The sequence below is a fragment of the Schistocerca piceifrons genome, chromosome 5, assembly GCF_021461385.2.
Source record: "Schistocerca piceifrons isolate TAMUIC-IGC-003096 chromosome 5, iqSchPice1.1, whole genome shotgun sequence".
NCBI lineage: Eukaryota > Metazoa > Arthropoda > Insecta > Orthoptera > Acrididae > Schistocerca > Schistocerca piceifrons.
In genome coordinates, this window is record NC_060142.1 from 131,376,777 (window position 1) to 131,448,865 (window position 72,089).

The 72,089-nt window shown below is 42.5% G+C and overlaps 1 protein-coding gene across 1 annotated transcript; it reads left to right on the forward strand.

Annotated features, from left to right (window-relative positions):
- The first annotated feature begins 2,701 nt into the window (after positions 1 to 2,701).
- Positions 2,702 to 37,927, forward strand: LOC124798796 (probable cytochrome P450 6a14). The gene is made up of 7 exons (XM_047262325.1): positions 2,702 to 2,921; positions 8,696 to 8,934; positions 15,456 to 15,718; positions 26,528 to 26,708; positions 30,843 to 31,098; positions 35,404 to 35,655; positions 37,755 to 37,927. Exons 1-7 carry the CDS (start codon positions 2,702 to 2,704, stop codon positions 37,925 to 37,927), a joined length of 1,584 nt encoding a protein of 527 aa, XP_047118281.1.
- The last annotated feature ends 34,162 nt before the right edge of the window (positions 37,928 to 72,089 follow it).

The following is a 72,089-nucleotide window of genomic DNA, read 5'->3' on the forward strand; positions in this document are numbered from 1 at the left end:
ATTTTTCTACATAGTCTCCATAGCGATTGAGGCACTTATCGTATCTCTTCACAAGCTTTGAAATTCCTTCTGCATAAAAATCACCCGCTTGTGCCTGGAGCCAGCCTGTGACCGCATCTTTGAGCTCTTCATCGTCATCAAACCGCTGTGACCCGAGCCATTTCTTCAAATGCATGAAGAGGTGATAATCACTTGGCGCCAGGTCTGGGCTGTAAGGTGGATGGTTGATAACGTCCCACTTGAAGGACTCAAGAAGGGCCGTTGTTCTGCGAGCAGAGTGAGGACGGGCATTATCGTGCAAAAAAACGATACCGGAAGTCAGCATACCACGGCGTTTGTTCTGTATAGCCCGTCGTAACTTTTTTATTGTTTCACAGTACACGTCTTGATTAATGGTCGTACCACGTTCCATGAATTCAACCAACAACACCCCTTTGGCATCCCAAAACACCGTTGCCATCAGTTTACTGGCAGAAAAATCTTGCGAGGCTTTTCTTGGTTTGGTAGGCGAATTTGAATGTGCCCACATCTTTGATTGTTCTTTTGTCTCAGGGTTCACGTACTTAATCCAGGTTTCGTCACCGGTCACGATTCTGTTTAACAATGGTTCTCCTTCGTCCTCATAACGTGACAGAAAGTCTAATGCAGAGGCCATTCTTTGAGTTTTGTGGTGGTCGGTAAGAAGTTTGGGCACCCATCATGCACAGAACTTACGGTAACCCAATCTTGCTGTCACTATCTCGTACAAGAGAGTCTTAGAAATTTGTGGAAAACCAGTAGACAACTCCGACATTGAGAAACGTCGATTTTCACGAACTTTTGCATCAACTGTCTGAACGAGTTCGTCAGTCACCAATGATGGTCTACCACTCCTCTCTTCATCATGAACGTTTTCTCGTCCACTTTTAAATAAACGTACCCATTCACGGACAACTCCTTCACTCATAACTCTTGGTCCGTACACGGCACAAAGCTCATGATGAATAGCTGCTGCAGAATATCCTTTGGCTGTAAAAAACCTTATGACAGCACGCACTTCACATTTGGCAGGGTTTTCTAATGCAGCACACATTTCAAACTGCCACAAAAACTAAACTAGCGCAGGTACGACGTTCACTCGACCACGGCTTGATGCCGACTGACCTGTTGAGTGCGTGAACGCACAGATGGCGTCGCTACTCCCCCCACAACCCGCACTGTGACCAATCGGAGGTTACTTTCTGAACCGCCCTTGTATATGCAAGGGACTTCCTACGACGCCATGTCGAGTTGCTGCACTGCGCCGGGCAAAAGGAGGTCCGACATGATATTAGGAGGTATTACATGACTTTTGTCTCCTCAGTGTAGAAGATAGGGTAACATTTGGTCCATGAGGACGTTGAAGTAAACATCCCATTTCGTGTTCATCGTAACTTGAATGAGTTTTGCCAAGCCACTGTAAGGAACACAAGCCCAAAAGATGACAGAACAAACTCTGGCCTGAAATAAACTCTCCACATACTTGGTGTTATAAGCCTCGTTGGGCCATTGAGGCACTCGTAGCTTTGCATCACTTGATAATGGGTAAAAGCCCGACTCATCAGACCAAACTACACGTCTCCTGCTAGCTACCGTCCAATTTCTGTGCTGATCGACTCGTTGACTTCAAGTGGCTTTATCTCCCGCCATGAACAATGGCCTTTTGCGAGGTACCTGACTCCAACTGTTCAAGACTCCAGTTTCTTCGCAATCTTCGCATGGAAGCTGATTGTGATGCACCTACCTTCAATGACAGGAGCAATCCCAGTTGTGTTAGAAACGATTGTCACTCACCAAGTGTAGCACTTATCTCTGGTCCGTGTCAGGAAGGCTCCAAACACTATATCACGTTTCTGCCATTCTGCCATGTGTCCACTTGGCCTGTCTTACTGCGCTGATTCCATACACTGACAGACATGTACGCCACTTCACTGCCATGATTTCTGTCACTGATGACGGGTCGTATGATCATCTGGTGCCAGTTGTAGACCGCCTACAGCGATCCGAAGAGACCAGTGTGTTCATTTAAGGGGGTGACACGTAGTTCGTCCAGTGAGCTTATTTTTCTACCAAGTTAGCAGGGGCAGGGGGACATGAAAAGATAACGTGCTATTTGGTAGAAAGATTCCAGAATGTGATTTTCACTCTGCAGCGGAGTGTGCGCTGATATGAAACTTCCTGGCAGATTAAAACTGTGTGCCAGACCGAGACTCGAACTCGGGACCTTTGGAAGGTAAGAGACGAGGTACTGGCGGAATTAAAGCTGTGAGGACGAGTCGTGAGTCGTGCTTGTGTAGCTCAGGTGGTAGAGCACTTGCCCGCGAAAGGCAAAGGTCCCGAGTTCGAGTCTCGGTCGGCAACCAGTTTTAATCTGCCAGGAAGTTTCATATCAGCGAACACTTCGCTGCAGAGTGAAAATCTCATTCTGGTAGAAAGATGTTGATGATGACGATTATTTCCTTTACAACTGCGGTAAAAGCTTCTTTCACACATGGGAGCAGTGGCCTTAATGGCTACGAACACCAATCCCATTTCTTTACTACACACGCTCATGAGGCATACGTCTGTTGTTCGACAGCGACTAATTGTTTTGCTTCATAGAAAAAGAAAGAGCGGTGCGATTAGACAGACAAGTAAGAAAACTCAAGTCAGCTACTTCTGGTTCTGTTTCAGAGTTTTCAGCATGGCCTTCTACGCCGAGTCGTGGCTCACCGAGCTGTTGGTAGGCGTGTCGCTGGTGGTGGTGGCAGTGTATGTGTGGTTCTCCCACTCGTACAAGTACTGGAAGAAGAAGGGCGCACCTTACCAGGAACCGCAGTTCCCTTTTGGCACTGCCAAAGATATTATTTTGGGCAAGCTGTCGTTCGCAATGGGCTCGTCTGACATATACCGGCAATTCAAAGGTAAGATGAAATGAAAACATTTCTTAAATCCATTGTGATCTCCATGATAAGTCATTGAGGTAATGTATTTCCTTTCAGTTAAACCCCACCACGGAATAGGTATTCGTCATTCGTCTTTACTGGAAATGCTCTGCAACATAGTATCAACTGAGATGTATGCATTTTATCCAACAAGAGTGCGACTCTTCTTATTTCAGAAACCTCTCTATAACAGTCATTTATATCACATCCAGTCCACTTGACGGACGAAAATTTCTTAACCCCAAGCAGTATTTTAGGTTAGGAGAGGTGGAGGAGGGGTAAATGGTAACACTTCTTCCAGGTGTTGCAACTACGACGGATGTTTGAGAAGCTATTTCTGCTTCACTTCACTATGATAACGGTTGTACTCGTATAAAGTTGATAGTGCTTCAGCATTTCATGGAATGAGGCCACTGGAGAGACGAAGCATGTGACCTTTGTAATGGATTGCATTTTAGAAATCGATATCTAGGTCATGTGTTAGTTGAAAAAACCTTACGGCTGATTTTGGCTTTTCAGCCTTCATTAGATTCAATGACACAATGGCATATAGCCACCACACGTTTTATGTTAATAAAGTGTTCTGTATTGACTATACTCAAATACATCACTGCTATACTCATTGGATGCGTTGATGGTTGCAAAGTTGAAACAAGTCTTGAATTTTAATACATTAATATGTGGCTAAGTCCTTGAGTGCTACAGGTTAGTGCTATGACATTTTATAAACAACTGCTTGTGACCATTGTTTCGAGTGCAGCTTTGTATTCACGGTATTCATTGGCTTGCAGATCCGCCTAGTATCCTATAAAGATGCCAGTAGTCCTTCATATTATACTACAATATTTCTGAAAAGTTTTGAAAAGTTTTCCGTATAGTGTTTGATTATGGTCTGCAGCTACAGAGGTATGGAGGCTACGTGGGCCGAGATCAGAGCGGTCCCCACTCCAGTGTTGAGTTGTTATCTGTAGACGGTGGCACCTTTGGGTCTCAGTGACTGGCAGACACTGTGAGTACTAGAAACACCACGTCCACAGAAGAGAGGGCAGCTAAGCCTATGCTCTGGCACATGGTCGGAAGAACCCAGGCGCTCCTGCCATTGGCGGAGAACGTGGAGATGGCAACCGCCATGGCTGACCTCAGTGACCAGCATAAATATTAATAAAACAAATTTCAATGAAAACTGAACTAGCAAGTTATAGAAACTTAATAACATAGTTATAAAGAGGAAAACGAGTATGTAGGTGAAAACGCGTTTTCGACCTGAAAAGAGTTCTTAAGTTATTGAATTTCAGAGCGTTTGTAACTGTACTGAACTCTGAAAATTAGTATCTCGTCAACGCCTTGTGCGATTTTCACAAACTAAATGTGTACAGATAGGTCTTATTGAATACTATTGGAATGTAATTGTAGATTTTTAGTAAGCATTATATACTTAAAAATATTATAAATAATAATAATAATAATAAATAATAATAAAAAATATTAAAAAATATTAAAAATAATATGCATTCTCCAGATAAAAATGTGGATCTATAGGTAAATAATTAATAAAATGCGAGGCATATCCGGAAAGCAAGTACTATTTTGGGAAAAAAACTCATAAAACCATTTTATCTAAATCAAAATTTATACATTATTTTACATGGCATTGTTTGGATCAGCTAGATATCAGTAAAGTAAATTTAGTAAAAAAAATACTCTGGATTGCGCATTCGTGTGTTAAAACAGGGCTTCCCAACTAGTGGTCCGCCGGCTCTTTCTAGGCGGTCCGCGGCCACCTTCCGCCAAATCGTGTAAAATAATGAGTAAATTTATTGAAAAAAGATGTGAAAATCAAATTCATAACTTTTTTTTCGTGTGAAAAACGTGTACTTTTACTTCAGGTCGTATTCCCAAGCAGCCTTTGTGGTTCCTAAGTGAGAACGCATACACAATTTAGTGCCAGAGAATGCGGCTTCTCTGATAGACTGTTTCGCAACAATACGGGGGTCGTTTGTGCCCTGGCTCACGACGCTAGATGCGCTGAAACCTTTTACGCATGCGCGGAGCGAGCTTTGTCGACCAATCACAGCGCTCGCTGGCACGTATGCGGCCCCAGGCATCATTAAATGTTAAACTTGCTTTGTCAGTGCACTACCTATTTCATAAGTCGATTTTTGACCAGTTAATTACTTCTAACACGGATCCGTAGCTGAAGTCGGGATCATTGAAGAAGGGTGCGGTTTCTCCATCGCCTTCACAACAAGGGACGTTTCCAGTTGAAATGAATGAGGAGGGAGGACGACCAAAGGAAGAACAAGACTATTGATACTTAGGGGGGGGGGGGGGGTGCATTGGAAACATGGCACTTGCATTAAGAAGCTTTCAATTCAGTTCCCATGGGTTTCGCTCTGAAATTTAAAGTTACTATGCTCTTGACTGACTAGGGGTCCGCCATGTATTTTCGACTGTAGAAGGGGTCCGCCAGCTGAAAAGGTTGGGAAGCGCTGTATTAAAATGTCACCGGTTTTGGCCTCTAGTAGTAGGCCATCTTCAGATAATGCACTATGCAGCTGATGATGCTTGGAACAGCTCTGCTGACTTCAGTCACAAAACTGCGTTGTGTGGAACATTAATTTAAAACTTACGCTGAATGAACTTTGATTTATTTTCATTTTTACTAGAGGTTTACGCATTACTTAGCATGATATACTGCTATTCTTTGCTTTGAGCTGTCACACCGTGGCACTTTGATTCCATAATAAACGATTACTAAGCTGACACAATGTTAAAGAAACAATGAACGAACTCAGTTTTGTTGACTCAGACAATACTGTGAGTTGTGAACACTATTTTTCACCGTGTATTCCTCACCAAGATCATCCATACAACAGTTTGTGGAGGGTGGGACAGGTAACCTGTGAGCGTGGGGCGTTTTTAATATTTCTGGAGGTGAATGGTGACATGGAAGTATCCATAAGAAAGTTTCAGTTACGACCCAGTTAAAAAACTACATAATACCAGCTTTTTAATCATAGCTACACTATAATTTTTCCTTACCCTGAAGGGTAAGGGGTTCATGGCTTCCCTTGTTCCCAGATTTGGACTCCCTTATACCTCAGCTAATGCAGTTTCACCCATACTATGAAGTGAAGCTTGGGATGACATCTTATGGCACTAACGCCAGAAATGCCACAGTAGCCCCGACCAAAGACTGCCACAGCGGGTTTGATCATGCTGGTAACCCTGAGCAGAAGTGTCAGCTCCCGACAGCAGAGGTAGGCAGCGGGGAATTTGCCTGCACAGGTGATGGTGGATGAGCGACTGCACGCCTTGCAAAAGAAAAAAAAACCACCAGAGTGGAAGGCGGCAGAAGCTGGAGTATGACGCCCATGATGACTAAAGTGGCTGCATATGTGAGCCCTTAAGGTACCACACCAGATTCCCTACTTTTAGAAGGCGTCTAATTCCTCCACACCAGACTGAGCACGGGTGGTGGTGCTGCGTCCAAGGCCCCAGGGTGGGACTACCTGTTCCATAGAAGTGCGTAGACAGCAAGAGAGGCAGGTCCCCCCTCCAGGCTGCTCGGCTGCACACTAAAATACCTCCACTGAAAAACGAGCAATATTTGTACGAGAGTGGCTTGTGCTTGTTGTGCCGCCATACTAGTTTCTGCGCCCCAAGTCATAACACTGCTGCGGCCTGGATGTGGTGAAATTGGACCATTTTAGTCGTAGCTGTTCAATCTCTATGCTGCATTCGTGATTTCGCAGTTCAGGTTGCCCAGCTTGGCTATGGTGTGAGATAACTGGCTAGTGAACCGACTGCAATACTTGCATTTTCTTTGCTTCATTCGTCGCAAAGGAAAGTGTCTGAATTTTTACATGGCTGCACCCAATATGTTAATTGGTGATCCAAGAGCTAAGAACAATGATGAAAATGAGATGAGTGGATCATATAATAAATGATTATGAATCAAATTAGGGAGAAAACAGGTTTGCGACACTGAAACGCGTACGTAATTATTTTAAAAGATGTACGGAGTTGTTTGTACGACGTTCCGTCTTTGTCAACGATACCATTCTGATAGAGAACAGATAAAACAGAAAATTGATCAGAATAATAGCTACTCATCTCACGAATTATAAACAAATCAATTCTTAACCATATGACTGCGAGTTTTTAAAATATCCTGCAATGTCTCCTAACAACAGTTCTGCAGAGCTCTTACATGCAACAGACAACTTAGCTCGCCCTGCCGCGGCAACTGTGTCATCAGAAACCTGAAAAAGTATTTCAAATAGCAATACTGCGAGCCATGCATGACTAATTTCAATAAATACTACCATACTTTTATACATGGAAACTGAATGATCAGGAGGGGTTTGGTCAACTATCGTTAAGCGATGTGAAGAAAAATGAAAGAAACCAATAAAAACTTTTAATTTTCCTATAGTCAGATAATTCATGATTTAAATCCTGACAATCATTTCAAAGTCTTTTAATTACTGCACAATACTAAATACATTTCTGCCCACAACAAATATACGAATATTAATTTCAGTGTATGCATGCATAAATCTGACAAAATCCCTCCAGTGTGCAAGCAAACAACAACTGCGAGCAGCGGAAAGGCAGATTACCAAAAATAAAAAAAAAACCTTCGATTAATACCAAACTCTCCTCCGGAGCTACTAGAACGATCACGGCAGGCTGCGACCTCGCAGCTTCACTCCACTGCACCCTGCGTCCGAACACTTCCGACTCCCCTCGACAACTGCTTGCTCGCTAATACTTGCTATAATAATTATCTCAGACTCATTAGAGTTTGTGTATGCACACACCAGAGTCATAGACATCCAACATTCAACACAGCTTGTGTAAAGGAAGAGAATGGTTGATAGACTTTATCCTGAGGCATCAAATTATCGTCACTTTTGTAATAGAAGCCAGGATATTTGTGTGTGTGTGGCGGGGGGTGCGACAAGGGAGTGTTACAAAGGACGATTCAATAAATGTTTACAAGCTGACGTGGCACATTGGGTTTACAACAAGGATCAGTAACACATAGGAACCGGGGTCACAAAGGCCAACTGCGGGCACTACATGGTGTTGAAGTTAAACTTCGGTTACACGATAAATCGGTCTAATCTAAAAAACGTAAATTCAACTAAATACCTAGGTATTACAATTACGAACAACTTAAATTGGAAGGAACACATAGAAAATGTTGTGAGGAAGGCTAATCAGAGACTGCGTTTTATTGGCAGGACACTTAGAAAATGTAAGAGACCTACTAAGGAGACTGCCTACACTACGCTTGTCCGTCCTCTTTTAGAATACTGCTGCTCTGTGTGGGACCCTTACCAGATAGGACTGACGGAGTACATCGAAAAAGTTCAAAAAAAGGCAGCACGTTTTGTATTATCGCGAAATATGGGAGAGAGTGTCACAGAAATGATGCAGGATTTGGGCTGGACATCATTAAAAGAAATGCGTTTTTCGTTACGACGGAATCTTCTCACGAAATTCCAATCACCAACTTTCTCCTCCGAATGTGAAAATATTTTGTTGACACCGACCTATATACGGAGGAACGATCACCACGATAAAATAAGAGAAAACAGAGCTCGTACGGAAAGATATAGGTGTTCATTCTTTCCCCGCGCTATACGAGATTGGAAGAATAGAGAATTGTGAAGGTGGTTCGATGAACCCTCTGCCAGGCACTTAAATGTGATTTGCACAGTATCCATGTGTTTTTTTTTCAGGCAATCGTTTCGTCGGAACGTACTTCTTCCACCGACCAGGCCTGGTGGTAATGGACCCAGATTTGATCCGCAGCATCCTCGTCAAAGATTTCTGGACCTTCCAAGACAGAGCAGTGCCAATAAATGAAAATGAGCCCCTGAACCACCATCTTTTCGTGTTACGAGGGGACAGATGGCGGAGGCTACGAGTGAAGCTGACGCCCACATTTACATCTGGGAAAATGAAGATGATGTTCCAGGTGAGTCAGCTGGCAGTTTTCATATTCTGTGTTCAACAGTACAGAAGCGTTGACGCGAGGTGGCTTCCATGCTATTTGACTGCAAGTCCTAATCTTCCTCAGGAGGCATGTTAAGCAGCTGGCGTTGCACTCCTGTGTCTGTGCTACCAGAAGCTATTGTCCACAGTAACTGTTAGTAGGGCTATGAGAACTATAGTGTATTTCGTTTACATTTGTGAAGTCACGTGACATAGGTCTTTGATCTTGAGATGAGGTCATTGACTTTTGATGGCGTCACAAGCCACATCCCTTTTTCGATGAAGTCATACTGATGACATCACGAGCCACACGCCATTGATTAAGACATCATGAAGAGATCAATGTGTGGTATTTGTTAAATGGGTAGGAAAATGAAGAGATGAATGTGTGGTATTTGTTAAATGGGTAGGAAAATAAAAGAATGAAAGATGGTGGTGGGTGGTAAATTGAAAAACATGCACACACACACACAGGAATTTTATGTTCAAAAGTGTGGAACAAGTATATTTCACAGCTCTCTGTTTATGTAGAATACTGTACTGCGTAACGATCAGAAAATCTTATTTCTGGCTTTGTAGTATGCTACAGAAGAATGAAATGGTAAGTATAAAAATGACTAAACTCCTAATAATTAACGGTGCTCTTTTATTTTCACCAGAATATCTGTATTACAGGCTGTACAATTCAGTTTGATAGGAGGTAGACCATCAATCGGAAATCTCACATTCATGTTGTAAAGCTCATAACAGCATTGATATTAAGAGACAGAATCACTGGTCTGAGAGACTAAAGGTACCTGTGAAAGCTGTGTGTAATATATTGCATAAATATGGCGATAATTATTCGGGAAACAGTTAGCACTCAATTGCATTCAAATTATGACAGCCTTCTCTAAATTTCTTATAATCTACAAGAAGTAATTTACGTATATTTTTAATTTGACCCACTCGAAAAAGAAATATACAGCATTAGAATCTACAGCAGCTTCGGCCTTTCCATTAGCAATTTTGATTCCATAGTCCTTCAGCTGAGCTATTTTGTTAGAGAATTAGTTTCTGAATGTTGAAAACATTTTGGCAAAGCAACTTTAGTGAAAATACCAGCGTTTTACAGCCCACATTAGCTTTTAACAATAAGTGAATGGAAGAATTTAATGCTTTCAAAGACGCATCTGACTTCAGAGCTTGCAATATCACATAATATTTGTCAGAAGTAGCTGAAATTATTATAATTTTATTCGTTTTTCTCAGACAAGATAGAACCATCAATAACGTGCTCGTGGGTTAATATACATCCTCCTGCAGGTTATGTTTTTACCTGCAAAATCAAGAACAAAATTTCCAAGATACTCTGGTATTAGAAGATACATATAAAATTGGAACTATTGTTAGAAATATCTTTAATACTTACATGTTTAATGTGAAAATGCTCGTCTATGTCTGTAGCCAAAATCTCTCGATGACACACACACACACACACACACACACACACACACACACACAGAACAGCAGCAACACCATGACCTACTTTCTGCTGGTAGTTGTCTCGTATTTATACATTGTTTTTCTGCTGAGGCATCAATTGCCAACATGCTCCGACAGGAAAGAGTATGCTGTCAGCAAGTCAGTACTTTCGTAATCTCTCTTGTATCACTGGCTCTGTAAAAAATGCATATGTTCTTTTCTCAGACAAGTTTGCGAGTCACTGCATAAATTTCGTATTTCACTGACCTCAGAAATTTTAGACAAGTTGAAGGCTGCACATGATTTGTGAGTGAGTTTAGGCTTACTGCTGCCTCGTCAATACGCGTGTTTCCTATTACACAAAACCGAGAATCAAATGCAGTCTTACTAGAACATCCAATAAATAGTTCCCTAATACATGCAAATTTTTTTGGGACGTAGACTTTGAAGAGATTAATGCAAGGATAAGAAAAGAAAGGCTTCGGAGTGTTTTACTGTACTTTATTGTATTTCCAAGTATCCATGCGTGTAGATATTGCAGTTGTGACATTTCGCAATGGTTTTGTAGTACGCGAAACTGGAAATGATGCAATTTACTTCAGTGATGAAGTCTAGGGAGCTGCCAATTACTCATGAGGGATAAATAATCGATCACTTACTTAGTGAGGTAGTATGAGTTTGCATGAGATGCACGAAGCGCAGTCTGCAATTGTTATAACTCACCAGACACCATGTGAGGTGCCAGCCTTTCAAAGGAAAGTAATCAGCAGACGTATCAGGTAACACTCAGTGCAACAACACACATTGCACAGACAACCTGCTCTTGCAATAGTTAAGCCTCTTAACCCTTAGTGTCCTGAACTATCAAAAACACATATATTTTCTGTTTTTTATTGAACACAGCAGCAAGTAGTAATAAAATAACAGAGATTGATTTTCAAAAATTTTATCTATTATTTTACTAAGTACCAACTGGCTGTCCAGTGACTCACTGATCTACAATTCCCAGTACAGCACGTATTGTAACTAACAAAACAGTATGTGATAGTATACACAAAGGCTACAAATTTATGAATATTAGGAAGGTAGTAACACTGTTCCTAAATGGAATTCAGCAAAACATTTTTTTCGGAATGGTCCAAAGCTCCTGTGTAACAATTATTGTAGTACCTAAGTACAATTAGGCACTGAATGTTGGTTTTGGTGCCATACTTTTGATTTCTGGGCACGAATATTACTTCAGTGCCATGGTAATTGCAAGCCAAACACACAGCTTTGTTGTCTTTACAGAAAAATACCCCAATTCCAGAGGTTGACACCTCGTAATCAAAGTCACCTCTTTTCATTTCCTTAGAAATCGAAAGGCCTGATGGGAAACCTTTTCTATTGATCCTCATCGTCCTATAAGCCGAAGTTTTCTCTAGATTTAGCCTTTCAAGCAGCGCAATGGAAGTAAAATGTTATCAAAGTACTGTCTCCTGTTTTTTCTCCAAAACTTTTTTGATAATCCTGAAGCTACCTTTTCTCCTAATTCATAATTTTCAAATTCTCTCTCTAGAGCTGCATTTCTCCCTTGATAAATATCAAAGGCAAGAATTTAGTCTTTCTGGTCTGGAACACACCACAGTTTTAACTGCGTTCCACTGGCGTCAGTGGGTTGGAGTGTTTCGCCAAATTCTCCCTATGAAGAAAGTAATTGACTCATCTACACTCAATGCTTCTGTTCCGTCATACAATATTGCGGAACGATTATCTGTAAAACAAATCATAGGACTCACTTTACTAGCTTTGTCAGTGTTATTTGGTGGAATGCAAGGGAGATATCATTCCAAAGTAAATTCGAGAGCACTGTATCGAGCTCGTCACAAGTCATTGTGTTTATTTACCAATTGAACAGCAAGGTCATCACTAGACGACCAACAGTGTTTCCATTCGGGAAATTTATGGTAGCCATGAAAAATTTACTTCTACTGAAAGATATCAGCTCTTTCTTCTTGAGGCTCAGAATTTTGTTCTTCTGAGTTGCATAGAGGTTACTCTGGTACACTAGATCCCCTAAGACTAAAGCAGCACCAGCATCACATCTGTAGCTGTTTCACACACTCCCAGGTTTCCTCCATTGGGTCCAGAAAGAAAAATACATGAGCATTATTTCCAGAATTAACATCTACACAAACATCAACTGCCATAAAACTACTTACCATCAGGGCTACTGTAGACTTGGGTGTTAGTATCAACTGATCGTTGTCTCTACCTCCTGTCAATTTCGCGCTCAGATATCTTTTCACTTTTTCAGGAGTTTTCATGCAAGCAACCCTTGTGTTTCAGAATCCACTACAATTTCAGGTAAACTGATTTCGAACACCACTGCTGCACAGTCTACCAAATCTTTCAAAAATCGCTCTAAAACCTAAAACATTTTCAGAAATCGCACCAGAACCTAAAACAGCCGAATTATTAAAGCCACTTGCATCAGTATAATAGTCTTCATCATCCTCTCTATCTGTAACATAATTATCTCCTGGCAAATCTTCGAGAAGAATTTAGTCATCTCTTATTATTTTCGGTTTTCGAAAAATGGTACGTCTCTGAAAAACATTACAAAAATTATAATCATGCGACCACTAAAAGTAGTCTGACCTTTACGCAAATACATCTACAAAACTAGTAAAATACAACGAAAAACGTAAAAGAAAGCAATAAGCTACGCTTGTGCACCAGTATGCGAAATATGGCCAGACGGTACTTCAAAGGACCACGTGATTTTTTGCTTACATCGTAGATAAAAAACTACAGATTTAACAAAAGAGGTGCACCAGAAGAATACAGAAGCCAATCTTCATCATACCTATACTGATAAACATAAAAAGTTCATAGAACTGAACGACAGCATAAATAAGAAATACTCTCTCTCCAATGGCAGTCTGCTGTCTCCAAGGTCTACACAACTACACTTTTTGGACAGCAAATGAGATCTAGAAGGCAGTGAAGTTTTGCTGACTCAAGAAAAACATGAACTTAAACCTTACGTCACCAAAGGGTATGGGAAATACGTGTGCATTCGGGGAAAATAAGGACTGAAAGAGGTGGTATTTAGGACTACCAACAGGCAACAAAGAGTTAAGATGTGCTACCTATCGTATCTATTTTATAATGTAGTCCAGAACTATGTCAATCAAATAAGCAATAGTCTGAGTATTAAAGACATAGCACTTCTCCTGTGAGATTTTAGATCGAATAAACAAATTAGACTCTCTGGAGACGGGAGAGAATCGCTGGCACTGGATTGTTGAACTGATAATTTTGAAGTGAGACGTTACTAACCATATGTCGTATTGTTTGAAGCGTAAGTGGATAAATATCAGCGTAGAACTACTGCTGCATCAGATTTTTAAAATGTTCGCAGCTATACTAACTTCAGTTAGCAGAATTTCCTCAATGATGACGGAAATCTACCGATGCCGCCGATGCGAGCTTAGCTTTAACATGGCGGAGCAGATACAGATTATCAGCAACAAAGAACCTACTAGATTAGAGAATAATCAGAATATGCTAGATTGTCAAACACAAAGTATGAATTTCGTGACTGTGCTATACAAGTAGGTAATTATTCGATAATTCTTAAGATATTTCAAGATCTATTTCCTTCATATTTATCGTTTGCAGTGGATTAACCAAGTTGTCGGTCTTTCCGATTTCAAAATAACAAGGATCTGCTGTAGTACTGAATGGAGACATCAGGGCAATGACTTAAAGAGATCAGTGTTGTTGTCAACAGTAGGTACTGTCAGCGAACAAGACACACAGTGTGTGGTGTGCGTACTGTAAGATGTTCGGTACACAGACCATCAGATTATTTGACTTGACGCTCTAACGATGTAGGTGAGTGTCAGCTATAAGTCTCGTGGTCTTATCGTGGCGTGTTTCTCTTCTACCGTTAGGTCAGACGATAGAGATGCCACTTGCACGCTCAGAGTAGCAGATCGACAGTGACCAACTTTAAACAGAACTTGATTAATTTTACACACATTTATTAAAATAATAAAAAGTATAGACATTACGTAACTTGATTCTGGATGCTGTTTACAATTGACAATCTGAAGTTCCTTTGGTCTTGGTATGTTAATCTTATTCTCACATATCTCTGATACTTGACAAAGTGTCTATACATTTATCTTCATGACTCTGTACAGGAATGTGGTAATCTTATTAGGCGCAGACTGAAACTTCACTATAGACTGGTACAGATAAATGCAGACTGGTGCAGATAAATGCAGACTGGTGCAGATAAATGCAGACTGGTGCAGATAAATGCAGACTGACTGATCGGAGGTCTGTACACTCGTTATAATACCTCGTGCGTTCAGGTATCACTGCGCGAGTGTGATCCGTGATGAGAAAAGGTTCTACGTTACATATTAATACGCGGATCGGCGGAAGCAGAATTCGGTCCATCTCTAAGGCAGCACCATCTCGTACCTCGTACTGCGAAGATGGACAAGCGCTGCGCCTGCGCTGTTGTGCTTAGCGGGGCGCGCTCTAGTGGGAAAGTTGTGTACGCGCTGACTATGCAGAACTATGTACACAACACAGTGCATACCCTCGACATTTGCACTGTTGTGCGTTATTTTCCATGCAACATGTCTTCAAAGTAATCCGGACAAGAAACCAAGCGAAATGCAGTAACCCTGTAACAACCCACTGGAGACGATGGTTCCTTACACCAAAATACTCAGAAGGTATCCCTGAATAAGGGTTGGTGGAGTTCTTGTTGACCCTGTGTAGGCCTCCTGGTGAAACAGGCTTTGCGGAAAAAAGTAACCTACCTTCAAAAATGAATTGAACTGATGACCTACAACAGTTTAGTATACAGTACGTTTTGTGTACATTTCGTCAAATTTAGTAACTGGAGCACAGTTCATCTTCAAATGCAGCGATTCAGTGGTAGGAAAAATGGCAACTTTTCTTGGAGAAATTTCTGCCGACGGCCAGAGGCACATAAGTCGATGTCAGCTAACATGTCCACCTATGTCTTCGCAGACGATGGCGGACTGCGGCCGCGAGATGGCGGAGGTGCTGGAGGGTGCGGCGACGCGCGGGGAGGCGCTGGAGATGCGGGAGCTGAGCGCCCGCTACACCACCGACGTCATCGCCTCCGTCGCCTTCGGCGTACAAGTCAACTGCCAGCGGGACCCGGAGAACGAGTTCCGCCAGTGGGGGCGGCGCATCTTCTCGCAGGGTGTGCTGGACATCCTCACCATAATCATCTCCTCCATACATCCTAAACTGCCGACTTTACTAAGGTAATCACCAGAACGGCTGCGACCCGTACCGGTTCCATTCATTATGCACTGACTGAACAGGTAAGTGCTCTCTGTTCGATATTTGTCAAACTCATCGCATGAAGAGTATTAAATGATTAAACGTCCATTTCATTCAGAACTGCTGCCCATCGTCAGAATCAGTGTGAGGCGTTACCTTCATGGGGATGAATGCACTCAAGTATCAAGCTGCTTCATCTCCCAGCACGTTCAAATGGTTCAAATGGCTCTGAGCACTATGGGACTTAACATCTTAGGTCATCAGTCCCCTAGAACTTAGAACTACTTAAACCTAACTAACCTAAGGACATCACACACACCCATGCCCGAGGCAGGATTCGAACCTGCGACCGTAGCAGTCCCGCGGTTCCTCCCAGCACGTACTGCAGCCTACATCCTTCTGAATCTGCTTAGTGTATTCATCTCTTGGTATCCCTCTACGATTTTTACCCTCCACACTGCCCTCCAATACTAAACTGCTGATCCCTTGATGCGTCAGAATGTGTCCTACCAACCGATCCCTTCTTCTAGTCAAGTTGTGCCACAAACTCCTCTTCTCCCCAATTATATTCAATACCTCCTCATTAGTTACATGATATACCCATCTAATCATCAGCATTTTTCTGTAGCACCACATTTCGAAAGGTTCTATTCTCTTCTTGTCGAAACTACTTATCGTCCATGTTTCACTTCCATACATGGCTACACTCCATACAAATACTTTCAGAAACGACTTCCTGACACTTAAATCTATACTCGATGTTAACAAATTTCTCTTCTTCAGAAACGCTTTCCTTGCCATTGCCAGTCTACATTTGATACCCTCTCTTCTTCGACCACCATCAGTTATTTTGCTCCCCAAATAGCAAAACTCCTTTACTACTTGAAGTGTCTCATTTCCTAATCTAATTCCCTCAGCATCACCCGACTTAACTCGACTACATTCCATTATCTTCGTTTTGCTTTTGTTGATGTTGGAACATGTGAGGCAATACTGACCATACGGCTTATCTTAGAAGCTAGATTAAGAAAAGCTTAACCTCCGTTTATAGCATTTGTAGACTTAGAGAAAGCTTTTGACAATGTTGACTGGAATACCCTATTTCAAATTGTGAAGGTGGCAGGGGTAAAATACAGGGAGCAAAAGGCTATTTACAATTTGTACAGAAACCAGATGGCAGTTATAAGAGTCGAGGGACATGGAAGAGAAGCAGTGGTTGGGAAGGGAGTGAGACAGGGTTGTAGCCTCTCCCCGATGTTATTCAATCTGTATATTGAGCAAGCAGTAAAGGAAACAAAAGAAAAATTCGGAGTAGGTGTTAAAATCCGTGGAGAAGAAATTAAAAATTTAAGGTTCGCCAATGACATTGTCATTCTGTCAGAGAAAGCAAAGGACTTGGAAGAGCAGTTGAATGGAAGACCAGACATGCAGTATGAGTGACGAATTAGGGGACCAAGTAGGTCAGTCAAGGATCCATGGCCAGTTCTAGACCATTTTTCCACACAAGCGACTTATCATTTGGCAACCCCCTTCCTCCCTTTTCCCTCGTACGCTTTCTCCCATATCAATCTTCGCTTCTAATTGTGATATGCACTCTATGCAAATCTTGCACTTGTGCGCCCATCTCAGCTTGGCGCCTCAAGTGGGCACTATTAAATTGTGATACATTCTGCGTACCAATCTTATAATTGTGATACCTCTGCCTTTCCTACCAGCGTAGCGCCCCGACCGGCGGCTTGGTTTGCTTGGCCCTTAAACCAGATTTTGGGTTTTGAACTGCAGAGTGGTATCTGGCCTTAACTACCGCAGTATGTCGTTTGGTACTGTGGGGGTCATCCACTCCCAGACTCGAAACCGCTACTGTTTTGTCAGGATGAAGTCTGAGGAACCTGCGTGGTCTCAATAGACGCAAAAAAAAAAATATTATTAGAAACTTGCTAGTAGATTAAAACTGTGTGCCAGAACGAGACTCGAATTCAGGATCTTTGCCTTTCGAGGGCAAGTGCTCTACCATCTGAGCTATCCAAGCACCTTACGACCTGCCCTCACAGCTTCGATTCCGCCAGTACCTCGTCCCCCACCTTCCAAAATTCATAGAAGCTCTTCTGCAGACGTTGCAGAACTAGGAGTACTGGAAGAAAGGATATTGCCGACAATGTACTAATCATTACGAAGTTATACAATCTGTACTAGATATTTCTGTTATGCGTCAAACACATCAGTCTGTGTTAGAATGCAATCCTAATCTGATCTCTGTCAACACCACGCTCTAAATTTTCAATGACTTCTTGAGATAAACCATATCAAAGTGTTTAACTGCGAAATGGATTCTGCGTTCGTCAATAAATGCACTGCAAGGGCATTCTGGAATAGATTAGCCACACACGTGGAGTATGTGCATCTCTAAACGAATTCAATATGCTATGAGAACTGCCTCAAGACAATTCATGGAGAGAACAACACAAAACATATAGGGGAAAGTCCTGCGGCAATTCACTAATTGGACCAAGAAAGAATTAAACATACTTTTGCAGTCTTGAGTGGTACTGTACGTCGCCTATACTGCTTTCTACAGACTCGTAGCTGGACATTTACGGATGTTTAGTACCATGGGAAGATCCAGCAACATCCACCATGTATGGAAGAAGAGTAGGCACACGTCTGTCCAGGAGAAGCAAACGAAGAGTAGAACTTTTAAACTGATTCTGACGAATAGCCGAATGACAACAGCTGAAAATCGGACAGAAATTGCTGAGAGAGCGCCACACCATTAACTGTCAGGTTGCGTTCGATGCGACCTCACAACAGAGTCCTTCTGATCGGACATCAAGGGGAAGACGTGAAAGGGACAGAATACTTCCAGAACGGTGTGTGAGATGCAACACACACGCGTCGTGGCCACTGGCATCTCTACACAGAGTGTGTGGTGGCGCGCGTCTTCCACACCTGCTTTCTAGAAGTCACCAGCTTGAGCACGTGACTGATGCAGCGTACTACTGCAGCCTGAGCCAGCCCTTGGGTTCAGAAGATACTTCAGGAGCTTACTAAGCCACCTGCTGACACCAAAGATATAGCAACAAGTTTATACAGAGAAATAAATGAAGTCATATTTACAGAATGAAATTTTCACTCTTCAGTGAAGTGTGTGCTGATATGAAACTTCATCATAGTTATGGTGATATTTCAAAATTACTTAAGCTACTGCAAGAAAGTGGAATAGTTCACAATGAAAACTAGAAGTCGCTATGAATTTGTGTTTGGTGTTTATTAGGTCATCTGCTGCTGCATACGAAATGTAGTTAACATATTAAACTATTATTTAAACTTGGGATGTGATATATAATTCACTCCGTTCTCGAGAAAATGGATTGTATATAGAACAGTCCATTCTGCTCGCGTTCCCAGATGACAAAGCGAGAATGAAATATTCAGAACGCCTTTGTATCTCATAAATAGTTTGAAATATCTAAATAAAAATTTGGCAAATGATGGAAATGATGGCACACAAATAGGAGAGTCATAGTTACTGTGTGTAATTTTCTTATCTAGTGCGATAAAATAAAGCAACTACAGATTTTGTCAATGGAATAATATATTTTTAAGGGTCTTCAATAGCTGGTGAAACGAAAATTTTTCGTTCACAATAGGATTCACAATCATTGTAATAATTGTGTAGTTCACTACCAGAGTGTTGTGGACTTGCCACGTGGCGGTGCTTCCTTTAAATAATTTTCTAAATACTGTAGATAATTTATATGATATACAGAACTTTTCAAATGCAGTCAGTGATGTTGACAGCAAACACATTTGTCTAAAATGCTCAGAAAAATTTGGTACAATATTCTATAGTTATAAACATATTCATACAAAACTTCCTGGCAGATTAAAACTGTGTGCCCGACCGAGACTCGAACTCGGACCTTTGCCTTTCGCGGGCAAGTGCTCTACCATCTGATCTACCGAAGCACGACTCACGCCCGGTACTCACAGCTTTAATTCTGCCAGTACCTCGTCTCCTACCTTCCAAACTTTACAGAAGCTCTCCTGCGAACCTTGCAGAACTAGCACTCCTGAAAGAAAGGATATGCGGAGACATGGCTTAGCCACAACCTGAGGGATGTTTTCAGAATGAGATTTTCACTCTGCAGCGGAGTGTGCGCTGATATGAAACTTCCTGGCAGATTAAAAATGTGAGTACCGTGCGTGAGTCGTGCTTCGGTAGCTCAGTTGGTAGAGCACTTGCCCGCGAAAGGCAAAGGTCTCGAGTTCGAGTCTCGGTCGGGCACACAGTTTTAATCTGCCAGGAAGTTTCATATCAGCGCACACTCCGCTGCAGAGTGAAAATCTCATTCTGGTATATTAATACAATCTTACCACAAGCAGGTGCAGATCATCACGGGAAATTCATTGGAATCAGTGTTTGGGCATACCGGAAGGAAAGCAAATGTGGTAGATTTCATTCTTCTAGTATACTCGTAAATCGCTTGATGCAAGAAGTGAGCTTAATATACTGCCAGACTCACCACTACGAGAAACATCAGTTGTTGGCCTTTTGTTTTCATCGGAGATTAGGCAGTTTCTGTCAAGGCATTTTATCAAATATTATCCACGGAAAGAATATTTCAACAACCACTTTTCCATACCATGGCGATTAACTGAATTTGCTTTTCAAATATCGAGTTCTAAGTGAGGTATATTTTGGAAGCCAACAGAAACTTCACCAGAATTTGCTGATGGTACTGTGAAATGTATTAGTTCTCCACAACACTATCATCGACCTAGAAAGATCCCTGAGTGTCGATAAGTACAATACAGTAGAAATTAAGCGTTCTATGCATGGCAATTATCACACAGGATGAAACTTAAATAGAGCTTCAGATGAAGCTGTCAAAATAAGACTGTTTTGAAGACTTTTTCTCACACAATCAAAAATGATTTCGAGTGTTTATCAGCTGTGCTACTGCAAATTTATCATCGCATGTCGTTTTAAGACAACGAAAGAAATAAGAAATTACGGAAATGTGTGTGCTTGTAATTTGTAATTCTGCTGGCACTTCATCAGGAAACTTGTTCAAAATGAATCAGTTGTGATGATAGCTGTTTCACTGGTCCCATAAAGAATAAGGAATGAAAACAGCTGCTAATAAGGCTTCTGGTGATACCACTTTCTCAACAATACAACGAAAGAAACGCAAGTGCAGGCAACAGCACTGACTGCTACTTGCAACAACAGCTTACTGCTGCCCAGCGAGGGCTATTCCGATAAAAGTATTGCTGGCTGCGCTCGCATTTCGTCACCCGGCAAAAAGCCGAACCTGCGTCAGACAGCGCGCGTTACAAAAGCAGTGTTGTCGTTTTGTAAATGAATTACCAACTTTTCAGGCACGTTAGAGACACATATACATACACATACACTCAAAACTAAACCTAAAAAAATACGTAACTAACATAGCTCGGCATAGGAGGTAATAAAGAATGCGTAAAACAAACTTACCACCATTCCGTAATTTTCAAGTGCATTGATCAGCTGTAGTTACAGACGACTAGTGGCTCTTCATTTCTTACATGGGTTAGATGCCGTCCACATGGGATTCTTCCTTGTGCCACTCTTCTTTCTTGCTTCTACTAGTCTTTCTTTATTTAAATGCCTGAAACGTATAAAAGTTCGCGTTCTATCGTATAAACTAATCATGTTTTCGTGTACATGAGGAAACTTTGTTTTGATAATCGAAGTTAAACTTTTTGTTACGTTGTTACATTTCGAAATTTTCACTAAAAATAACTCATTTGAGAAGATAAAACTTAACGAATTAGTACCTTAATCTAATTGATCAGTATAACACAGCAGCTTGCTTACCTCATTGTCAGGTTCAGTGCAGTTTTCAGCAGTACATAAATCTCCGTGCCGGTTGGGTAAATGATGAGATGGAACTGCATCTGCTTTAAGTTTCTTCTTTTGCGGCAACTCCAGGAGTTCGTTCTTTAAAGACCGCTCGTAATCCTCAGGAAGAAAATGAATGGAGCAGATACGGACATTAATAACATTAATTTCGTCAGTTCAAATGGTTCAAATGGCTCTGAGCACTATGGGACAACTGCTGTGGTCATCAGTCCCCTAGAACTTAGAACTACTTAAACCTAACTAACCTAAGGACATCACACACATCCATGCCTGAGGCAGGATTCGAGCCTGCGACCATAGCGGTCGCGCGGTTCCAGACTGTAGCGCCTAGAACCGCTCGCCCACACCGGCTGGCGCTTCGTCAGTTCGCTTGCACCGAGATATCCATTCTCTTTGTAGGGAATTCTTGGGAAAACGGTGATACACTATACCACTAGTCATAGTTCCATAATTTTTACAGTTTGCATCTGCACAGTTACTCTTATTTCTATTCATAATTCGGTCCTCTCGCAACACGCGCCAGTAATAAACCAAGCCCCTACCACGCCGTAGCGGAGAAGCGAGACAACTTTCCCCCAATTGAAGTAGCTCATCGCCGCCATTTGCAGGGATGAATCCTAGTACTGGGGTTGTGATTTGAAGTATATTAGACGCAACAAGAGCAAATTGAAGCACAAATTAAACACATGTTTGTTTAAATAATACCGAGTATTCGAGTCTATTTTAAAAGTATACTTAAACGAATGAAGTTTCCTAATTTCCGAAATACGTCTGCATAGAGACGCGAAATGTAAGAATGTAAGGCTCTTTCCTGACAAGGTGGAGCGAGTTTACATCGAGTTATTTGCATTAGATAATTACATGAAACTTTTAAAGTAGCAGACAGTACGATTATATTTGCCCCTAACTCCTTTGCCATTGCAATATTAGTGGAAAGTCCATCACAAGTAACAGCTAACACACTGACATTTACACATACAACATTGTAATAGCCATCTCCAATAACATGTCACTGTGAGTAGCGTTAATGAGCGAGATTACTGTATCGTTTACTAAGTTTGTAGCTTTTAGTTCTTCTAAAATATTTGCTAATTTGCAAATCTTCTGCGTCTGTCTTTTGCGCTTTTTGTTCACTGTATTTAACTTAGTCTTATATTGCACAACTTTTGCTTCCTTCCTTTTTTCAATTTTTTCGAACTTTTCCTTCAGCTTACTTGGACTTGATGGAAATGAATAATTGTGGTCTCCAGTGTAACCAGAAACGTGCACATCGACACATACGTTTTCTGCTGTCTCAACATTTCTTGGCTTTGGCTTTGGAGGTTTCCTTGCCTTGGTAACCAGGAAAAGGAACGTTCAAAATTATACACACTGGCAGTATTTCCACACTATTTAACCTGGGCCTACATTGCACGATTTCCAGGACACTATGGATTGCGATGAAGGGCAACAAAACGGAACGTAGAATGTCGTCGACGTACCGCTGTGCTGTACGGATGCCGCGGATGACAACAAAACGGGTCCTGCTATGAAAAAAAATGGCACTTCAGACCATTTACAAATGATTTGGAAATCCAGATACTGTCGGTATAGCATCGTCCTTCAGTTGACGTCTATTTACATAGTTTTCCATGTAACAATTCTCTTCAAAATGATTTCCTGTCGGTTGGAAGTTCTCTCTCCGAGTAGCAACTATCCATTTCCGATTTAGAAAATCATTTGTAAGGGGAAACTTAAACAAAAACAAACGCTCATGATGTATTATTTCTCCATGAAAATACTATATACAAGTAATAGACAGTAACAAACAACCAGAAATGACTGTCCTGTGAAATGTAACATTGTTTCCGTCTTCGTCTTTGCTTCCATTCTTACTGTTACAATTAAAACTACCACACGAACGAACCATGTTTACGCACTGTTTCCCTGCAAATGGCGGCTTCTAACACGTTCAATGTGGGGACGCGGCACTAGCGCCAATGCGCGGTCTAGTTTTTATTTAGTAAGTCTATGTAATAAACACACTGCTGCTGTACTCAATGCTCTCTGCCCAGTGACGTCACAGCGCGAAGGGTACTGTGGGTAAATTGTTAGCGGACACTGCCGGAATGGCCTACCTTATATGTCTAGCTACCTTGACTGCTGCCTTTGTTGCCACTAACGGCGCCGGAGTCACTCGAATGCCCTGATGGCAAGTGTCAGAAACAAGTATGTCTAACTTGCTCAGCGCCGCTCTGCCTGCAGCGCCACTATAATCACGAGCACTGAACAGCACTGGTTTGTGTCGCCAGCGCTGCTCGGCTCGCCACATGGCGCTGTTCTGTTCCTGCCACGCTGCTCCACTACAGATGCGGCCCTGGCCATCCTCAAGAGCGAACATGTACTCACGCCGTTCTTCGTCTATAGGAACTGCTTTTTTGTACTGAAAATAAGCTCACACACGGATGAAATTTTAATCAACGTATTCCACAGTTAGTGAACTGCTGGATTATCATTTTGATAGCTTTATAGCCAAGGTATTGATGGTGTAACGTACTCCGATTGCGTCAGTGCAGGTACATGACGCGTTGCGAGATGCAACTGTACTATAGCCTAGTGTCGGGTGAGATGTGTCACCTCCAACAAGAATCATAATCCCCAGCAACCACAGTAGTTAGTTGTGCCTACATCACTGACGCGTCTTTATAAACCGAAGCCAGCAGTCGCTGTCGGAGGAGAATAGATACCATTAACACGAAAGTCATTGTGTAGGCTTGGTATAGCTGTATTCTACAGAAATTATAATTAACCTCTGTATGATGCTCGATTTATTACCACATAGCGCGGCTGCAGCAGTTCCAAGAACAAAACACACAGAAAAAAATAAACTAGTACAATCCACAATAGCCGTTAACTATGGGCGAGACTACAAAGTGAACTAAGCTCTCGCTATACCAAAACAGTGAATATGTTGCAATGTTAGATTGTCCATCAGGCTTGGTCATCTTCGCCTAGAGCGCACATGTTCCACTGGTTCAATTCCAAAACGCTACTAGCAAACTGTACATCAAAACATGAATCGTTCTCTTTAGAGCCGCAGAATGTTTACTCACGGGTTTCTTTAGTAACCACGAGAGCATTACAGAAATGCTCTTCAAACTCCATTGGTAGGCGCTACAGAACAGTCATTGTGCATAACTGAGAGGTCTGCTGTGCTGCAGGCTGGTTTCATGCAGCTCTCTGTGCCTTCACGTCTTCAGGGAAAGTAACGGTTGTAGTTTTCCACTGCTTTCAGACGGCAATTATTACTATACTTCGATTTTTCTTAAGAAGGGTGGTTCCTCATAACCTCATTTGCGCCGTTCAGATGTCGAACTGCACACAGTGCAGCTCTCGCAGAACATGTAAATTTACCACTGGCTTGTAAAGCAAGAACGACCACTCGTGACGGGCGAGACTCAGCTCGGGAATAAAACGAATGGGGGCGCTGCTGTAGACTCAACTTCCAGGAGTAATAGATCGAGAACTGAAAGTCGCCCGCAGAAATGGGTCTTAACACCAGTGCAGACTGGCAGTCCAAGCAAACAAGTGATCAGGCCAAAGTCTGACAGCCCATCGTGGCCCTCTCCCCATGCCCTCTCACCACACTTCTCGCGTCGCTGTGCATGTCGGGAGTTTTTTTTTTTTTTTTTGTTGATATTTGGTTTGTGGGGCGCTCAACTGCTTGGTTATCAGCACCCATACAAATTCCCAATCTTTCCACTGTCCAGTCCCGCCACTTTCCCGAATGATGATGAAATGATGAGGACAACGGAAGCACCAAGTCCCAGGGCGGACAGAATCCCCTACCAGGCCAGGAATCTAACTCGAATCCAGGCGGGGTAATGTGTCAGCCGGCCGGTGTGGCCGTGCGGTTCTAGGCGCTTCAGTCTGGAACCGTGTGACCGCTACGGTCGCAGGTTCGACTCCTGCCTCGTTCATGGATGTGTGTGATGTCCTTAGGTTAGTTAGGTTTCAGTAGTTCTAAGTTCTAGGGGACTGATGACCACAGAAGTTAAGTCCCACAGTGCTCAGACCCATTTTTTGATAATGTGTCTTCAAAACTGTCTGGCAGATTGAGTCTGTGTGCTGAACAGGCGTTCAAACTTGAAATTTCACTTCTGAGAGTACTGGTCCAGCAAGCCGTGCTGGAGAGCGTCTGTGAATTAGAGAATATTGCCGGAAGTGAAGTCATTGGGGCGGCCCGTGAGTAGTATGTAGCTCAGGTGGTAAAAGCATTGCCTGGGAAGACGATGATCAGTGTTGAAGTCCTGGTCTTGAACACAGTTTTAATCTGCCAGGACGTTTCGCAAAAGCACGCAGTGCGCTAGAAAGTGAAAGATTCTTGCTGGAGTAATGGAGTTTGTCTCTGAAAGAGTATAGTGACTAGTGTACCTCACGCTGCAGGTTGCCACAGTCTGAACAGATCCGCGCATCTCCCTGTATTAACCTCTGGTAAACAATGAGACGTAGCAGCTCTTGGGACACGTTGCCATGACAGCGCTGTATGGCGGTAAATGTTTTCCCCGAGTGCGAGGCGGCCGTACATTAGTGGCGCCGCACTTTTGTCCATCGTTGTCTACGTCAAACGCTTGTAAGACGTGGCAACAATGAACGTTTTTGTCCGATCATTGCCACTATGCGGAAGCAAACAACCTCGCCATTCTACCCTATTGCTCTTTCTCTGTCGCTCTTGCTGCTCTCAGACGAGCCTTCACGCGTGACTCACACCACAGAAATATACAGTCAGAGGCATGTGGACTATTTGCTGTTCATATGTTGTAATCTCATAGTCACTCTAGGAAACCTGATCAGTTATTTAGTGATGACGAGTAGGTCCTTAACTGGAACTCGTTTACTATTTCCGCAGGATGAAAAGTAGTTCTTCACTCGTCTCGGAGTACTTCCGCAGCATGGTGAGAGAGACAGTGAAGTACAGGGAGGAGAACAACATAACGAGGAACGACTTCATGCAACTGATGATCCAACTGAAGAACAAGGGAAGCGTCGACGGCAGCAAGGGTGGAGAGCTGAAGGATGCGGAAGCAGATGTCTGGAGTAAGTAACGACTTCTGCTTGTTCATTTATTCAGTCCATTGAACCTCTATGTGCTGCAGTGCAAACAAATGTTGGAGCATTGGGTTGACATTGACGAAGAAGAAATATTTTTGCTTTGACCTGGGAAGTTTGTCCAGTTCTCACACTTTCTTTTATACAACATTTCCGTCATTCTACTTTGGTAACTACTCAGTGCAAAGCACAACCGAGCGGAAGAAATATATACAAATGGGCGTTGGCAGAAATTTTTCCAGCGGAGTCAGGGCTCTAAAATTGCCATTTTCTTATATAAAACATTTGGTCAGTTTCGAGACATGGCATGAACTAAAATTTATAGATGACACAAAAAACTTCTTATATCCTAGGGACTGAATTCTGTACTCCAGATTTCAGGGAGGAGAAAAGGAGGGGGGAGGGGTGGTTACATGCCCCCTGTTGCCTGTTGCCTCCCCTCCCCCCCTCTTGCGGACGTCTACGTACATACATGGAAAATTTGATACCCCAAAGAAGCAACATGTCTGACTGCATCCTGTACAGATTGAGCTGAGGAATGTCATTGAGAAATATACTTCCTAGAATAGCTTCCCGTGATGGATCGTGGTCATAGCCTCCCATAAACTAGTCAGGAATATTCCGTAGTATGCTCCTGTGACAATGTGTCGTTATGAGCGTAGCCTGTTAGCACCACGTCATGGCAGTCCCAGACAATCAGCATGACCTTGCCTATTGAGAGTTAGCTTTCCGCCTTCTTCTGCGATGATAAATCCACACGTTTCCACTGCATTGTTTGCTCTTTTGTATTGGAGTCACAGTGATACACACAGCACCTGTTCATGGTGATTAGGTGAGACGAGGCCTCTACTTTTCTACTGCTGCTGTTTGGAGGATTTTTTATTTCTATTTATTTTTTAATGAGTGTGAACTTCTCAGCCACCACTGCAGCCATCTTCTGCTCTCGCACGCCTATAGAGTAGAAAGCATGGTTCGCATTTGCACGTGAGCGCAAAGTCTTTTACTTCGCATCAGGTTTTTTTTGTGCTGAACTAATTTTCACAGACAGCTAGCTTCACTTACCATGCGCTTTGGCGAGAGAATTGGTGTTCGTTCATACTTTTCCAGGATCACTCTTTAACTCTTTAATTTTTTCGCAGTCATTGGAAATTTTCATGATGCAGTTTTATATTGTTTCTTTCATGTATCCATCCACCTGTGCCGAGGCTATAATACATATTTTTAATCCCTTGTTCACTTAATAATTGGGTGTATTTCTGATTCGGTGGGTGATACATTTTTGACGTCTTTTAGTACTAGGTTTGACTATTACAGTGACTATTGGTTTCCTTTTATAATCTGATGGCTCTTGTTATCAATATGTCAGTGTGAAGTGCGGTACCCATACTTTCATGCTTAACTGGACCACTCCTAGTAATTTTCATTAAGTAAGCGACTTTGTTTTCTTTTTATTCGCGTGAACGTGTGGTGAGCTTCTATCACTCTAGTAACTTAGCTACACTGAAGAGCCAAAGAAACTGGTACATTTGCCTAATATCGTGTAGGGCCCCCGCGAGCACGCAGAAATGCCACAACACGATTTGGCATGGACTCAACTAACGTCTGAAATAGTGCTGGAGGGAACTGACACCATGAATCCTACAGGGTGGTTCATAAATCAGTGAGACTACGTGGAGGTGGAGATCTCTTCTGAAGAGCACATTGCAAGGTATCCCAGATATGCTCAATAATGTTCATGCCCGGGGAGTTTGATGGGCGGCGGAAGTGTTTAAACTCAGAAGAGTGTTCCTGTAGCCACTCTGTAGCCATTCTGGAAGTATGGCGTGTCGCATTGCCCTGCTGGAATAGCCCAAGTCCGTCGGAATGCACAATGGACATGAATGGATGCAGATGATCAGACAGGATACTTACATACGTGTCACCTGTCAGAGTGGTATCTAGACGTATCAGAGGTCACATATCACTCCAACTGCACACGCCCCACGCAATTACAGCTCGAATAGTTCCCTGTTGACGTGCAGAGACCATGGATTCATGAGGTCGTCTCCGTACCCGTACGCGTCCATCTGCTTGGTACAATCTGCAACGAGACTCGTCCGACCGGGCAGCACGTTTGCAGTCATCAGCAGTCTCATGTCGGTGTTGACGGGCGCAGATCAGGTGTAAAGCTTTGTCTCGCGCAGTCATCAAGGGTACACGAGTAGGCCTTCGACTTCGAAAGCCCATATCGACGATTTTTCGTTGAATGGTTCGCACGCTGACACTTGTTTATGGCCCAGCACTGAAATCTGGTGCACTTTGCAGAAGGGTTGTACGTTGTCACGTTGAACGATTCTCTTCAGTCGTCCTTGGTCCCGTTCTTGCAAAATCTTTTTCCAGCCGCAGCGAAGCCGGAGATTTGATGTTTCACCGGATTGCTCAAATTCACGGTACACTCCTGAAACGGTGCTACGGAAAATCCCCACTTCATCGCTGCCTCGGAGTTGCTGTGTCCCATCGCTCGTGCGCCAACTATAAAACCACGCTCAGACACACATAACTCTTAATAGCCTGCCGTTGTAGCAGCAGTAACTGAACTAACAACCGCACCAGACACTTGTTGTCTTATATAGGCGTTGTCGACCGCAGCGCCGTATTCTTCCTGTTTACATATCTCTGTATTTGAATACGCATACCTATACCAGTTTCTTTGGCGCTTCGGTGTATAATTCACTGCCGCTGTGATTGCAGACAGTTCAGGTCGCCCTTTACAAGATAAGCATAAATCACTTTTCTATTGGCGGCACAATTTGCAGATGCTCACCCACATGACATTACGATGAATGCTACATAAGTAAACATTGCGAGGCCCAGACATGTGTTTGTCATAAGGAATGTTCCATTCCCAACGTAAAGCACAATAAATTACACGTCAACATAACTAATCCTGAGATAACAAAAAAAAAAGAACTATAAAAATAAGACGATCGAAACTTATTCACTTTCACTATCAGTCTGTTATTGCCCATTTTGCTTTTCAAGGGAATTACCCAGAAGTTAAATGAGGCCTTTACTTACTACTTTTGCTACATTGTTGCAAGTCCGACCTATATAACTGTATTCGATCGTTATTGCACGATTATAAGGACTAAAAAGTCTACCTAACTGCGAAATTGATGAGGTTACCCCGCATTACTCCATTGTAGCCAAACACCTGTTGCAACGGTGCAAGGCCACACCAGTAGTGAACATCATTAATGATACAAAACTCACCAAGTGGTAAAAAATAAATTGCATAACCAGACGAGTACTCGATTGCACAAATACAACTTCAGTCAGTCAGCAATGAAGTTTTGAACTCAAAGTCCCACAGTAGGACGTACATTAAATCAAAAGTAATATTGCATACACTCAGTTGAATAAATGAAATTTGCAGTCGGAACATCAGTAGAGACCCCGACACCCCTCTGTCACATGTAAATGGTCCTCCAAACGACATGTAAAAATTTGTTTAACAGCAAACTTCGTAATTATATCTATTCATATGTGAATGTAATACAAGAAACAGTTCCAATCATTAATGTCAAAGATTGCAGAAAAATAGAATTAAAATAAAAGTTTCTCATTAGTATATCTTTATTGTTTACTAATTATCTATAATTAATATGAAATTTGATCAGTATTAACAAACTTAACAGACATAGCTTCTATTTCCCTCTAATGCGTCACAAGAAAAAATGTTAACTACTACTCTCGTGTTACTAAAACATCCGAAGTTCGCTACTTCATATCCAGAGAAAAAGGAAGTCACCTGTGAAACACAGTCATCTTGTAAAAGAATTATGAGAAGTAAGCATGTATGATGTGGACGCGAGGCAGTTCATCCATTAATCAACAGATATGACATAATCGATCCCGTCTTACGTGCCTGAAGGTGAAGTCTTGTGGTTTCTAAATCGATTGCAATTAAAGTGGATAAAACAGCTACAGATGTTCGGACATGGAAATATAAAAGGAAGTGCACAGTAGTTCCTTTCTGATGTGAACAGTTCAGCAGCAGAGCAGACGTCCACACATGTTACAAGAGTTCATAAATACTACACTCATACTTTGGTTGTGGAAACGTTTACAATTAGGGGGACAAACGTAAAACTTGCCATTCTCTTTCAGAGTTATCGATCGACGACGTCGCAGCCCAGGCGTTCGTGTTCTTCATCGCGGGTTTCGAGACCTCGTCAACCACCATGAGCTTCGCCCTTCACGAGCTGGCTCACCACCCAGACATCCAAGCGCGCCTGCAGGACGAGATTGACTCAGTCCTTAAGCAGCACGATGGCCAAGTCACCTACGAAGCAATCAACAGTATGTCCTACCTCGACAAAGTAGTCGCAGGTATGTATGAGCGTTTATGTTCTCTCAAAAGTTCGTCATAATTTAAATGTGCTGCAGAGCTGTGAATAATTCCACATTTTCTGTCATCATAAACTAAAGGCTATGAATTGTCGATTTAGCCACGTTCCTCTCTCCATTGTCTTCCTCCTCAATTCTTCATACGATTTTATCCCAATATCTTCTTTGATGTTATTAAAATACGTTGCTCTTTGCCTGCCTCTTGGTTGTTTCCCTAAAACTTTTCCTTCAAATACATTCTTTAGGAACTGGTTGTGTCTCATTATGTGCCCTACCAAGTACTTAGCTTAACCACATACATAGAAGCTGGGTTCCAACAAACATTTATAACAGCAGTGACTTTTATTGATCTTACAGCTGCCTATGACACAGTATGGAAGAAATTCCTCGCAAGTGCTGTAATTGCCGAACCTTAATGCGTCTCACAAACAACGAGTTATCTGAGAGGCACTTCCAAGTAGCGCTCGCCAGTCGATTAAGCAGACAGAAGAATCTCAATAATACACTCCTGGAAATTGAAATAAGAACACCGTGAATTCATTGTCCCAGGAAGGGGAAACTTTATTGACACATTCCTGGGGTCAGATACATCACATGATCACACTGACAGAACCACAGGCACATAGACACAGGCAACAGAGCATGCACAATGTCGGCACTAGTACAGTGTATATCCACCTTTCGCAGCAATGCAGGCTGCTATTCTCCCATGGAGACGATCGTGGAGATGCTGGATGTAGTCCTGTGGAACGGCTTGCCATGCCATTTCCACCTGGCGCCTCAGTTGGACCAGCGTTCGTGCTGGACGTGCAGACCGCGTGAGACGACGCTTCATCCAGTCCCAAACATGCTCAATGGGGGACAGATCCGGAGATCTTGCTGGCCAGGGTAGTTGACTTACACCTTCTAGAGCACGTTGGGTGGCACGGGTTACATGCGGACGTGCATTGTCCTGTTGGAACAGCAAGTTCCCTTGCCGGTCTAGGAATGGTAGAACGATGGGTTCGATGACGGTTTGGATGTACCGTGCACTATTCAGTGTCCCCTCGACGATCACCAGTGGTGTACGGCCAGTGTAGGAGATCGCTCCCCACACCATGAAGCCGGGTGTTGGCCCTGTGTGCCTCGGTCGTATGCAGTCCTGATTGTGGCGCTCACCTGCACGGCGCCAAACACGCATACGACCATCATTGGCACCAAGGCAGAAGCGACTCTCATCGCTGAAGACGACACGTCTCCATTCGTCTCTCCATTCACGCCCTTCGCGACACCACTGGAGGCGGGCTGCACGATGTTAGGGCGTGAGCGGAAGACGGCCTAACGGTGTGCGGGACCGTAGCCCAGCTTCAGGGAGACGGTTACGAATGGTCCTCGCCGATACCCCAGGAGCAACAGTGTCCCTAATTTGCTGGGAAGTGGCGGTGCGGTCCCCTACGGCACTGCGTAGGATCCTACGGTCTTGGCGTGCATCCGTGCGTCGCTGCGGTCCGGTCCCAGGTCGACGGGCACGTGCATCTTCCGCCGACCACTGGCGACAACATCGATGTACTGTGGAGACCTCACGCCCCACGTGTTGAGCAATTCGGCGGTACGTCCACCCGGCCTCCCGCATGCCCACTATACGCCCTCGCTCAAAGTCCGTCAACTGCACATACGGTTCACGTCCACGCTGTCGCGGCATGCTACCAGTGTTAAAGACTGCGATGGAGCTCCGTATGCCACGGCAAACTGGCTGACACTGACGGCGGCGGTGCACAAATGCTGGGCAGCTAGCGCCATTCGATGGCCAACACCGCGGTTCCTGGTGTGTCCGCTGTGCCGTGCGTGTGATCATTGCTTGTACAGCCCTCTCGCAGTGTCCGGAGCAAGTATGGTGGGTCTGACACACCGGTGTCAATGTGTTCTTTTTTCCTTTTCCAGGAGTGTAGTTTTCCTCATGGTACTGTTTTGGCACCAGTTCTGTGGGACTCAGGAACATCTGATCTCTCTGGAACGGAGTTGAGGAAGTTTATTCATGCTTACGTTCAGGCTTTGGCCACTCAATAGAGAAGTCTTGAAGCTTGTGAAGAGATACTCTGCACACCTAATTACAGTGCAAGAATATTTCAAACAGTGGAGATTAACATCATATAGAACGAAGACGGGAGTTAGCTTTTTTCTTTCTTAACAAAGATCAATGTAAAGCTAAATGTCACCTTTAACGGTCGAATCCTCCACCACCAACTTCCCAAAATATTTCTGAGCAACTCTTGAGGGAACCTCGTACTACAAGAACGACATAGAAAACACCGAAGGAGAGCTGAGATTGTGCAATAGCCTCGTGCAGGCACTGAGTGGTACCTCATGGGACGATAGAACATTACTATGTTATCTCTTAGAACTTGTTAGTCTACTGCTGTATACTGTGTTCCATTGTGGGTTAATAATTCACATGTGAAAGAAAAAATCGACGAATTCAGTAATGAGGGCAGTAGTAGGTTTTATCAGATCTAGTCCTCTTCACTAATTACCAACTCTAAGCCACAGTGCACCACCAAATATTCGCTGTCAGATTGCTCTTTTCAAGGATATTAAGCATTTCGATGGGAGCAGGAAACTATTGTTCCTCTATCTTACTAAACTTAGTTTCTAACCAGACATTAACACTGCTAACCACAATCTAGTGTACAATTAATTTGCAAGTAAATTTCGAACAAGTATACCAACCGTTAGAAAACATTTACACCTAAATGAAATGTAGAATCGTTTATTACAGCGCCGTCTAAAGCGAATGAAAAAAATGGATTTATAAAATCGTTCGTATTTTTGGGCGTACAATCCGAACATGCAGTAAAAATGGGGGACACCAACTTGAAAGTACTGTTACAAAGTTGACCCCGCCCACGCAGAAGGGGTGGTCAGGAGGTGGCCAGTTGTAGTACAGAAGATGTTCCCCCTTTAGCAACATTCACTTTTCGTCTACAACATTTTTTTCTACGATACGACGTTTTCGAGATAGTTGTCTCAAGCTAAAACAAACACATTGTAAGCTAATGGTATCCAAGATGCCTACAGTATACATATCGAAGAAGAGGACGAGATGTGACTGTTCTAAAATTGCAGAAGAACTCGAAGGTTCAAATGGGCACGAGAGAAACGTGATACGTTCACTAGGATATGTAACATGCTAACGACAGGGCCATGTACATCCCATTGAGACCTCCAACAATTAAGATTTCCGCATGTGTGGTATTAAAGTCGTTATTTTCTTATCAGTGTTATACACGATAGTTACAGGAATGTTGACAGATTGCTTGATAATTTGGTAAACGGGCAGTATCTTGTCTCAGCGATCCAGGGATGTAAGCTCTAGTTGCAGAGTTTCATTTCTTCGTGTCGCTAATGTCTGAAACTTTGGCTCATAATTTACAGCAATCTGTTTTAGGCTATTTTTGAAATTTATTTGCAACTGCGGAATCTTTCTGACATCAGCTGCATTAGGTACGAAGATATTACCGTACGATGACACACGAAAATTTCTGCCTGACCGGAACTCGAACCCAGATTTCCTTCTTCTCGTGAGTGATCACTATCTAAGCACGCTTCCAGGCTCAATCTTCCATATCTCATACTGTCTACGATTTCATCGGTCGCAACTTTACTTGGATTCCCGCCACAGTGTTTCAAGGAGACAAACGCATTCAACATTAGTATCATGGTCGTAATTTTGGCCACCGAGGCTTGTATACCTACCTCTAACAGTGTCTGAAGAAACAGAGACTGCTGACGGTCTTGTAGCTGTACTAAATTATTAAATTTATTTGAAATTTTAAAATTTTTGGTACAGTTGCAAGATCGTCAACAACGTCTGTTTCGTCAGACATTGCTAAAAATTAGTATTAGAAGCTTTGTTAGGCAAAATTACATTCGTGATATTAACGTTGAATGCCTTTATCTCCTTAAAACCCTGTGGCCGGAATCCTAGTAAAGTTAACAGCGAGCGATGGGCTCGTAGACAGCATGAGATATGGAAGTTTGGGACGATCGTGGAAGCGTGCTTGGACAGGAAAAGTCTTTAAGGCGACCGCTCGCGACAAACGGGAAATCCGGGTTCGAGTCCCGAGCCCAAAAATTTTTCAAGTCCCACAAATGAGATGTCTTCGTACCTAAAGCAGATAATGTCAACAACATTCCTCAATCGCGAACGAATGTTATGAACTTACCACAGCTGCAATATCACCACCAGTTTCAGTTTCTTCAGACACTGATAAAAATAAGTGCTAATTTACTGTGTTGTTTCTGTTACAGAGACCCTGAGATTATATCCGCCAATTGGAGGGCTGACCAGGGAATGTAATGCTGAGTACAAGATCCCTGACAGCGAGGTAGTCCTGGACAAAGGAATCTCTGTCACGATACCTGTGTACGACCTGCACCACGACCCCGAGTTTTACCCGGACCCTGAGCGCTTCGACCCCGAGAGGTTCTCTGAGGAGCAGAAGGCCCAGAGGCACTCCTACGTCTACCTGCCGTTCGGAGAGGGCCCACGCAACTGCATAGGTGGGTCCCGTAACAGGCTGCACTCAGCAACCTGACGGCAGTTCACTGAATCCTAACTCCGTAACGCCATCCAAAAATTAGAGATACACGACACACAAACGATTCCGTTGGCATATTGCGTCACAATATGTGCCAGAGGGAGAAAGACGTCTTACACAGAAAGGAACGACATTTGGAATTTTCCTTGCCCTGTCATGTCCACTTGATCTGTAGACGAGAAAATATCCTTGGAAAGGGTAGACGGAATACGTTTAAGAAATCAGAGGAAATTTGCAACTGTGGGGGCTACGCGTTATACGAACATGTCACCAGTGGGGAATCTGAATCCATGCGTCTACTTTAGTCGCAGCACCAGCTGGCGGCACTTCTACGCTGTGGCAGCGAAACTCCCATACCTCACGTCACGGTTCTCGCTGTTACCTACTGGTGGGTCCTGCAGTTACAAGTCAGTCTCACCCAGTATTACTGTACTGCGTTTCCCTGGTCGAGGACCACTTTTTTTACTGGTTCGGAATAGTCTGTCTGAGATAGACCCAACCACCTCTCACTTTGGTCCAGTTTTGTAATCAATATTTAATTTGAGGACCCATTTGTAGAAAGACATGTATTTAAGCCGCCCTTCGTCTCTTTCACGTGTTGATCTGTGTTTGGAATACTGAAGAAGCTTTCAAAGGACGCTTTTATCTTCGCACAAAATTTTCCATTCAATATTTTTTGTTAACTCCAGATTACTGCCATGATCCTCGCTACATGTGCATACGATTCCCTAGCAGATCTGGTTATTCACTCCGAAGCTTAATTTGTTACACCGTAAGTCTGAATAAATTCTATTATTTCCGATTGCATCATACAGCATGACTGTTCCTGAAACAGATTTTCACTCTGCAGCGGAGTGTGCGCTGATATGAAACTTCCTGGCAGATTAAAACTGTGTGCCGGACCGAGACTCAAAATCGGGACCTTTGCCTTTCGCGGGCAAGTGCTCTACCAACTGAGGTACCGAAGCACGACTCACGCCCCGTCATCACAGCTTTACTTCTGCAAGTACCTCGTCTCCTACCTTCCAAACTTTCGCAGGGGAGCTTCTGTAAAGTTTGGAAGGTAGGAGACGAGGTACTTGCAGAAGTAAAGCTGTGAGGACGGGGCGTGAGTCGTGCTTGGGTAGCTCAGTTGGTAGAGCACTTGCCCGCGAAAGGCAAAGGTCCCGATTTCGAGTCCCGGTTCGGCACACAGTTTTAATCGACCAGGAAGTTTCATGACTGTTCCTGTTTCGTATTTCTTAAACGTTTAACCGTTTTTCTCCATTATTCTTTCTCTCGTCTCGACCCGCCCAGAGAGCGGCGCGCCTTAGTACGCCGTTGCAGGGAATCAAGGAGACGCGTCGCTCAAGAATCAAACCGCCCGGTGAATTAACGACGAAGGCCGGTGTGTCGGCCAGCCAGCCTGTGGTTTTTAGGCACTTCCCCACGACCGACTAGCTGAATACCGGGCTACCTTAATGTAAAAGGCGAAACGCACCTGAACCATAAATAAACGTGAATTACAGCTAGGAAAAGGCATTACAGTTTATAAAAAACAAAGTGAAGACAGTATTTCTATATTGGATTTCCTCTGACTAGCCCAATAATTTCTTCAGGAAATCGAATATTTCACCGTTTCAAAAATATATTTCACCACTTTCAGCCGCTTGTGCAATGCAACGAAAACAGGATTACGATATAATTGATACTCGATTTAGCACAGAGACACATTTGAATCGATTCTTTTCTATCTTTAAAAATACATACGAGTACATAGAAGCATACATATACAGGGTGGTCCATTGATAGTGACTGGGCCAAATATCTAACGAAATAATCATCAAACGAAAAAACTACAAAGAACGAAACTCGTCTAGCTTGAAGGGGGAAACCAGATGGCGCTATGGTTGGCCCGCTAGATGGCGCTGCCATTGTTCAAACGGATATCAAATGCGTTTTTTTTAAAAATAGTAACTCCCATTTTTATTACATATTCGTGTAGTACGTAAAGAAATATGAATGTTTTAGTTGGACCACTTTTTCGCTTTGTGATAGATTAATATTTTCCAATTGTTCCAGGTATGCGATTTGGATTGTTACAAACGAAGGTCGGCCTTACGAACATACTCTCAAACTATAAGGCAGAACCATGTGAGAAGACCGTTCGCCATTTGTCCTTTGAACCCAGATCTATCATCCTCACACCGGAAAGTGGTATACAGCTGAGACTGAGCAAGAGAAACAAAGTATAGTGCTTGTTGCGTATTATTGGATGCTTTACAAAAGACAATGCCTAAAAATTATTATAATTGTAGCTGAAGTAATAAAGATATTGTACCTGGTTCATTGTTTGTGCTGAAGATATACACCTGCTGGTAATAGTTCCCATATTTTCCACAAATCAATGGGCAGAAGCCATTTACAGTGAGTGTCGTCGCTTAATGTGCCTGTATAGCACTGGCAGTAAGTGTTCTATATAAAACATGGCATGTAGAAACTCAACGGCCTTTTCCTTCACAATCCGTACAACGGACAGTGAATATAGGTGCGACTATTTGTAATTATACCTAAGCTTAATTAGAATAAAATACTGTTGCATGATATTTGTGTATGGTATCATAATTGTTAAGACCATACGTCTAAGGAAGAATTCTCCTTCAAGCGTGTGTTTTACTTTTCCTTATTCAGACATTAACTAGCTTTTGGTTAGACAATGTACCTCGTAAAAGTAAGGACATTTTGTACATGACATATTGGTAACACGCATTACACTATTACCTTGCAAATTACGTAGTGTCGCAACGTGGAATATAATCACCTACCGACTACAACAAAACATCGATCTGATCAGTGACACCAAAGCAGCACTATTGTCGTGTTATTTGGAACGTTACTGAATCGAACACCATTCCTACATGGCTGTGTAGGCTCTCTAGCTAAAAGGTAGAGTTGTGTGTAGAAAAAGCATGCTGACGTCAGCAACCGACATTTTGCGCCCATCGTGCTGCTGGTCATACATTGACCACTGTGGTATATTTAGCCGCTTCTAATAAGCGAGCTCAACAGAATCACTTATTGCTAAGGTACAGTACTATCTTGAAACAGAACGTCTTGAATCCTAAACCACAAAAATGTAACCAAATATGTCGATCAGTAGACTGTCTTTTATGACGAGCATAAATCCCCGGGTTTCGTGCTGCTCTCACTCATTAACAGTTTCAGGGATAGATCTCTCAATTCCTGTTACTGCACAGAGCTCAAATAAGTAGTGCTGTAAAGAGCAGTTTTAAACTGATCATCTCAAGTCATCAGTACCAGAAAAGAAAAACTAACATTTGGACGTAAACAAGGTTTTTACGAGAAAAAATCATATGTCGGACAGACAGCTAAACACTGGAGTAGTTTTCGTTAACCTAATGTAAAATAACTTAACTAAAACAAGCCATCTACCTATACACAAACCATGCTCCTCCAGCAGCATCCATTTCATGACAAAATTAATGAAAATTTCTTGTATTTCTGTTTTAGGAATAGATACTGAGACAGGCCATGATTGTTGTTTGTAGTTTTATGATGCTAAGGGCCCGAGTTCGATTCCCGGCTGGGTCGGAGATTTTCTCCGCTCAGGGACTGGGTGTTGTGTTGTCCTAATCATCATCATTTCATCCCCATCGACGCGCAAGTCGCCGAAGTGGCGTCAAATCGAAAGACTTGCACCCGGCGAACGGTCTACCTGACGGGAGGCCCTAGTCGCACGACATTTATATTTACATTTTAGTTCTATAATTCTTTGAAATGGGACATGATAAGGAATAAACTGTTCCCTAAACTTATTCCTCCTCGAGTCCAGTGGGACATATGTTCCACTTAATATAATTTTTGTACTAGGACTTAGGATATGAAAAAAGAAGAGAGTAAGCACCATTATGTCAAAAAATGTATTTATTTACATTTTTATGAAGATATGGCTGAATAACTGGTGGTACTACGCAATAGCTACATATGAAATTAGTCCTAATCTCTTGCTTCCACGTGCTGCATTGCCGGCGTCGTCTCTTTGAGTTCCTTGCTGGAAAATGTTTTCCAACTGCGTAGAAGCGTATACCCTCACCATACAAGACGGTATGTATTTGTAGTAAAATAGCAATATAATAAGCCAGTTACAGTTTTATTAGCTGCTCAGCATCTGAAAGATATAAGATCCGTCACAAGTAAAAATAGGGATTGTGCAACATCAATTATATCGTGCCCTGCATCCGTAGCAGAGTACACAACTGTAATGGGACATGCAGAGCGGTTCAACCAGAGGAGAGAAAGATATGATACTGGCAGAAGGTCACTCAAATGGTGGCTTCGCCTTTTTCATTTTCCTTTGGACATTGCAATGCTAAGACAGTTTCATCATGTATACCTGTAATAATGGAGGAAAATGTGGTCAACTTTCATTTCATCTTGTTCTTGTAAGGCAACTTTCAGCTGGGTGAAATATAAAGAGAAGGAAAACAAACCAGGAGTTTTCGGAGTATGCCGTTTCATATGAAATCAAGGGAAATAAAATATGATTACATCACCGAATAAAATCTATAAATGTAAAAAATTATGTATAAATGTGAACAAAAGGCACAACTAAAAATTCTCTACACACACTGACCATAAGACGAAACTATTAAACGAATTTAAAAGTGTTTTATAAAAAGATACGATCACAAAACAATATACCGGTATTTCAAGCAAATAATGTGAAAAGACAATAATGCGCTTATATATTGCAGACAGGAAAAAAATTACACATAACCGCCAAAACGTGAGTCACTCAACGCACAACTGAAACAATGAAGCGGTATCTCACGCATTAGGTACCAAAAAATAAGTCTGTTTGCTCAAAACAGTTGATAAATTCAACGTTAGATCGTAGCACCTCACGGACGTGGGACTTTCATATCCCTGTGAACTCAGGGAAATAAACTGTTGAGTGGGACACATGACCACTGACGGACCCGCCTTGTGGGGGCATCTCAAAAAAGGTGTTGAAGCTGTTAAAATTCTAGCTACTTAGTTGTCCGCCTCTACTTCCGTAGGAATGTATTAGTATTTATCTAGAGTCGTCTGGCAACAGTATGACAGTTAAGCACCATCACAAGATGCACCTAAGGGGTACACCTTTGCTGCAGCGTGTAAGGTGCACACGTTTGGGACCGGAGACTAGTTATTATAGACCTGTATCCATTACAAAATCTGCTGTCTCTGATATAATTACAATGTCATCGGCGAACCTCAAAGTTTTTATTTCTTCTCCATCGATTTTAATTCCTACTCCGAATTTTTATTTTGTTTCCTTTACTGCTTACTCAATATACAGATTGAATAACATCGGGTATAGGATACAACCCTGTCTCACTTCCTTCCCAACAACTACTTCCCTTTCATGCCCCTCGATTCTTAAAACTGCCATCTGGTTTCTGTACAAATTGTAAATAGTTTTTCGCTCCCTGTATTTTACCCCTGCCACCTTCAGAATTTGAAGGAGAGTGTTCCAGTCAACATTCTCAAAAGCTCTCTGTAAGTCTACAAATGCTAGAAACATATGTCTGCCTTTTCTTAATCTATCTTCTAAGATAAGTCGTAGGGTCAGTATTGCCTCACGTGTTCCAACATTTCTACGGAATCCAAACTGATCTTCCCGAGGTCGGCTTCTACCACTTTTTCCATTCGTCTGTAAAGAATTCGCGTTAGTACACTACCGGCCATAAACTGCTACACCATGAAGGAATGCAGATGATAAACGGGTATTCATTGGACAAATGCATTATACTAGAACTGAGATGTTATCACTTTTTCACGCAATTTGGGTGCATAGATTCTGAGAAACCAGTAACCAGAACAACCAGCTCTGCCCGTAATAACGGCCCTGGTACGCCTGGGCATTGCGACAAACAGAGCTTGGATGGCGTGTACAGGTACAGCTGCCCATGCAGCTTCAACACGATACCACAGTTCATCAAGAGTAGTGACTGGCGTATTGTGACAAGCCAGTTGCTCGGCCACCATTGACCAGACGTTTTCAATTGGTGAGAGATCCGGAGAAGGTGCTCGCCAGGGCAGCAGTCGAACATTTTCTGTTTCCAGAAAGGCCCGTACAGGACCTGCAACATGCGGTCGTGTATTCTCCTGCTGAAATTTAGGGTTTCGGAGGGATCGAAGGAAGGGTAGAGGCACGGGTCGTAACACATCTGAAATGTAACGTCCACTGTTCAAAGTGCCGTCAATGCGAAAAAGAGGTGACCGAGACGTGTAACCAATGGCAACTCATACCATCACGCCGAGTGATTCGCCAGTATGGAGATGACGAATACACGCTTCCAATGTGCATTCACCGCGATGTCGCCAAATACGGGTGCGACCATCATGATGCTCTAAACAGAACCTGGATTCATCAGAAAAAATGACGTTTTGGCAGTCGTGCACCCAGGTTCGTCGTTGAGTACACCGTCGCAGGCGCTCCTGTCTGTGATGCAGCGTCAAGGGTAACAGCAGCCATGGTCTCCGAGCTGATAGTCCATGCTGCTGCAAACGTCGTCGAACTGTTCGTGCAGATGGTTGTTGTCTTGCAAACGTCCCCATCTGTTGACTTAGGGATCGACGTGTGGCTGCACGATCCGTTACAGCCATGCGAATAAGATGCCTGTCATCTCGACTGCTAGTGATACGAGACCATTGGGATCCAGCACGGCGTTCCGTATTATCCTCCTGAACCCACCGATTTCATATTCTGCTAACAGTCATTGGATCTCGACCAACGCGAGCAGCAATGTCGCGATACGATAAACCGCAATCGCGATAGGCTACAATCCGACCTTTATCATAGTCGGAAACGTGATGGTAAGCTTTTCTCCTCCTTACACGAAGCATCACAACATCGTTTCACCAGGCAACGCCGGTCAACTGCTGTTTGTGTATGAGAAATCGGTTGGAAGCTAACCTAATGTCAGCACGTTGTAGGTGCCACCACCGGCACCAACCTTGTGTGAATGCTCTGAAAAGCTAATCATTTGCATAGCACAGCGTCTTCTTTCTGTCGGTTAAATTTCGCGTCTGTAGCACGTCATCTTCGAGGTGTAGCAATTTTAACGCCCAGAAGTGTATTTTGCAGCCGTGGTTTATTAAACTGATAGTTCGGTAGTTTTCACATCTGTCAACACGTGCTTTCCTGGGATTGAAATTATTATATTCTTCTTGAAATATGAGGGTATTTCGCCTGTCTCATACATCTTGCTCACCAGATGGTAGAATTTTGTCAGGGCTGGCTCTCCCAAGGCTGTTAGTAGTTTTAAAGGAATGTTGTCTACTCCCGGGGCCTTGTTTCGACTTAGGTCTTTCAGTTCTCTGTCAAACTCTTCATACAGTATCATATCTCCTATTTCATCTGCATCTACATCTTCTTCCATTTCCAAAATATTTTCCTCAAGCACATCGCCCTTGTATAGACCCTCTATATACTCCACCCACCTTTCTGCTTTCTCTTCTTTGCTTAGAACTTTGGTTTCCATTTGAGCTCTTGATATTCATACAAGGTCTCTTCAATTTTCCTGTAGGCAGTATCTATCCTACCCCTAGTGAGATGTGCCTCTACATCCTTATATTTGTCCTCTAGCCATCCCCACTTAGCCATTTTGCACTTCCTGTCGATCTCATTTTTGAAACGTTTGTATTCCTTTTTGCCTGTTTCATTTACTGCATTTTTATATTTTCTCCTTTCATCAATTAAATTCAATATTTCTTCTGTTACCCAAGAATTTCTACTAGCCCTCGTCTTTTTATCTACTTGATCCTCTGCTGCCTTCACTATTTCATCCCTCAGAGCTACCCATTCTTCTTCTACTGTATTTCTTTCCCCCATTCCTGTCAATTGTTCCCTTATGCTATCCCTGAAACTCTGTACAACACCTGGTTCTGTCAGTTTATCCATGACCCATCTCCTTAAATTCCCACCTTTTTGCAGTTTCGTCAGTTTTAATGTACAGTTCATAACCAATAGATTGTGGTCAAAGTTCACATCTTGGAAATGTCTTACAATTTAAAACCTGGTTCCTAAATCTCTGTCTTACCGTTAGATAATCTATCTGAAACCTTGCAGTATATCCAGATCTCTTCCATGTATACAACCTTCTTTCATGATTCTTGAAGCAAGTGTTAGCTATGATTAAGTTACGCTCTGTCCAAAATTCTATCAGGCGGCTTCCTCATTCATTTCTTACCCCCAGTCTATATTCACCTACTACGTTTCCTTCTCTTCCTTTTCCTACTATCGAATTCCAGTCACCCATGACTATTAAATTTTCGTTTTCCTTCACTATTTGAATAATTTCTTTTACCTCATCGTACGTTTCATCAATTTCTTCGTCAGCTGCCGAGCTAGTTGGCATATAAACTTGTACTATTGTGGTAGGCGTAGGCCGCGTGTCTATATTTACCACAATAATGCGTTGCATGGGGGCTTAATTAAATACAATGCAAATATTTTTTGTTTTAGTATGTCCGGCTACGAAGTCTCGTAACCGGTCGGCCCTGACTAGTACTAGTACGCAATCTGACTGCATAGAATAACTACAAAGAATGAAAGGAAACTTCCGTTAACACACTTAATTAAATAAGTCCCCAGCAACTATGAAAACTACGAAACAACAAGGCACAAGTGTAACTGTTCTGTGTGTGGAAGTGTGATTCAACGTACACATCTGGCACGGTTCTTCCTCAATACGACAAGATGCTTTAAACGCCATTTACACTGAAGTAATTAAAAAAAACAGAAATACTATAATTGCACATAGAAACCAGAATTACACACTAATACATGAACACAAGCCAGATGCTTTCTTTACTGAACCTGTGACCAAGAGACATTGTTAGTTAGGAAATTTTAAAAAAATAAAAAAATGTTTTTTACCTTCATATATTGACGAAAAATACACTCTGATCATTACAACATCCCCATTCGAACAACATCTGCTGTCTAGTCCATCAAAACAACTGCACACGACATGGCCTCAAATAGTACAGCTATCAACATCCTCTCAGCAAGCACAGCTCACGGAAACTTCTCAACAAGCACTAACTACGGCAACTTCTCAACAAGCACTGCCAGTGGAGGCGGCGGAATAAAACTCTTTGGCGCAATCTCTGGCGCTGTGACTCAGTGTAGCCACCTTTCATATGCCCCTCCTCCACGGGCTAGAATTTGATGGTATTTTTGCCAGCATTGGTGGTGAAAGTACCACCAAATTTGTCCACAAAAAAAATACAGACAAAAATAAAAGATAATATTAGTAAGTAAATATCACATCACTAAATAAATTTTGGCTTTGCACTGACCCTTCAATAACCTAATATATAAAATACAGTAAGGAATACAAATGCTTGCATACATGTGATTTTACATAATATTTTACACAAGTATCATGTGGTTAAACAATTCAATCAATAGCGTCAGCACTGACGAATAGGTGCAGGTAAGAGTCTCATAACATTTCATAAACAGTAAATTCACAAAAAATCAGTTTATACAAATATTCACCTAAAATCCTTTCAATAGTTCAATAAACAAGTAGCACTCCTCAGAGAAGTTGACAGTTCCAACAGTAGCACCCAGCAATGGTCAACAGGTGCAAATAGCAGTCTCATAACATTTCATCAGCAGTAATTAAACAGCTCCAACAGTGGCACCCAGAAATGGCGAGCAGGCGCAGACACCAACAAGTGATATTATCTCAGTAGCAGCAGTTCCATCAGTGGCACCCAGTAATATTGACAGGTGCAGACACCAACACGTGACATTATGCCAGTAGAAGCAGTTCCATCAGTGGCACCCAGCAATGTTGAGCAGGTGCAGACACCAACGAGTGACATTATGTCAGTAGAAGCAGTTCCATCAGTGGCACCCAGCAATGTTGAACAGGTGCAGACAGCAACAAGTGACATTATGTCAGTGGAATCAGTTCCAACAGTGGCACCCAGCAATGTTGAACAGGTGCAAACAGCAACAAGTGACATTATTTCAGTAGAAGCAGTTCCATCAGTGGCACCCAGTAATGTTGACAGGTGCAGACATCAACAAGTGACATTATGTCAGTAGAAACAGTTCCATTAGTGGCACCCAGCATTGTTGAACAGGTGCAGACACCAACGAGTGACATTATGTCAGTAGAAGCAGTTCCATCAGTGGCACCCAGCAATGTTGAACAGGTGCAGACAGCAACAAGTGACATTATGTCAGTGGAATCAGTTCCAACAGTGGCACCCAGCAATGTTGAACAGGTGCAAACAGCAACAAGTGACATTATTTCGGTAGAAGCAGTTCCATCAGTGGCACCCAGTAATGTTGACAGGTGCAGACATCAACAAGTGACATTATGTCAGTAGAAACAGTTCCATTAGTGGCACCCAGCAATGTTGAACAGGTGCAGACAGCAACAAGTGACATTATTTCAGTAGAAGCAGTTCCATCAGTGGCACCCAGCAATGTTGAACAGTGCGGGTAACAGTCCATAATATTCACTATCGATAATTAGACAGTTCATCAGAGTTCATCAGCAGTAATTAACCATTTCCAAGTGGCATCCATCAATGTTGAACAAGTGCAGGTAATAGTCCATAATGTTCACTATCACTAATTAAACAGTTCATCAGAGTTCATCAGCAGAAATTAAACATTTCGAAGTGGCACCCACCAATGTTAATATATGTAAGCACGAACAACAGTTTGAATGCACACACAATTGCTTTTACAAAATTATTATTAATGCTCTTAAACTAAACATACAAATTGTAATAAACACACAAATGATATCAGATAATTGTCATATTAACTATTACAAATACACAAAAATCAGTAAACCTATAATATTTATGGGTGTCAGTGCAAGCCACAACAAACAAGTAAAACAATATTTAGGAGATAGGTCGATACCAATTATTTGGGATTAGGAAAGGAAAACACACAAAAAACACTCACTCATCTTTCATCCACATTAAGTACTACTGTGTAACTGAATAGTGTTAACTGTGTAAATGCAATTCTGTCAAAATTTGATGTTCAACATGTTTATCAAGTAGTAGTGGCAACAGTGTATAACAGTCAAAAATAGTTAGTCAACGTCATAGTCATCATGTCAAGACCAATGTTTGCCAAGCCAAATCAAAAGTATGGTTGCTGAACAACTGTCAGTGTGCCAAGATATGCAAATACTTCCTCTCTCCAAAAAAAGTATATACTGCTTATTGATTTAACAAAGTGTGTGTGTAGACAATCTTCCTTCTACTTGAGTGTTCTAGTCTGCCATCTTCATCCTCCTTGTTCCATATAAACCAACAAAAAAAATATGCTCCTCACTTACTTTACCTCTTATCCACCAAAACTCCAATAATCATCAGCATCACATAATGTTAATACTTCTATAATACCTCTTACGTCGATACTTATAAACCTTATCAATATCATTTACCTTACCTCTTGTCCACCAAAACTCCAATAATCATCAACTTCACACAATCTCAATATCTCAATAATACCTCTTCAATACGTCGATACATATAAACCCTATCGCCAATACCATTTCACTTCCATAACAACTCTTTCCTCTAGTCAGTCTCCTTGAACAAGTACAGATAAAATCCTAGTGCAAACTTCATCATCCCATACAATCCGAAGACAATTGTCCACACACAACCTCTGTGTAATCCATCTGATCCAAATCTTCTACTCATTATGAATCATAAAATACATTTTGGTTACCTTGTCCATCATTAAATAAAAGAAATGCATACATGACCTCTAACAGCCTTTAGTTTGAATAACTCTCAGTAAGTAAGTACGAGTACGGAGTGTTAATGATCGTAATATTTCACAGTGTGTACACCACTTCAAGAATCATGGCAAAACAGAAGCAAACATGTGGAGTATTTCTTGTGTCAAGTGTCACTTGCTGTTTCAATTGCTCACGAAGAATGCAGTGTAATAACTGTCAATGGTCTAAACCTAGTGTTGGTATGTCATGTCGTTAGCTTCCTTCCTATTAGCATAAATTTATACAGCTTCCATAAAACCTCCAGCTCATGTGACTTCAATGAAGTTTCTTGTACCAATGTCGTTCGTAGAATTATAGCAGTTCATTGTCTTATCTTAAGATATCTTATCTTAAGATATCTTAAGATATCTTAAAATATAAAGCACTGAGCGTAAGCAAAACATGCAATAGCGAGTATACCAGTAGAGAACAGAATGTCAACAAATGGATGTAGCACAATCCCTACAACGAGGCTCTGCCAAGCGAACAATTTATAATTAATAATCCATACGCAAAGCAGCAAACATATGTCTTACATAATAAACAGGTCATTAGCATCATATCAGCATAAGCAAATAAATGTTCATATGTAATCTTAATAAGTAAACGTGAAGGCGCAAGCAGATAAATCACAAAGTATAACTTACATACATAACCATATCAGCACAACTAATCAGGTGACAATTATAATTTAAATAAATAAACACAGCAGGCACATAATAAAAAAAAGTGACATCAGTGAAAAAGCAGTTCAGCCAAGCGATGCATAATATACATAAGTAACAACCCTGTTCATTAATCAATCATTGTCAAAATCAGTTAATGTACGCAAGCACGTCGCTCCACAAGTAAATTCATAGAACATGAAATTTAGCACAAAGTATGAATCACGTAATCGCGAGCAGAAAATTACGTCTATAGTACGTACCTAAGTGGAAATATGTTACCTGAAAAATAAACTCAATTAATACTTACCTTTTTAGTTTATTACTTTCTTCTTCGAAATTACATTCTTCCTGAAATTTTCTCGATAGCAAGTCCTCTTAACGTCGGACACACACAGAATTTACCTGAAGTTCTTAAATATTTTATGCAAATGTATCCTGAAAAAGACTGAACGTTAATAACATAATTATACTGAATTTATTCGGAGAAATTAGACTGTGTATTTGTTTACGGCTGTCAGCTGTAGGTACGCGTGACGTAAGAAGTAATTGTTTGCGGTCAACGACTGCCTTGTGAGGCGCGAAGACTTGACTGTTGCTTTGAGTATGTGCCGCCGCCAGAACACGGCGCGGTATCCTTGCATTCTCCGTGTGTTTACGTATAACTGTTAGTTTCTCAAAAGTATGTCATTCCATAAAAATTTTAACGTTCGACATATGATGTATTCCCTCAGAGCGTCGAGATTTAAGAGTTTCTACTTCAACACTGTTATCATGAATAATTTTGCGAACTCTATATGGACCATTATAAAGCAGAAAAAATTTGCGACACAAGCCGTTTCCTTTGTGAGACAAACGATGAGACTTAATTAACATCTTTTGACCAACTGACAAGGTTTTTAAACGACCAGGACGTTAAGCTGATTTCTCTCTTCTAGTAGCCGCAGATGCAATATTTTGTAGAGCCAGGTTGACAACTTCAGAATGCCGCAGTTTCCGTGAAGGCGGAAAAGGAACGATTTCAGAAATGCGATTTGTCGGTGCTTTGTTTTTTAATATCAATATAGGTGGTAAAGAAGTTGAATCATTAGGGAGTTCATTCAGAATGTTTTGAAAAATATGAAGATACTGATCCCACGTTCTGTGATTCTGACGACAATAAAGACGACACAATTTATTGATTTCCTTCATCCATCTCTCTGAAGCGTTAGATTCAGGGTGAAAAAGTGAAATGAAAATTGGTTTAATCTTACGACGCCGTAGAGTACGAAGCCAAATTTTAGAGCGAAACTGTGATCCATTATCTGATATAACCTTATCAACATGACCCACTTCTTTAAGAAAATGTTTGATGAAAGCGTTAGATACTGAACGAGCTGTTGCTTTGCGTAAAGGTGTAAAACACACATATTTTGATATCAATTCCACTGCTGCCAAAATGTACGCAAAACCATTAGTAGAACGAACCACTGGACCGAACAAATCGACTGCAGCCATGTCCTTTAATTTCGCTGGAATGATAGGAAACAACGGTGCTCTGTGAGAAATAGTTGGTGGCTTAGCCTTTTGACATAACTTTCATTTGGCAAGAACAGATTGAATACGTTTTTCCATATTACTGAACTAGCAATTTTCTCGTAATTTATGAAAGCATTTTCTGGGACCAACGTGTGCATAACTGAAATGTGTATACCAAATCAATTTATTAACCCACTCATCAGGAATGCAAACTAACCAAACAGAGTTGTCGACCGATTTTCGTTTAAAAAGAATATCATTGCGAACTAAATAATACTGTCTAATCGCTACGCTTTCCTTTCTCCTCCATTTCTCCTTAATGTCCTTCCAGATTGGATCCTTATTTTGCTCCTTAGCGATGTCCTGGAGCGAAGACGAAATAAAGTTCTCAAACGCAACACCTTGAATATACATCAAACAATAATTGTTTTCCTTGCAGTCCTCCTCAGCACTTTGTTTCAAACCCATAGGTGCACGTGATAAAGCATCAGTGACAATATTTGAAGAACCCTGTATGTAAGCAATACTAAAATCAAATTCCTGTAGATACAGCGCCCATCGTGACAATCTTCCATGAGTTAATTTTGTTGACATAAGAAATTCCAGAGCTCGATGATCGGTGTAAACCTTAGTATGTCTGCCATACTAAAAGATGCGAAATTTTGTGAAAGCCCAAACAACAGCCAAGGCTTCAAGTTCCGTAATCGAATAATTCTTTTCTGATTTAGAGAGAACACGACTTCCAAATGCAATAGTTTTCTGTACTACAACGTCGTTTTCTTCTATCTCTTGAAATAAATGTGCACATAGGCCTTTGTATGATGAGTCTGTCGCCAAACAAAAATCTTTAGATAAATCCGGGTGTGAAAGAAGTGGAGCGGTAACTAAATCATCACGAAGTTGTTCAAATTCTGACTGAGCTTCCTCATCCCAACACTAATTAGAATTCTTTCCAGATAGTTCACTTAAACGAGGTGTGGCCAAATTGTCCAATCTAACAAAGCGTCTAAGAAAATTACAGACACCAGGGAAACTACGAACATCACGTTTTGTAGTAGGAACAGCATAATTACGAATAGCATCTAGTTTCTCTGGATCAGGAAGAATACCTTCTGTAGAAATAATATGACCAAGAAATTTCACCTGAGAACGACCAAATTCAGATTTTTCCAAGTTCACTGTAATGCCAACTCTTGCAAAAATACGTAATAATGAATCCAAAATTTTGTTATGCTCACTCCAAGAACGTTTAGCAATAAGAATATCGTCAACATATGAAGTAATATTGTCACGAAGATAAACAGGTAAAATTTCGTTTAAACTACGAATGAATGCTGTTGAAGATACAGTAAGTCCAAACGGTAATTTCCGAAATTGGTAACAGTTACCAAAGGCTAAAAAGGCAGTGTATTTTCTACAATCAGGGTGAAGTTCTATTTGCCAAAAACTTGCGCGCATATCAATTGTGGATAAAACTTTAATTCCATGGAAATGTTGAAGAAGTTCACCTAAATTTTGTGGACGGTCAGTTTCAGGAATGATGATATTATTTATCTGTCTGGAATCCAGAACCAAACGAATTGACCCATCCTTTTTAAGAACGACGTGTAATGGGCTGGCATAAGGACTGACTGCTGGCTCAATAATGCCTTGATCTAACATGCATTGAAGTTCACTCTTAACCTTGTCTCTATAATCCAGAGGAATAGCGTACGTTTTTCCTCGAAATGGTGTGTGTTCTTTTACTTTAAATAAATATTGTAAGCCTTGTATAGTTCCTGTGTGATGACTAAATACTGTAGCATGTGAAGTCAAAATTTGGTGCAGTTCTTCTCTTGCAACGTCATCTGTCACTTCAGCTTTCTTAACCTTTTCATTAATTAATTCTTCGCTATTAATTATATCATCCATCGCGTCTCTGTATCTATTGTCGTTGTCATGAATGAACACATTGTCGTCATAATGCTCAGCGAAAACATCAGAAGTAAGAAACCTTAAACATTTTGTGTCTGATTCAGATTTTGTTAAACACTCGAAAAATTTCAAACATCTCGGCATTCCGGCAACAGTGAAATTCACACTTCCTTCTTTAAAGTTTAAAATTGCCTTATGTGTGTTAAGAAAGTCCATACCTAATATAATTTGTGTATTGAGTAATGGAACAATAATAAAATTAGCAGAAAATTCGTATCCTTGACAAAGGAAATTTAGGTTGGTCTGTTGTTTGACTTCCACACTTTTTCCAGAAATAGCTCCTCGAATTGTAGTTTTAGAAACAGGTAACACAGGACAAGCAATAGTTCTTACACATATACGAAAAACTGATTCACTAATAACATTCAATGGGCTCCCAGAATCTAAAACCGCAGTGAATTTATTCTTACCCACACATACTTCAATAACAGGATGTAAAAATGCGTCTACATTATTTTCCTTTTCGTCTAGCAAAATGTCTCTCATGTATTCCAGGCGTACGTAGTGTAAAGTCGTAGTGTCATTACTTTCTGAACCGTCTATATTGCTGCCAGAAGCCAAAGCTACAAGTCTTGTCGATTGTTTGCGTCACGTCTTTGATTATTCGCGTCATTTCGCGGATCAATTTCTACGATTTGCACTTGTCTCTCGGAATTTCTGTCACGCGGAGGATGCCAATTAGGTCCCTCCTGTCTGTTAGATGTAAATTCTTGGTTGTGTCTGTTATAAAAATTTCTGTTTTCCTGTCTATCTGCATGACTACTTCTTGTGTAATTTCGACTGTCACTTCTGAAATTAATGTTAGATCTACTACCCTGGTTATTTCTGTAGTAAGAATTTCTACTATTGTATGAATAATTTCTGTCTTCATGATACCGATTACTGTTTCCGTATGATTGATCATTCCGGTAGGAATTACCGTTATTATAATTGTCTGTGTAATTTCTTTTAGAACGTCTGTTATTGCCATATGGCTGGTATCTATTGTCCCGTCTGTTTCGTCTGTCATTCTCAAAAGTACCCATATAACGCCGTTCCGATCACTATCCCTTCTCTCAGAAAATCTATTATAATTACTGTTACTGAAAAAATTACAAGAAGTCCCGTCGTCGTTGTCATACTCAAGTTCTTGTAGCAAGGTCTTAAAAGTCACAATGTCGTCTTTACATCTTCCGGTTAAAGCAATTTATCTTATCGATTGTGGCAGCTTAGTTAAACAAATGCGAATTAATTCAGTCGGGCTATAAGGGTTGGAAAGGAATTGATTCTTTCGAATCATGTCTTCAAAGTATTCTGCCGGCGTGCGGAACTCCGACTGTTTAAAACTACGCTGCATAATAAGACTATGTTTGACTCTGTCTTGCGTGTTTTCGGACCAATATGCCGATAGAAATGCATGATAAAAATCATTTAAATTATTACAATCTCTAATAAGTGCGCGCATGCGCGTCGCCGGTTCGTTTTCTAAATATCCACACATAAATTCCAGTTTGTGACTTAGTGGCCAATTTGTTGGAAGTGCGTACATAAATTGATCTAACCATGAACACGGATGTATGTCATTTTTAGAATTGCGAAAGATCTTAAATTTCCGAACATTTAAAGATTGTTTATAGTCAAAGTTTTCGCCTCGTGGCGACAAAGACCTACCGCGTCTGTCCCCCTAGTCCCAATGTCGATTATTGTCAAGTTCGCGCGCCTGGCGCTCTCTTGTTGCATCTCGTAAATGAAATAAATTATTTTCTTCAAAACCTTCTGCTATCTGTGATTCTAAATTTCTTCTGCTGCCTTTTCCAACGATTTCGCCTTCAATTTGTTTGACTTGCTTTCGTAATGCCTCAAATTCCCTTTTAACGCGTTCATTAAATTTTTCCTGATTTTCAACATGTTTATTTATGTTCTGGTACTCTTCGGTTTCTACAAATGGCAATGGAGCTGTATCACCTGAATCTCTGTCCCCATGTAAACTAAGATTTGTCAATTTATCTGAAATCTCCTCAACTCTTTCCGATAAGTCACCTATTTTTTTCTTTCTGTTTATTTACGTCTTCCGTAAGTGTCACGACTCGGATTTCAGTATTGACACATTTAGTAGTTAACTGTTCATACTGTTGCGTTAGGTTATTTAATCTGTCATTTGGTACGGATTCCTCGATTCTTTCAAATATTTCTTCCTTATCGTGTGCACGTTGTAAATTTAACTCTGAAAATTTTTGTACTATCACGCGATCTCTTTCTTCCTGTTCTCTGTCCTGTTCCTTTTGTCTGATTTCTATTGAAATTAATCTATTATTGTGAGCATTGAAAATCGGTTGTACATCTCTAATTTCTTTCTTTAATTCATCTTTCATGTTTTTAAAACATGTCCCTATTCGTGAGTCTAACCGTGTTTCCATTGTTCCCATATCAGTTTCTAACCGTGTTGCCAAAGTTCCCATCTCTCTTTTTAATTCAGATCCTAACTGTGATCCCAAATTTAATATTGCACTCATCAACTGCTCCATATTAACTGGTTCGAAATTCTTTTCACCCCTAACATTTCCCGCAAAACCAACTTCTTTCATCATAGCTGTAAAGCTATCTGTGTTCGATACTATTCCAGAATCTTCTGTCGTTAATCTCGTATTCTGAAAATTTTTTGATTGTGAAAAATTTTGTACTGGTTCCGGACTACTTTCCTGACTTACTAAATTGTTTTCTACTTCATTATTCATCATACTGTTCTCCTGTGTTGGCGAGTTCGCCATGTTAACATTTTCGTCATTCTCCCTATCCATCATTTTTGCCTTTTTCATCGATCGCGTAATCATTTACAAAACATACAAAACTCGTCACTATATGAAAATTACACAGAATCACACTTTATCTCCAACAATATCATTCACATGAAATGCTTCCCGACAAACATGATTAACGAACAATTGAAATCTTCATAATTGCACAAAATTGTCAAACCCGTATACAAGACATCAAAAATTAAATTCTGCAAAAATACCATTAGAAGAATGACAAGACAACTACAAATGTTCAATTACCAGATCTACACATACAATATAGACTACAATTACTAAACTACAAATTACTTCGACAATACTACTGTCTGCTATTTTTACTATCAAAAGAATTCCAAGGGACGATCCTGGCAGGGTCGCCACGTGCATGGGGGCTTAATTAAATACAATACAAATATTTTTTGTTTTAGTTTGTCTGGCTACGAAGTCTCGTAACCGGTCGGCCCTGACTAGTACTAGTACGCAATCTGACTGCATAGAATAACTACAAAGAATGAAAGGAAACTTCCGTTAACACACTTAATTAATTAAGTCCCCAGCAACTATGAAAACTACGAAACAACAGGGCACAAGTGTAGCTGTTCTGTGTGTGGAAGTGTGATTCAATGTACACATCTGGCACGGTTCTTCCTCAATACGATAAGATGCTTTAAACGCCATTTACACTGAAGTAATTAAAAAAAAAAACAGAAATACTATAATTGCACATAGAAACCAGAATTACACTCTAATACATGAACACAAGCCAGATGCTTTGTTGACTGAACCTGTGACCAAGAGACATTGTTAGTTAGGAAATTTTAAAAAAATAAAAAAAAATTTTTTTACCTTCATATATTGACGAAAAATACACTCTGATCATTACAACATCTCTATTCGAACAACATCTGCTGTCTAGTCCATCAAAACAACTGCACACGACATGGCCTCAAATAGTACAGCTATCAACATCCTCTCAGCAAGCACAGCCCACAGGAACTTCTCAACAAGCACTAACTACGGCAACTTCTCAACAAGTACTGCCAGAGGAGGCGGCGGAATAAAACTCTTTGGCGCAATCTCTGGCGCTGTGACTCAGTGTAGCCACCTTTCAGCGTTCACTATGCTGTCTGTAATAGCTTACCCGCACTCCTATTTCTTATCCATTAATAAACCTACTCCTTCATTGCCTCTATTTGATTTTGTACTTATAACCCTGTATTCCCCTGGCCAGAAGTCTTGTTCCTCCTGCCACCGAACTTCAATAATTCCCTCTTTATCTAACTTAAACCTATCCATTTCTCTTTTTAAATTTTCTAACCTTCCTGCCTGATTAAGGGATCTGACATTACACGCTCCGATCCATAGAACGCCAATTTTCTTTTCCTGATTAGGACGTCCTCCTGAGTAATCCCCGCCTGGAGATCCGAATGGGGAACTATTTTATCTCCGCAATATTTTACCCAAGAGGATGCCATCATCATTTAACCATACAGTAAAGCTGCATGCCCTCTGGAAAAATTACGGCTGTAGTTTCCCCTTGCTTTCAGCTGTTTGCAGTACCAGTACAGCAAGACCATTTTGGTTAGTGTTACAAGGCCAGATCAGTCAATCATCCAGACTGTTGCCCCTGCAACTACTGACAAGGCTGTTGCCCCTCTTCAGGAACCACACATTTGACTGGCCTCTCTGCAGATACCCCTCCGTTGTGGTTGCACCTACGGTATGGCTAACTGTATCGCTGAGGTACGCAAGCCTCCCCACCAACGGCAAGATCCATGGTTCAAGGGGGGGGGGGTATTTTCCATATGAATTATTTGAAATCGTTATCCCAGGGCGACCTTCGCAAACATTGTAATGAATTAGGTACAATACTTCGAAAACGCGAAAACAGCGACATACAGCCTTTCAAAATTTATGAGGAACTCCAACTTTTAAAATCCAACCTACAGGACTCAATCGAAGACGCAAAACAGCTTATTCAATACATGTTAGAAATTAATTTGGGAGGAGAGTATCCAAATCTTTTCATAACAACCAGAATAATGAGTACAGTTCAGGTTAATACAGTTTCTGCCGAGAGAAGTTTCTCAAAGTTAAAATTGATTAAGTCATACTTAAGAAGCACGATGTGCCAAGAAAGACTATCTGCGTTATCAGTACTCTCAATTGAAGCGGAAATAGCGGCTGGTATTAACTACAGAGTAATCTGATCTGATGTGGCGATCTTGCTGGTCAAGTTAGGGTTTGGCAAGCACAAAGAGAAGCAGTAGAAACTCTCGCATTATTTAGATGGGGGATCATCTTGCTAAAATATAAGCCCTGGCTTGCCATGGCTTGCCATGGAGAACAATAAAACAGGGTGAAGAATATCGTCGACGTGCCGCTCTGCCGTATGGTACCACGGATGACAATCAAAGGGATCCTGCTATGAAAAGAAGTAGTATCCTCGACGATCACCCCTTGTTTTCGCGCCGTATGTCGGGCGACAGCCAAGTTGTATTGCACTGCAGCCCGTGGCATCTCCAGAAAGATCTTCACTTGTCACTGGAGCTCATTTCTAAGCGGGACTCCCGCTAAAGACAATTCTACACCAATCTAATGAGATTCCAGGTCGAAGACGTGTCTCGAGACGCCCCAGACAACAGTGGGATATCAACATGACTGTTGCCTGCCATATGGCCCTACAAACAGGAGTGAAGGTCTGGGATGCCATTATTTTCACAGCACTTTTACAGCACAATGGTAAATTGACGATATTGTATGCCCTGTTTTTTTGCTCTTAATGGTAAGCCGTCCTGACCTTACATTTCAGCAAAATAATGCGCATCCGCACACGGCGAGAGTTTTTAATTCCAAACCCGAGTTGTGTCTGAAGACACCTCAGACATCTGTGACATACCAAACTGACTGTCGCCTGCCACACGACCCAACCACCAGGTGTGATGGTTTGGGGTGCCATTTCTATTGATAGTACCATTATTGCACTGTGGTGCGTCGACGATATTGTACACCCTGTTTTGTTTCTCTTCATTGCAAGCCATCCTGGGCTTACATTTCATCACTGTAATGGCCACCCGCAGGTAATGAGAGTTTCTAATGCTTTTATTCGTGGTTCCAAGGCTTGCCTTGGCCAACAAGGTCGCTGAATCTCTCCCCAATTGGAAACATTTGAAGTATTGTGCGCTGGGGCCTCCAACCAGCTCGGGATTTTGACGATGTAACAAGCAGGTTGGACAGAAATTGGCACAATATCCCTCAGGAGAGTAGCCAGCCACCCTATTGATCGATGCCAAGCCTATTAACTGCTTATATAAGTGCAAGAGGTAGACAAATACCTTACTAACTATCTTAGTTTGTGTAGTTCTATCTCTTGAAAAAATTATCCAATACTTCTGAAATTGTAAGTATTTGTTTGCATGTACATGTGTGTCACGTCTACACATTTGCATCCAATTATACAGTGTTAACCCGAATACTATTCACTTTAGGGTAGGAAGACAGATTGAGTCGCTGTGCTAACATCACAGTGCCCTCTATTTGACTTCCTGCTGCTCTAACACGTGAGCATACTTGTCATCCAGCACGGCAGAAACGATTAAATGTACGTACACGAAAGTAGAAGTTATTAACTTGTAATGTAAAACTAGTCTCAGAAATTTTCAGGGGCGTTTTCAGCCTATTTATTATTCAAAGTCGAATGAGTGGAACAAAGTACGACACCAACCTACACAAAGACAAATATTTTATACTTTTTCACAAATAGCAAAGATAAGTACCGTTTCTGTGCAGTATACAACAAGAAATAGACTTTCCGAAACTCAAGATCTTACATCTTCGGCGGTACTCCGCAAGGTTACCGCCCTTCGATTGTGCCATTCCAGCACTAATCGAAGCGCTAGGTTTCAGGTGCCAGCCAGCCAGCCAGCCAGCCAGCCAGCGTTCCAGCAGCAGCAGCAGCAGCAGCAGCAGTCGTCCCAGCCAGCAGCCAGCAGCCAGCAGCCAGCAGCCAGCCAGCCCTCCAGCAGCAGCGGCAGCGGTCTGGCCAGCAGCGGCAACCGGCCAGCCCTCCAGCGGCAGCAGCGGTCTAGCCAGCCGGCCCTCCAGCAGCAGCAGAAGCAGCAGCGGCGGCCCCGGCCCCGGCCCCGTCCGCGGCAGCAGCAGCAGCAGCAGCAGCAGCATCGTTCCTGCCACCCGTCGTCGCGTCAGCGCCAGCAGCGTGGGACTCGGGTCTTCGTCCGTCTTCGTCTTCCTCCGTCTTCGTCTTCGTCTTCTTTCGTCCTCGTCTGTCCCCAGTTTTTGTCCTTTCTCTTTCGTTCTGTGCGTTTTTGTCTCTCCCTATCGTCATGTCAGCCCCCACCACCACTACCACCACTACCACCACAGCCATCGTTTATACTTCCCCCTCCGCCGCCACCACCACCATCACATGGTGTGCCCAGTCACACCCCCCTTCTTCCATCCCACCTCTTCTCACTCTCCCTTCGCCCTCGCTCTCTGTCGCCCCCTCTCCCGCTTCTTCCTCCCGCTCCTCTCCCTCTGATCCTTTCCCCCCACTCCCCCAGCCTGTCACTGCAGCTCCGGCTAGGGTGGTGGCCCGTCGGGCTACTGTCCATGCCCAGCTCTCCCCATCGCCGTCGCCTTCACCATCTCCGGCACCGACTGCTGCGTCCACGCCGGGACCTGTCCCTTCCCACCACCTCCCTATTGCTCCCGTCCCTCATGTCACCACCCGCCCTTCTGCCACCGTCAAATGCCCTAGTGGCGCCACCACCTCCTCCGCTCCCAAAAAGGCCCTGCCCCATCCTCCTTCCCCCCCCCCCCCCCAGGGTGCCATGGATGTCTCCCCGCCTGGCCCCGCTCCCTCCGCCTCCTCCTCCTCCTTCTCCTCCCCCCCACTTTATACAGATACCTCCTCTCCCGCCCTGATCCTTCCCTTCTCGAGGCCCGGAATCTCTCCCTCCTCCTCCGCCAACACTTCCCTGGTGCCCCCATCTCTCTCCTCACTCCCCGACGGGATTCAGATCTCATCTCCTCCCCCAGCCCAACCCTCCATACTGACATCCTCTCCCGCCTCCCCATCACCCGGTTTGGCCCCAACGCCTCCCTCACCCCTGCTCCTTCTCCATCTCCTGCCCACCAACCCAACCCCCGTGTCGCCCGCCGACCCTCACCGCCGTGATCACCCGGCTCAGTCCATCGATCACGGAGGAGGAGGTGTTGGCGGAGCTCCAGGCACATCCCATGCTGGAGGTGCGGGCGGTCCGCCGCATTTTCAACTCGGCCGGCCCCACCCGCCTTATGCGGGTTTTCTCCGAGGACGCCCCATCCATTGACCGTCTCCTGAAGGAGGGTGCCCTCCTCTTCAACCAGCGCTACAAGGTCGACCCCTCCTGTTCCCCTCCTCAATCCCTGCGCTGCCAGAGGTGTCTGCGCTATAACGCACACCCAACAGCCGAGTGCCGCGAGGCCCCCGCCTGCCCACATTGTAGGCAAGCGCAATTCCTCCGGCAGTGCCCCAACCTTCAATCCCCTCCCTCCTGCAATACCTTCAGTCTCCCCCATCCCACCTACTCCCAAAAGTGTAAATCCCGACCCCCTCCGACCACACCTGAACTCACCATCCCTGTCCGTCCTCTGGATGCCCCCACCCCTCCTGGCAATTCCCTTCGTCCCCCCGCCCCCCCCACCACTGAGGACATCATCAGGTTCATCACAATCGTCCTTCAGAATGTCCATCCCTTTCAGCGCCCCCACACCCTACAACAGATCTCCCTCGCCGCCCATTCCATTTTCCAACTCAAAATGTACGCCACCTACTCCCACAACCAGGCCCATTACACCTTCTCCCGTCTTGACACCCTCGTCTAAATCCCTGTCATGGCGCGACAGCAATGTATCCTTTTCAACAACATCCGCTCCCTTCCCGCCAACAAGAACCTATTCCTGCACACCCTTGCCACCCACCGTGTGGATGCCTTCCTCCTCAATGAAACCTTCCTCCAACCCCACCACACCATCCACACTTCGCCCTATCTCCTCCACCGCTCCGATAATCCCCTCCCAACTGCGCGTGGCGGAGTTGCCATTGGTCACCTCCGCCAGATCCCCGTTCGGCTCCAACCTCTCCTTCCTGACCCCACTGAACACCTGATCCTTAACCTCTTCTTCCCCGGCCTTACCGTTACCTGCGCCACTATCTATGTCTGCCCCAACACCCCTATTCCCTTCGACTTCCTCTCCCACATCGACCGTACCTTCTCCTCCTATGTGATCGCCGCCGACCTCAACATCCATAGTCGTTCCACTGCCCAGTTACGGCGGTGGCATCGGTTCCTCTCCTCCCTTCAAGGCGACCTCATCCCCATCCCCCAGCACACTAGTCCCGAATCCAACTCCACTCCCGATGTTATCCTCTCCTCCCCCAACCTCTTTGGCCGCATAATGGTGGATGTCCTGGAGCCTATTGGTAGCGACCATCTCCCTGTCCTCCTCACCGTTTCAGACGGTCGTCGCCCCCGTCCCGACCCTCGTACTGACCCTCCCCCTAAGTACGTCCATGACTATTTCCGCGCCAACTGGAATGCCTACCGGGATACCCTCTCTACCCAGGTCGATAGCCACCCTTTCACCTACCACCACCCCGACGATGTCACCCATGCCGCCTTTCTCCAGCAGACCTTGTCTGAGGCCGTGGAGGCCCACGTCCCTACTGTCGCCATCCACCCCCATCGTCCTACCTTACCCCCACAGGCTGTCATCCTCCTCCGTGAATCCCGCCATCTCTACCGTGCCTTCCTCCACACGCATGACCCGGACACACTACGACGCCACCGGCAACTCCAGCGACACATTCGTAATTTGCTCGCGGCTAAGAAACGCCGGGACTGGCGGCATTCATGCACCCGTTTAAATGCTACCCTACCTATCAACTCGTCCAAGTTCTGGTCAGCTTTCCGTCGCCTTACCGGAACTAAACCCTCCCCCTACTATCCTCTCCTCCATGACGATCACCCCTTCCCTGACACCGTTAGTAAGGCCAATCACTTTGCCTCTTACCTCTCCGATGTCTTTTCCATCCCCGATGATCCCCAGTTCGATTACTCCCTCTTCCCGGATATCCGCAATCGAACTGACACCTCTGTCCCTCCCCTCGCTCCTGGTTTCCAGTACTTGGACAACATTGCACACACGGAACTCAATGCCCCTATCACTACACGGGATCTCATTGCTACACTCCGCACAAAACGCAACACCGCTCCTGGTCACGATCGTGACACCTACCGTCACATTCGTGAAGCTCCTGTCTCTTTCCTCTCCACCCTGGCCAGGCTCTACAATGTAGTCCTGTCCACCGGTTACTACCCCGACTTGTGGAAAACCTCCCGTATCCTCATGTTCCTTAAACCTGGCAAACCGCTGTCCGCCGTCTCCTCCTACCGTCCCATCAGCCTTACCTCGGTCTTCAGCAAGGTCCTGGAATCTATCCTCACCCACTGCATCCACCACCATCTCCGCCAGCACCGCCTCCTTCCCGTTACCCAGTGTGGCTTTCGGCCGTCCTTCTCTTCCGACGATCTTCTCCTTCACCTCACTCATCTCCTTTCCGACCAGCTTAACTCCCGTCACTCCGCAATCTTCCTCTCCCTGGACCTCGAACATGCCTATGACCGCGTATGGCATTCCGGTCTCCTCTTCAAGCTCCAAACATTCGCCCTTCCCATTAACCACGTCCATCTGATCGGCTCCTTTCTCTCCCGTCGTCCTTCCTATATCACAATCCATAACACAGATTCCTACACCTTTTTCCCCTCCGCTGGTGTGCCCCAAGGCTCCGTCCTCTCTCCCCTTCTGTACCTTTTGTACACGGCGGACATGCCGCCGCCGTCACCCCCCGTCCACCTTCTCCAGTTTGCCGATGACACCGCCTTCCTTGCCCTTGCCCCCATCCTGCAGCGCTCCCAACACCTTCTCCAACCCCATCTTGACCGCTTCACTGCTTGGTGCAACCAGTGGTTGCTCAAGGCCAATCCCTCCAAAACCCAGGCGATCATTGTAGGCAAACCCAACCCCTTCCTTCCGCCTCCTTGATTTCTATCTCACCGTCTATGGCCGTCCTCTCGCCCTCACTCCCACCCTTAAGTACCTTGGCATCACCCTCTACCATCGCCTCTCCTGGACTCCCCACCTCCGGACAATCCAAGCCAAGGCACGCTCCCAACTCAGTCTCCTCAAGCTCCTCTCTGACCGTACGTGGGGTCTGGACCCCTCCACCATCCTCCACACCTATAAATCCCTCATCCACCCTATCCTTTGTTACGCCCATCCGGCTTGGATCTCCGCCCTCCCTGCCTTTTATAAATCCCTCCAAATCCTTGAACGCCATGCTCTCCGCCTCACCTATCGCATCCGTCTCCCCTCCCCAACGCAGATCCTGTACGATCTCATCCCCTTCCCCCACCTCATCCTTTTCCTTGAAAGGATACGGATCCTGTACACCTCCCGTAAACTCGATCCTCCTCACCCGCTAGTCTCCCCGCTCCTCTCCCACCCCCGCCCGCTGCCGCGCCTGTATTCCCATGTCCCACCCGGTCTCCATCTCTCCACCCTCCTTACCCTCTCCCAAGGTGGCTTCCGCCAGCTCCCCCTCCCTGATGATGTCCTCCTCCACTCCATCTACCCCTCCTATCAACTTTGACCCTGCCCCACCCCCCACTTCCGGTGTCCTTTCCTTTAGGCACCCTCCCTCCCTTCTCTTCCCTTCCCTTCTCTTTCCGTTTCCCCCGTCCCCTCCCTCCACCCCTCTTCCCCCGGGCTTCCCCTCCCCCTTCCTCCCTCCCCCTCCCTCCCCTGCCCGTGGCATCTCTGCTCTCCCCTCTCGCTCTCCCACTCCCCTTCCTCCTCCTCCTCTCTTGGCAGGTCCCCGGACTCGCTCACGCACAGTGAACATTCGCGCGCCGGAGATCATTGCCATCAGTGTCTCGTGTGTGTGCCTTCGTTTGTGTTTAGTGTTTGTTCGCCGTCACGCCGTCACTGTTCACGTGTACCGTCGCCATCATCCATGTTCTGTAAGCCGTGTCAACTAGAATCAGTGTTGTTTTCTCGTCCAGTGTGAATGGCTCCATGTTTTTTTGTTTTCTAGTGTCTACATTGTTTTGACCGCCGTTTTGTTTGTATTCTCTGTGCCCCCTCTATGTATTACTTATTGTACAACTCAAGGCTGAAGAGCGGCGTACTCAGCTGCTGACAGCCCGCCTTGTGTAAGGTGATAAAAATTACAATAAAGAAAAAAAAACTCAAGATCTTACAGTATTCAGAGAGACATATTAGAGCTTAATGCTTCGTATTGGAACATCAACTGAGATTAATTCTACGCACAACCAATATAAGTCCTGTAAAATTGTAATTAACTTGTGAAAACCTTAACCTCGCATTAGCTGATGCGAAAATTGGCTCTAAAACGAGATCTTTCGAAATTCATCTGATGTATCGTAATAAATCACTATCATTAATTCAACGCGATAAATTTCCTCACGACAAAGAGAATGCTGGAATGGAGATATTACTCGTCTCTAATAATGTATAGTAATAGCTATGAATTATGAATAAATCTCTCTTTCTTTCTTCCTTTTCTTAGAAGTCGTTAAGCATAATACATATATATGAATATCTTTGCTTTCGAATTCCTTTCCCATATCAACACTACGTCAGAATCACAACTGTAGATACCTTGTCTGTTGGTCATAATGTACAGCACAAAGATAACACAATCTTTGAATGTCAAAGATAATGAGTAATTATTATGCAGATTTGTTACCAACTGTTATTTACTCAAAAGAAACTCTCACAATACCCATCGAGTTTTCTTTAACAAGAAGGATACACCATTCCTCTGACAAAGGGGGTCATTGTCTTAAGTAAACAAACTAGCCACTTGCATTAGCTTCATTTAACGTCTCTTAAGTAAAGAAACTGCTCACTTAGGTGCATGTTTTGCTAATAATTAGTGGGCATTAGCTGTCATGATAATGGCAATTAACGGTCAATAACTGTCATGACAGTTGCCATACTTGTATGGGCAAGATGGCAGCATGGTCACTCAGGTGTCTTACGCTTTTAGCTTAAAGCGAAAACTATCACTTTCAATGACTGTAATGTATGAACAAAAGAAATGACACCACAACGTCCCCACTGTCCTGCTATTGGGCACACCCCTCCCCCCCCCCCTCCCCCCTTCGCCACTTCTTAGTGTTCTCCGAGCATCCCGAGACTATCATTCTTAATGTGTATCTCACTGGAACAGCAGCATCAGTAAATTCAGGTGATATTGCAAATCTCCAGCATAGCATAGCACTCAGTAGTATTGGGCTAGTTTCCGCAAATGTATGACACCGACGCTATTTCCTGCAACATATGAAATTATTTATAGTTTCATGGTTAGTTTTTGCTGATTCTTTAAGAAGACGCGTATTTCATTGCTAATGTACTGATTTCCCTCATTTTTTACGAGGAGGTATGTAAGTATGGGTTTCGTTGCTATTTTCCCCCACATCCTGGGAAGCTACACGTAAATATGGGCTTCATGATCAATTGTACCGATTTATTTTGTGGCAACACACATAAATACGAATTTCGCCGCTATTTTATCGATTTTCAGGGAACACTCCTGCAATAAATAGCTTTAAATGTTTATTGACTTACTCCATCAAAAACATATGACACTATTTGTAATTTTTATCTAAATTTTATCGAGTTTGCCCCATTATTCCGCGAATACCTATAATTTTACCGATTTTTTAAGACGACACAAGTAATTTTGGATTTTTCGTCAAAATCTTATCGATTTCATCCAGAAACAGTTTCTTTTTTTCTTCAGGGATACACACTTAAAAATATTGCGGTAATCTAAAAAATTACTCGGATATTCAGCGTTGAACAATTTTTATTCGACAACAATATACACACCAAGTCTCCGTTTCAATGAAAACGAACTTACCACCTGCATTTATAACGTGTAACGTAACTATCAGATCCCCTAACACTACATCATTATACTGTTTTTGTTAAAAAATAACAGCGGGAACATTTTTGCAGAGAAAGCTAACATGCCGCACGCCCCTACCACCTGGGGAACAATAGGCGAGCTTTGCAATGCTCTGGAAGTCATTGATTATTTCCATACTTCACCCTGTGTCTCCTATTGCACCGCAGGTGCCAGAGCGCTTGCATGTAATGAGACGCTCGATCGATGGTCACCCACAGGAGCAATGCCCTCCCTCACCCCTCTGCACGCAGCAGAGACGCTTTGTGCGACCAGCTATAACTGGCTGCATCACCACCTCCAACTGCCCACCGCTCCCCTCCCCTGTCCCCCTTACACGACAAACCAGAGGCAGAGGTGTCTGCCACTGCAGCCAACCTATATGAGCGATGAGGTTATCTCGAATTGCAGTAACACACCTCCTTCCCACTAGCAGTACATATTCGAACAGATAGCATACACCCATTGGCATCCCTCCTACTCACTTATAGTGTGATCTGCCTTTCTGTTGGTGCTTATTGCGCCGGCCGCGGTGGTCTAGTGGTTCTAGGCGCTCAGTCCGGAACCGCGCGACTGCTACGGTCGCAGGTTCAAATCCTGCCTGGGGCATGTATGTTTGTGATGTCCTTAGGTTAGTTAGGTTTAAGTAGTTCTAAGTTCTAGGGGACTGATGACCACAGATGTTAAGTCCCATGGTGCTCAGAGCCATTTTTGGTGCTTATTGCCGTCATGGTTCAACTATTTGTTTGAATAATGGTTTGTACCCTCGTCAGCTATTCGGTCCTCTGCTCATATCTGTCATCTTATTTCACGCTCTTATGTATTGATTTATTACTTATCAGCTGATCATCATTATTAAAAACGTAAATTTTCAGCTCAAGATCTTCACACAATGCTCAGCTGTTTGTGGAAAATTTTTCACTTCGTGACTCTGTACACTACTGATACATTGATACATTGATATTTCCCACAGAAATTTCAATGACCAGTGGTAATCATACCCTTTTCATTCGCCCTCTGGGGTGAGGTGCATTCGTTTCCTAGTATATATACGCTACTTCGGAAAATTTCCGCCTTTCCTTCACACGTCACATATTCCGTCAGGATTATGCAGCCCCAATATGGCAAGTGAGTGAACAGAAGTAACTCTATATCCAATGATACTGCTACAACAAAGAATATGCAGGATCACAAACCAAACCAAAAATGTATTAGGCGAAAAATATTTTCTGGGAAATCCAGATTCAAACGTTAGCTCCGGCATATCGCATGCACAGTACAAGTTTCCAGAATGAGATTTTCACTCTGCAGCGGAGTGTGCGCTGATATGAAACTTCCTGGCAGATTAAAACTGTTTGCTGGACCGAGACCCGAACTCGGGACCTTTGCCTTTCCCGGGCAAGTGCTCTACCAACTGAGCTATCCAAGCACGACTCACGCCCCGTGCCCATTCTAATATCCACTCCCTTCCAGCTTTGCCTCACATCTTGCTCAACACAATCCTACTGCAAACAACATAGAACAAAACCTCCATATACTCCATCTTGCCAAAAAAGTCAACATACTTGACCTTCTTAAAGAAATCGGAATCTGTATCAACACAAATACAACATCTGAGTACTTACTCGATGACCAAAATGAACTGAGAAATAAGTTTTTCCTTCAGAATTTCGAAGACTCACTAGTTTAAAACAGCTAACCAATCAACCAAATGTACCACCCCTTCCCTATCCTCCCTGCCGTAACTCGACCCTCTATACACGGCTTTGCATCTAACTGTACTGAGGTCACCATAAATATCCTGCCACAGAATGAATCCTGTACTATATGTCTAAATGTTGTAGCCCTCTAACAACACTAGAGTCCAATGTTATGCCAATTTTCGAAACAATTGGTCAAGAGTTTCCAGAGATAAATGTTTTGCTACAAGAGCAAACTTTAAATGATATTTTAAGACAATTAATGAGCAAATACTTTAGTCAAGATTGACATACCATGAATGCCCTGGAATAAAATAATACAGGCGGATTTTTAGGCACTTGTTTCTTATATACAGGGTGGTCCATTGATCATGACTGGGCCAAATATCTCACGAAATAAGCGTCAAACGAAAAAACTACAAAGAACGAAACTTGTCTCGTTTGAAGGCGGAAACCAGATGGCGCTATGTTTGGCCCGCTAGATGGCGCTGCCATAGTTCAAACTCACGTGTTTCTATATACCTGCCGGAACGCCGACTGGTATATTCACGATAAGTATATAATAAAAGGGCTTGTTCAAAATAGTTAATCTGTGAAACTTCTTGACCAATTGCTTTGAAATTTTGACACAATGTTGAACTCTAGCATTGTTATCAAAAATCTCAAAATGTACCTTTCCAGTTCATTCAAATTTTTACACATTACTGTAACAAATGATTAGACAGATATAGAATATCTACCTTTTAATATGTAAATATATGTACAAAATATACAACAGTGAAAAATTGTTAGCAAACAGGGAAGATGTAATTGTGGCTTACTGGTTAATGATTAGAGTACTAATACTGAACCTGAATTTGCAATAACAACCAACAAGGCTCAATGTCAGAGAGGGAAGTAAGGAAATGGACAGAGGGGTGGGAGAAAATGGGTATAGAAAACTAGGAGGAGAAGATGGACAGAGAGGTGGCAGGAGAAGATGGAGAGGTGGAGGAGAATATGACAGAGGAAGAGGAGAGGAGGTAACGGACACTCTGAGAGGTAGAGAGAGGGAGCAGGAAGAGATGGAGAAATAGGGGGGAGGATGTAAAATTATGTGATTGCTCTACCATTTTAAATCATTGACTAACCGAGCAGTCGCTCGGCAACAGCGTGTTTATTGTGGAAGCGCCGTCAAAGATACAGTGAGCTATTGACTTTGAAAGCCACTGCGCGAAAGGCGGACAAAAGAAGAACATTTTTACACATTCTTTTGATGTATGAGATATTCTCGATGAACAGTTACTCATTCTTCTGTCTCTCGTAATTTGTGTCAGACACGCATCTCTTGCCACCATATTATTATTGTTTAAAAAATATTATTTTAGTGTAAAGTGAAAGTGCCATACTACATAGCAGTAGATTCATGTGGGAAGCTATATTGTGCGACGTGTATCTGGAAATGTTAAAAGATGTAAGTTCGTTATATATAGACTGCCATAAATTCAAAGTAAAATGGAACTTGTGTATGGACTAATTTTTTAGTATGTCTTACTACTTGAAGACCATATGTATTTAATTTTCTTTTATGTTTCTGCAAATTTTGATGGTTCACAGTCACAAATTGTTTCGTCGAAATCGAATGGAAGTTGCATACGGTGAAATAGTTTCTCCGCACCTTATTCTACTGGTAAATGCATGATAAACTTTGGTCCCTTAGGAAATTCGTGTTGAGCAATCCAAAAACAATTATAATTCATTTAGCCCTGACCAGTAAAGGTATTCAAAACCACTACAATAACTAGTTATGTCTATTGGCCTAAAATACAATATATATCATTATATGCTTCTCTCTGCAAATATATTTCCACCACCGGTTATAGCTGTATATCAATGCACAAAACTAAACATATTGTTATAAGGAGAAGATGGGCAGAGAAAAACTTGTGCTTTCTCTTTTCCTTCTTTTTCATTTAAGCAGACTGAGTCATAGCAAAGTGTGGCTAGGTGCAGTAAGTTAGTTACATAATGTACGGGTGGTTAAGCAGTACTTCTTCAGTCCTGCACCATCTTGTACCATGAAATGGAAGAAGATATATTGTATACTATAGAACATGTGATGTCTTCAAATTAACTGAGTTTCTTCAGATTCCTAACAATTTTCCGTTTCTTGAAAATGAAAATTTATGTCACTTGCTTATAGCTTCTGTTTCAAAATATTTTTGACTGATAACAGTTCTGCTTAATCTGGTTTCACTCCCTGGCTATTAGAGTGTAGTAGAGTTAAAACATAACACATACAGTACTGACAAGATTTTATAGAGTATAAAACTTTTAAATATTAACGGAATACTTGTTCCCATGTACATGACCATTTTATACATTGGAACGGTTTTCTGCATTTGGAAAAACGCTACTTTATAAGGTAATTTTATAATTTCCAAAAAGGACTGCTGCGCATAAGAAGTGAGTGCTATTATTACAAAATGAAACAATAAAATATATTTAATTTGTATTATATGACCAAAGATGCATATGAAAATTGGTATGTGTAATAAAGAGACTATGAAACGCCTTGTCAAAACATTTGTATCCTCCTGAAGTTTGGCAGAATAATATATATCTGTAGATTAAACTTACTGATTTTAAGTTCGGATGTTTTTACCTTCTCTCCCCTTCCTGTACTAAATGTTTCTTTGCATCAAAATCTATCTCATAGATGTCTCTGGGATCATTATCCAAATTGTAATAATTGAACTAATGTATAACATATAATATGTTACCTGTACTCGCTCTGAGCTGCAGCACAGGACCAATGCTGGAAAATTAGACCTACATTCTTGAGAGCATCCTACTGGTGTTGTCACCACTGCTACTGTCGTCACATTTCTGTTATAAGGACATCTGAGATGTGTTGAAATGAAAGGTAATGTCATGTGGCAAGCGCCTCTCAACAGGAAGACTGGTCGCCTGATGCAATTCTTTTTAGCTGACACCACTTCAGTGACTTGCATGTTGATGAGGATGAAATGATGATGAAGACAACACAACACTTAGCCCCTGACTAGAGAAAATCTCCAACCCAGCTGGGCATTGGACCTGGGACCCTCTCATGGCATTCTACTGTTCTGACCAGTTAGCTATGGAGGTGGACAAGATGTATTGACAACAATGTATCGAGATGCAAGGAGGATGCCAGATGCTGCTCTGTTGTTTATTTTAGATTGTTTTTCAGTAAGTAAACGCTGAATACCAGTATGTGGACTAGCAAGGATTCAATCAAACTTACTCCAAGAAATAAACAAAATACCTGACACTGTCAGAAAAAGAAATTTAACAATGCCTAAAAACTGAATGTTCTTGTCTGTATTTCTGAATGAAATGTGAGTTTCACTGAACAAAGTTAAACAATATACAGGAGATTGCTGACAGGTTAACTTACAGTAGTAGCAGACTTCAATAACTGATATCCATAAAATGTAGGCAGAGTATATGAGAAGATAAAACAATAATTGTAATAAGCAGGCTTTTTATTGATAATTGAGCGTATTTTCTTTGTTACTTTCATTTATTTTTATATTGGAACCTCCCAATAGTTAATATTATTATAACATTCACATTTAGTGTAACCTCCCAACAGTTTATTCCATAACCTTGCAATAAATGGGTTACTAACCTCTCAATAAAATTGTGACTCATATATAACATATCAATAATTAAGTGACTGTGAACCTAAACTGGTAAATCTGGGTATCAGCAATGCTGCCTCATGGCCCTGAAAAGTCATTCTGAATAAACTGAAAATTCTTACCTCAATTAAGCCGCCAGATAACGTGTATATATCTGCTCCTATAAGAAATTTTTCTAGCACAGCGCAGTGCAATGATGGCCACCAGATTTGTCATATATAAGAAGAAACAACTGATTTTTCTTTATGGTAATTAGGATGACCATGGATAGGAGAACTTAGTAAAATGTTTAAATTCAGATGAATGATTGTCAAAAGTTATTTTTATAAGAAAGATTGTTATTAAAAGATTTTTTTAAAAACAGTTACATGGGACTTGATATAACAATAGTACCAAATCAGTTATTACAAATTACATATGCGCGCGGCTATAAATAGTAATTTTTGGTTTTACCTTATACTGCATCGCTCAGGTACCACCATCGCTCCCCATGAGCGGCCCCGCAACTCCATACAAGACACGAGTGCTCTCTGTGAGCTGTACAACTTGACAACTGCGCTCTAAGAGCGACCTGGCCCAACCGCCCGACTGGGAGCTACTACTACTACTACTGCTGCAGCTGCCGACACTGCTCTCTGGTCTGCGATTCTATTTTAGCATACATATCGCAGGCAGCGCGTGAGAATTCCATCGAAGTTATATCTGCTCGAGTGTCCTAGCCATAAATTCCTTATTCATGGACCTGTTACAATATTGTACGGATTGTAAGTAGGCAGAACTTGTTATGAAAAATTTTTGTCTATTTTAGATCTGAAGATGATTGCTAGTACAGGCGAAGACAGTCATTTCATTTTATAAACACGTAATCTAGACAAATAAGAGTTGAAAATAAAGGTAATTAATATACATTGTTTGATGACTTGTTATAGACAATATGTTTCCAGGTTTATAATTTATAAAAAACAGCTATCAGCCACATGTATGGTTTAAAAAGGTTTATTATCTTCAGACCATGACCGGTTTCGGATTATTCTTTACAAATCCATCTTCAGATGGCAGTTACAAGCATTCTTAGATGGACCTAGTTTTGTTTTTGTTATTCGTTTGCTCCACTGGGAAAGAAAAGAAATATTTTGTTGTCATATCGGTAATGGTATTTTTACTAAAGATTTACTTCTTTTACAATATCTAATTGCTCATGAGATAGTTTTTTAAACTTGGTAAACGTGCAGGTGAG

Bases quoted from the DNA above. Each gene is read 5' to 3' on its own strand.
- LOC124798796 (XM_047262325.1), top strand. From the start codon at position 2,702: ATGGCCTTCTACGCCGAGTCGTGGCTCACCGAGCTGTTGGTAGGCGTG. The intron at 8,935-15,455 runs GTGAGTCAGCTG...ATGTCTTCGCAG, and splicing joins AAATGAAGATGATGTTCCAG to ACGATGGCGGACTGCGGCCG. The intron at 31,099-35,403 runs GTATGTATGAGC...TTTCTGTTACAG, and splicing joins CCTCGACAAAGTAGTCGCAG to AGACCCTGAGATTATATCCG.